The sequence below is a fragment of the Amblyomma americanum genome, chromosome 11 (assembly GCF_052857255.1).
Source record: "Amblyomma americanum isolate KBUSLIRL-KWMA chromosome 11, ASM5285725v1, whole genome shotgun sequence".
Taxonomy (NCBI): Eukaryota; Metazoa; Arthropoda; class Arachnida; order Ixodida; family Ixodidae; genus Amblyomma; species Amblyomma americanum.
The window spans coordinates 47,874,102-47,946,190 of record NC_135507.1 but is presented as its reverse complement, the minus strand read 5'-3'; the positions used below and the strand labels follow the sequence as shown (position 1 = coordinate 47,946,190).

At 46.2% G+C, this 72,089-nt stretch overlaps 1 protein-coding gene across 1 annotated transcript; it reads right to left on the bottom strand.

The window, feature by feature from the left end:
- Positions 1–18,266: 18,266 nt before the first annotated feature.
- On the bottom strand, positions 18,267–40,998 carry LOC144110198 (piwi-like protein 1). The gene is made up of 7 exons (XM_077643039.1): positions 40,911–40,998; positions 36,288–36,753; positions 32,032–32,877; positions 31,520–31,660; positions 29,161–29,733; positions 27,992–28,375; positions 18,267–19,167 (listed from the first exon to the last, which is right to left on the bottom strand). The coding sequence occupies exons 2-7, from the start codon at positions 36,606–36,608 to the stop codon at positions 18,715–18,717; spliced, it is 2,718 nt and encodes a 905-aa protein (XP_077499165.1). The 5' UTR covers positions 36,609–36,753; positions 40,911–40,998; the 3' UTR covers positions 18,267–18,714.
- Positions 40,999–72,089: the final 31,091 nt, after the last annotated feature.

The following is a 72,089-nucleotide window of genomic DNA, read 5'->3' as shown; positions in this document are numbered from 1 at the left end:
TACTTCGTAAAGAGCCGACACTCCCGTAGGGCCCTGCGGCCGAGCTACTACACTGCCGCCAGCGCCCTGAGCGGGTGGTCAGGCCGCTAATTTCGTCCTCCGAGATTTTAGAAGTGTGCTTCAACTGTTTCAGTTTCGGTTTCGATAGCAATGCTTTCTATTATGGTTTAGCTTTGGCAATTAAAATATTCAACTACATCGTCCAAGTGAACCACAAGGGCTTTAATATTTTATTTCTAAGCATGCCATACATATAGACGTAATGAACTCTCGGATCGCAGATGATCGCAGACCTTTACTCGAAACACCACCTAGCTTCTCGAAGTACGCAAGCTGAATTAGCTCATGCAGATTGGAATAATGCAATCAGAGCTGTTCTTACTTTAATTTTGTGCCGTCATTGAGCCGTCTCTTTCAGTGGCAGACATACCAGGGAGTGTTTTCACACAGAGTTTATTTTTTCTTGTTTAGAATTTGAACTGTACAGAAAAAATGCTGGATCGCACACATTTTACAAAACACATCAGAATACAAATGCGACAGGAAATAACTTATGGTAAAGCGGATGGCATCATGTCACGAACAAAAAATATTGCACATAACGCTCTGCGGGTCTGCCATCTAAAACATCATCCGTGCGAACAACAGAACAGGAGTGGACAACGGCGAGACACAAGTAATGTGTTAAAAAGGTACGTATAGCGCTCTCGATTCCTGCACATCAGCAGCTTTGAGCGATAGGCATAGGTTCATATGCTATTGAGAAATACAAGCACAACATATTCAATACATCTTAGTAACACAACAGTAAGCATGCACTCTTCGTAAAAGGCGATTATTGGGATTTTTTGGTCAAGGTGTAGACACCACGCAAAAAAATATCCACATTCGGGCTGCACGCTCTTGTTATAAAACAAGACAAATATGGACAAATGGTAAACAACAACGTAAATCGTCTTTCGAAAAAGGCTGCAGTTCCCTTCGAGAACAATAAAAAATACAGCTTTCTACAAGCATTGTCCTACATGCACAGAACTAAGTTCATATCTTTACTAATTATCGAACTTAGCAAAGGGAAGGAAAGATGCAATGACTGATCAGCACAGTAATGAACATTACGACGGATATATGTAGGCGAACCCTGTGTTCTATTTGCAGCGATGAGAAACAACCAGACATCAGGCTTTAAATTTGTCCAGCTGTCTGCCAGACACTGATTTCTTCAACCGAATGCTATCTAAGTTTCTACTGATCGAACGTACATGCCAGAAAAGGCGAATTCTGCAGAATATCCTCAGAAACTTTTCACAACACTGCAGGGAGCAAAAAGGAAAATTGCCATTTGCCATGAGCTCATACAGTGTGCCACAGACGTGGCGTACATGGGATGTTTCTTCAATTACAGAAAGGAATCGAGTCTCCAGTTGCTGTATAAATGCAAAAGCTGCTTCAGAAATAGCTGTGAAGTTACCAAAAGAACTACACGGAATATGATAGGCTTTGAGCATGGTGAAATACGGATGCGGTTTGCTTAGGCCGCAATTCTCATCTGGGAGCACTTCGGACCCGGGTTCGAACCCGACCGCGGCGGCTGCGTTTTTATGGAGGAAAAACGCTAAGGCGCCCGTGTGCTGTGCGATGTCAGTGCACGTTAAAGATCAACAGGTGGTCGAAATTATACCGGAGACCTCTTCTTCTTCTTCTTCACCCCAGGTATATGGCACATACCCACGCCGGCGGATTGGCCAAGGTGTAGTTGAATAAACAAAGAAGTTTCTATGGAAGATGACGACAAAATTGTAGCACCAAGCCCTCCACTACGGCACCTCTTCTTCCTTTCTTCTTTCACCCCCTCCTTTATCCCTTCCCATACGGTGCGGTTCAGGTGTCCAACAATATATGAGACAGATACTGCGCCATTTCCTTTCCCAAAAAACCAATTAATATTATTATTACTATTTATTATGAGCACTTCGGAGCATGTGCATTCTTCCTATGTATTTTTAAGAAATTGCCCTAATTAGAAATCCACGACACGACAAGCGCACTCTGAAAATGACCTTGAGTGAGCTCAAAACCCCAGTATTTTGTGGGCTGAACAGTAGGAATAGCCGTCTTCTTCAGCGAAGTCATCCCGGTGTCCATGAAGTCATCCTCGGTGAAATGGTCCCCGCAGATGCGGTACGTTGCGTGCAGCTGGGTCGGCGACTTTTCTAACAGGTCGCCCCTCTAGCCATACTCGATCCAAGCCTTCGTCCTGAAACAACTATGGCGCAGTATAACATGTATTATTCGCTTCACTGACTGACTAAAAAAAGCACGCGCATAAGCCGGTTCTAATAAGAGATTGGCAGCACTGTTTTATATTTTCTTTAAAGTACACAGAAAAGGCGTCAGTCACCTACTGTCGCGAGGAATGCGGAATAACTTCGTCCCCGGTTTCCTTTGTCTTCGCCCGTTGTTCCCACACCATGAAACGCAGCAGTAGCTCCCGTAATTCAACCCGCTCCGTGGCATAATAATGTGGGCTTGTGTACAGACTGTAAAGATTGTTGCAGTCATCAAATGGCAAAGATAAATATATCGCAGCAAAAAACATAGAAAATAAAACTAAACTAGCTGATGACAGTTATTTATAATATGCTTGCAGGTAAGCATGTTAACATATCGTTCATGAAAAATTTTATTTAGCATCAATCTCTCGCGGAAGCGAGCTGAAGTAAACTGATTTTGTGTCTATAAAGCAGTGACTGTTGTCAATGTTCTCTCTATGGTTTTCTTCCAGACTGTACCTATATAAGGTATGGGCCTGTAATAAGCTTTCATTTTACAGTGATCGCACACTGTCGTAATGATTGCGTACATAGTAGTATCCGCAACGATTTTCTTATACCCCTTCACGTGGGCACTTTCGATTGTGATCGAGCCCTCGACTGGGATCCGACTTTCAATCGCGATGGAAAATGATCGCTGATATAGCGGTCCAAGGATCGGGAGTAAGAGCAGCCCTAGCGCAACAGATGTCACCAAGTAGGTCCGAAACAACCAACAAAATTTGCGAAGCTGGCAGAAAAAAGTCCTTGTATATTACTTTTTCCAGAAAAAAAATTTCAATTTTGTATTATGGCTACAAAAAACGTACTTATCAATGCCGATCACCTGAAATTTTCTGAAATACATCATATCGGCTTTATTTACACAGATATGAGAAACGTATTTGCATTTATTGTATTGCAGCATAAAACAACCTATTTTGTTTATATTTAAGGCTTCTCTCTTTTGCTGTTCGTTTCCTAGCACTCTATGACACCTAAAAGCTTACAGTAGGTTTTGAACGCAATCGGGAAGCTCGATTACGATGCTCCGAGGCAGTCAACTATTCCTAAACGCGGCTCAAACGATATCTGGGCATATTGAGGCCCGATAAGGATCTGACCGATCACGATCAAAACTGCCCGCTTCCCGTGTGAGGAAGGTATCTTCACGCGGTCGACATCAAATGTGCATTACACTGCTCGACCCACGCCATTTAAAAGGTCTGCTTTACGGTACGGGTGGGCCATCGATAAATTGTTTGTTTTAAACTGAACGTGTTGCGAGTGACTTTTGAGAATTACACTTTCGAAGTAATGCGCGTGCTCTTCCAGAAAAGACAACAAACGGATGACTCACGTCTCATATTATATGCTACGCGTGCAAAATACGCTCACGCAGCATAACAAACGACTTCCTAATATCTTCTTAGCTCAAGAAACATCTAAATTAATCCTGCGGGCAAAAGGAAACAACTTGCTGGAAAAACGAGGTGACGCGTTGAAAAGCGCGGTGAGGTGAGCGTACCCGCGGCACATGACAGGTGCAGAACCAACTTCTATATGGAAATGGAGCGCTTAGACGCAACCCGATCGACGTGTGATAAGCTGTCGACCTTTGAAATAGAGTGGAAGCAAACATAGGCCGCCTGGCGGGTAATCGGACCCTTGAAATCTAAGGTTCGACGAAATCTCGTCTGGTCGGGTGAATACATTGGCGAAAATAATGAAACGCCGACCAAAAGGTGTTGTCAAGATGGAAGGACGTTTCGACTTCCACACGGAAGTCTTGTTCACTGATCTAGATCAGTGAACAAGACTTCCGTGTGGAAGTCGAAACGTCCTTCCATCTTGACAGATCAGTGAACAAGACTTCCGTGTGGAAGTCGGAACGTCCTTCCATCTTGACAACACCTTTTGGTCGGCGCTTCATTATTTTCGCCAATCGGACCCTTGTTTGCTCGGCCGCGAAACGGCCTGAGTGTCCGCTCTTTACGAAGTGTTTCTAAATGACTTACCTCATTAGACAACGGCAGCAGAGTTGGCTGCACCGCAAAATCCATTCCCGGCAAAGTTGTAGCGAACTTCACATGCATGGGATTGTAGCGCCATCTATTGGGGTTCCCGGGTACAAGTATTAACAACACGGCTTGCCACCAAGAGGGGGCGGTGTGGTAGCTCCTACAGCGCATGTTTTAGAATTAGGACCAAGTAGACATTGACGCAATCCGGTAACATTTTCCTGCTGAGTGGCATTCTAACCAGGGCACTCCAGTCACGGCTAACCAAAGATTTCTGGTCTTTTTTTTGCCTTTCCCAGATATAAAATCTGCAGAGAACCCCACCGCGGCGGCTGCGTTTTAATGGAGGCAAAACGGTAAGGCGCCCGCGTGCTGTGCGATGTCAGTGCACGTTTAATATCACCAGGTGGTCTAAATTATTCCGGAGCCCTCCACTACGGCATCTCTTTCTTCCTTTCTTCTTTCACTCCCTCCTTTATCCCTTCCCTTACGGCGCGGTTCAGGTGTCCAACTATATGAGACAGATACTGCACCATATCCTTTCCCCCAAAAAACCAATTATTATTATTAAAAGTAAATATAATAGGCAATGTACTACAGTCTCCAGCAGTGACATTTCGTTCCCTGGTCTACAGGGCGTTGCATATATATAATTTTTTTGGGGAGGGGAGGGAGGTGGCGCAGTATTTGTCTCATATATCGTTGGACACCTGAACCGCGCCGTAAGGGAACGAATAAATGAGGGAGTGAAAGAAGAAAGGAAGAAAGATGTGCCGTAGTGGAGGGCCCCGGAATAATTTCGACCACCTGGGGACATCTCTAATTTTTTATCCTATTATGGAATCTATTAATTATTTATTTATTCGTACTTTTAAGCCTGATTTCAGGGGCACGAGGGTGAGAGAATACAAATGATTCGAACAAAACACTGATACATATCAAAACTTCAAACTCAAGAAATAATGACGAACACGTCGAATTAAAGTAATCGAAATGCAACATTCAAATGTTGTTACGTTCGAACTAACGACCCTGAACTCAAAAAGAAATGCACACATATATTAAAATACGGCACGCCGGAAACAATAGGGTAGCGTTGATTAAAATATTTGTGAAAACTTGCTTGAAAGGCCCTTATAGGTTTCTATGTACAACACAAGTAGCCAGTTGATTTCACAGCTGTATCACATCAGGGAAAAAGCAACAGCGAAAGATGGTAGTGCGTGTGAAGCAAGGACGTATTGTTAGATCGTGGTTTAAACTGGCGCCGAGTTCAGCCGGAGGATGCGAGTACATGTTCTGATTTATCTTTATTCCTCATGCAGTATTTGGTACATTTAACTTTTTTTGATGAATCTTATCTGGCCGCATGTTTTACAAAACATTTTTGAAGCTATTTTCGGTGCTCCTCTCAAACCGTCTTTCTGTCTGTAAACCCCGTGCCAAGCGCCGAGTTACAAGGCAGCGGATTTATCACGCTGAATACAACCTTTTTTTAAAAAGAGCTTTCGTTTTCTCTCTTTCCCTGCGCCCATCTCGCCTTATGACGCGGGAGTCATTCTCGCATGTGGCCATAACACGGCCACATGCGCTGAGCCACAATCATTACTGGGCGTTCCAAACCTCATACTTCTGACCACGTCCCGGTATGAACGCTTCCAAATTAACCATTACCTGAGCCATGAGCCCATCCTTGGTACAGCGGATTTCGAACATTTGAAATTCCCATGGAATATACGTTACTGTACATCAAGACAACGTGAGGTTTCTGTCACACTGCTGCGTTGTAGGATACCTCGCCTTAATCTATACTTATGCCGTTCGGGGTTCACGCCGTCGAATTTATGTGCGTCATGCGGGGACGTTGAATCCATAGATCATTTCATCCTCTACTGCCGGCGGTTTGCACGGCAGAGAATTCAGTTTTTGGTAAATCCGCTCGCTTAATTAGGACTGCCGTTTACTCTTCCCGTCCTCCTCTCATTCGGTGCAACCGTCAAAGGGCATGCCATTTGGCAAGTGTGCCAACTACTCCACAAGTATATCAATGCAACCGGGAGATCTTTGTCTTAACTTCTCGATAATTTTTTTTATATCTCTCTCAAAATTATTTGCTTCCTTATCAATCCTTAAAATTAGTAATTCTACTCGGACAGATTTGTTTCCTTGATTTCCAACTCGATTTCCTTATGCTCAATCAAATTTAGGATTTCCTTCTCACTCACAATCATCTTAATTGATAAGCCGGTTGAGATTCACTTGCATTAGACATTCCGTGTTTGGACCTGCACCAAAACCTGGCCAATCCCCCATCGTGGGTATGTGCCATCATCTTTTCAGGCAACGACAACAACAACTCAGAGTCCTTCCTTTTATGGTCTGACCAGCTGAAAGCGCAGTGGAAGACCATCGGTCGCCATTGTTTCGGGGCTACCTGTGCTGAACAGTGGGAAGCGTAATCCCCACGGTGCTACCTCCCGGCATCCGGCACACACCAGGAAGGGATGAACCATGACTTGGACGTCCTGTCGGAGGGTGAACTGAGCCCGTGAGTTCCCGAACGGAAAACGTCATGGACATCGGATACGTCACAAGGGCTACTATGGAGGCTATAGTTGGTATTCCATCGTAAGGAAACGTCTTGTGTGTTTGTGTGTGTCCTTTCCATGCCAGTTAGCGCTTTCTAACCCTTACGCAGTATACGTGTTTGCCATGTGGTATCATGCAAAAAAAAAATATTTTAGTTTCCTCATGTCTAGGAGGAAGAGGAGGAAAAACTTGAATGGAGCCCTCGGTCCCGGCCAGCTGCGATCCCGTGGTCCGTGGTCTTGAGGGTTCGGGCTGGTCAGAGCAGTCCTGAAAAGAAGGGCTCTCAGTCCATAGCCCCGTTGGCATCCGCTATCTTCTCGGCATGCTCGATGAGCCGGCACTGGTGGGTCGGCTCCATGCTGGAAAGGGCATCTTCCCAAGAGGAACGATGGGGAGGGTGATGAGTAATTTCGCGCAGGCCCCAAAGGAATGGTAGAGTGTAGGTCGGCGCTGTTGCTGGCACCTCAGGCATTTGTCCGTGTAGATGGTGGGGAAAAACAAGTCTTTGTGATAGAGGATAAGATGAGTGTCCAACAGCTTTGGTCTAGGAGAGCGACACAGAATCATAGCAGAAAATATTGTGAAGAATCACTGAAAATAATTTGTTGCGGATAGTAACAAGGTTTTTAGCGTCAGGAATGTAAGATGGGTAGAAAATAAGAAAGCAGGGGAGGGCGGCGTACTCGAAAGACTCAATATGTGGTAAGGTTGTGCAGCCGACGTCTTACTTTGTCTCCAGTTGTAAACTGCGCTTTGACCTCCTTTCCAAAGGCAGTTTTGTGAAGGCGAACCTTAGTCGTTTTTCCCTGCGCCATAAAAGAGAGGAATAAGTTGCCTGATTGTTGATATTGTTTCTGCAGCACCTGCAGGGTTATTGCCTGTTATCCGGGATTCTTTTTGCCATAGTAGTGCTAAGTTTAGTCTGAATTCTAGATGGCCTAGTTGCTGACACAGCTGTTATCTACAAGTTTTGGTTTTCTTGCTGTATTTAACCGCTGTGTAAATCTTAAAATCATAAGAATTGATGGTGCTTTTGCACGTTTCCAATAGTGTACATTGTTTTTTTTTTGTTCACACACTTATCTGTTCACAACAATCTCAAAATTAGGGCGTTGTATAAGTACTGAAATGGGTGTATTTAAATAAGAGGTCATGAATAGCAGCCTGCTAGTATAAGCATAAAACAGTTGAATTTCTCCAGTCCACTCCTAAGACGCAGAGACTTCGAGGGTAAAATAAAAGCTTATATTTAAATTTAGGACAGAACACTGACCTATGCGAAGGTAAATGATTGGTATAACGTTAGGAGACAGAAAGAGCGAAGAATAGGTAGGGGAGCATACGCGAGTAGGTGATATCCAGCTAAGATAAAAGAACAGGAAATGGCCGCAGTAAATATATGTAATGCAGATTGCAGATAACCGATGGCCGCTGATGCATATAGAGTCCGTTCCAACGTAAGACAAGGGCAGCAAAGTCACAGTGGTAGAGAATAAGGTGCTTGGATGAGACTCAGAAGCTTACGGAGCCAGAGCAGCGATACCTGGCACAGCACATGGCAACTGGAGATATGTAGGAGACGCCTAATATAGGAAAGGCCTAGTTGATGAAATTGGGCTGGAGATGATGATGATGTGGGGACTGCAATAATAATAAATTGGTTTTGGGGAAAACAAATGATGAAGTATCTGTCTCACACCTCGGCGACAACCTGAACTGCGCCTAAGGGAAGGGATAAAGGAGGGGCTAAGAGAAGAAAGGAAGAACGTGGTTCCGTAGTGGAGGGCTCCGGAATAATTTCGACCACCTGGGAATCTTTAACGTGCTCTGACATCGCACAGCACACGGGCGCCTTAGCGTATGCCAGTAAATTTTGGCCAGTAAATGTAATAATAGTAATAATTGGTTTTGGGGGAAAGGAAATGGCGCAGTATCTGTCTCATATATCGTTGAACACCTGAACCGCGCCGTAAGGAAAAGGATAAAGGAGGGAGTGCAAGAAGAAAGGAAGAAGGAGGTGCCGTAGTGGAGGGCTCCGGAATAATTTCGACCATCTGGGGATCTTTAACGTGCACTGACATCGCAAAGCACACGGGTGCCTTAGCGTTTTTCCTCCATAAAAACGCTAACGGGCCCGTAAATGTGCCAAAATAGAAGTTCAGCGTAGCCAGAAAGTAGCCAGGGAGCCAAATTAAACTTTTTATTGGAAGGCAGTGTTGTAAATAGCCAATTATTTGGCGCAAAGTAGTCACAAATGGCAACCATCTCACCCCCCTCCCCATGCTCCTCCGAACGAAGCCCTTTTCCCTGAGAATAAAGTTCAAAAGATGCATGATACACATGAGACATATAATGTCTACACTGCACTCAGCGTGATTGGTGTGGGTCTGCTCTGAACAGCGCCTTCTATATTTCCGAGTGTTACACTGAAGTTCTCTTCACGGAGGCAATGTAACGCTTAGGGTGCCGCTCGTTGCTCCACGCACAATTCTCGAACAATTAAACGTTTCGCCGAGTTTTCCTTGTGTCTAGATGACGGAGCGCTTGTTGAGCAACATAGGAGGCTTGCCTTTTTATGACCTTTCAAAACTATTTAAACACCGAGTTCTACTCCACGGAACATTCAAGATTCAACAGGACTAGCACTATCCAATTTTAGTACGGGTTTAACGTAGTTAAATCGTGCAGAAGTGCGAAACCAGGTATTCATTCTTGAATAGGAGGGGACACTTAACCTCTGCCTTGAGGGTACGATACGATATCTGTTGGGTAAATACAGAATTAGCAATCATCTAGCTGACGTTCATAGATGGCAGCGAGTATTCCTGCCACTACCAGCGCTTTGCCACAGCGCCTCAGCCATGCGCCAATCCACTGGCAGGTGGCTGTTCCTGGCACAGCCACCCAGGTGATTGTGCGACCAATTTTGCTTTTCCCTAATAACTTCTCGCAATGCTGGCGTGACGCGCCTCCGACCTTACCCGAGCTTGGGTAGTAACTCGTCTTAATAGGCAACTGCAGAAGATAAAACGAACGTGCAGATGCCCACAATACTTTTCGGAACGCCGAAGTTAAGAATGACGTCAGTCTCCTCGCTGACTAGAAGCGCAGCCAGGCACTGAGGGATGCGTTGTGCAGATCGCACTGGGAACATGAACGCACACTCTTAAATTGATGGCTGCACATGCCTAGGCTGCCTAATAATTATGCTCTATTGCAATGCTCGTGTTCCGATAAATTTTGTGGGCACCTATACGTACTTACGGAAACAAGATTCTTGGCTTATGCTGGTGAGCGTTTGAGTCCTTTCTCAATAATACTATGCAGAACATTCTTCTTGTCCACACAGCACTTACTATTTTTACAAACTGTAAGGCAGCACTGCGCCCAATACGTGTTGTACCGAGCCTACTGGTTTCATGCCACACTCACGACAGTTGCAGACCGAACGAAATGGCAGTGCAACTCCTCACTCTGTGAAACTGTCTCGCTCGCAGGACATGGAGAGTCGCCACGACATTGCCTATTTCGTCGAGCTCGGAGACCACCGGCCTCCGCTGGGAGACGCTCATCGCCAAGAGAAGCCCCCACGAACTGGTCGACGTGCTGGTCGCCATGAGCGCACGATTCGCCGTTTTAGTGGTCATCGAGGTGGTCACGCTCGAGCTGAAGTACAGCTTCGTCGTGTCTCTTCTCGAAGACGACAAGCTGATACACCCGTCGAGGCTGATCACGCTGCTTGAGAAGGTGGTCGTCCTGGTGAACCGCTCTCTGGAAGGAGATCCACAAGGAACACCGAACCGGTCGCAGGAACTCCACCGGAAGGTCCTGGAAGCATACAGCAGCCGCGGCCGCAACGAGTCTAGGGCACTCGGCGACGCCAAGACTGCCTTGCCCCACCTCGGACTCGGCGACACTGCGAGCTGGCTGCAAGCCGTGGAAAGACACACTCGCTAGAACGTCACCAATGACTCGACGGTGGCCTTGGACGCTCCCAAGCTGCTGAAGGCAAGCCTGCAGCTGTTCGCCCTCGCTGACGACACGGCCCGCTCGGTGTACCGTTCGCGCATGTCGTGAACGCAGCCTCAGCCGTGTACGACCTCAACGTGAAGGTAGATGGCCGGCCGGACGGCGCCAGCCAGACGTGTCTTCTGCGGTTCAACGCCAAGTTACTGTCCGCTGCTCGGCGCTCCTTCGAAATTTCTACGCTGGCTCCAGAGCGCACCGTGATCGCCATCAGGGAGATGATGACCCTGGTCACGCTTCAGCTGGTCAAGCGGGTGTCTCTCAACCGGCGCGTCGAGACATCGGCGCGCATTCTGCTTAGCCAGAGCATGCGCTTGTACTCTTACAAGAGCGTCTTCTCGGGACCATCCCTCAACATGAGTCGTCTGGAGAGCGCCAACAAAGCGTTTCCAGTCATGCCTAACCTGTAAGATCAATAACTGCGACACTTTCTGTTACGAAATCTATGTCAGGGTGGACGTTGCGGGAACACTGGTCGAGTACTGCGAATGTTGCCATGGAGGTTTCTCTTCGAACCGTTACCTTGGACTTGCTTGTGCAAGTCGGAGTGATCAAGTGACCTCCGTCAGCAGAAATCTGGGGGCCTGTACAATACGTAGTTCCCATTTTGGAGCTGTGATATTAATAATTGGTTTTTTGGGGAAAAGAAACGGCGCAGTATCTGTCTCATATATCGGTGGGCACCTGAACCGCGCCGTAAGGGAAGGGGTAAAGGAGAATGTCCCACTTAGAACAGAGAACTCGGCACCTGTGTCTGTAGCCGTTGCAACGGTCATGCCTGAGTTGCTCGGGCAGAACAGTCCCACGTGCTACTCATACGGCTGCGACTTGGCGATTGCCAAGCCGGTTTATTATTCGAAATTATTCCGGAGCCCTCCACTACAACACCTCTTTCTTCCTTCATTCCCTGTGTTCCTCTAACTATTCCCTCACGGCGCGATTCGGGTGTCCGTCAAGATGTTACAGATACTGCGCCATTTCCTTTCCCCAAATAACATTTAAAACGAAAGCTTTACTGTCCGCAAACATGGAATTTCGGTGCTCCGAGGAGGAACGTGACGTCACAACGTGCGCCTCGCCGCGAATATTTCTCTCTCTCTCGCTCCCAAGACACAATTGCGCATGCGCCGCTAGTAGCATCGAGCAACAGGTGTTCCGCCACAGGTGTTCCGCACCTTTCCTCAAAATCTAGCTTTCAATTTTCAGTTGTCTCTTTTTTCTTTCCCTCCCTCCTTTATCCCTGCCATTACGGCGCGGTTCGGGTGTCCACCGAGATATGTGAGACGGTTACTGTGCCATTTCCTTTCCTCAGAAACCAAACAAAACCAGTGAGCCGACGGCTTTCATAGAGTTCATTGGCGTTGACAACTTTGCAAAGGCCGTTCTTATTCTCGAAATGAAAGGCGCACAACCGGCTCCGTGGGTCAGTGGAGACCTGAATCTCGCTTTCATGTACGTGGCGGTGGTGTCTAACTGCAAAAGCCTGCTTTGATTGCGTTCCGCAGACTGGATAGGCAGCGCCCCCTCCCTGCCTCCCTGAAAAGTGGCGTGCAGTTAATGGTTGATCGCGCGAGGTTGATCACCAAATGAACACTGCAGCCCAGCTATTGATGCAGTGCCGCATGTCAGCCACAACGCTGTCAGCGTTAATGCATTCAGGACACACCCCTCTCACCACCGCCACATGTATCAAAGCAGGAGTGAGGTGAACACATACACAGGAAGCCAGTTATGCGCCCTTCCTTTGCTCAAAGCAATCGCCATCTAGAACATTGTCAACGCTAATGAACAGAGGGAACGCCGACATCTTTCTCTTTGTATATCCTAATAATCTGCATTATTTTTTTCCTTGTTTCAGAGGAACAGCCACTCCCCAAATTTGGCGCATCTGGTTTTTCCGACGGGGTCTAGGCCACCGTCTCTGCTTCAGACCGTCGTATAAAAGAAAGGACGCGCGAAAGGTGACCGGGATTAGTTATATGCTAATGGATGCGGCCGCTGACCGCTTTGCGCTCCTGGTGCGTTGGGGCTAAATCCTAGCGGAGCGATTCCCGGTAAAGGCCGTTGTGGTACTCGTGACCAGCCCCTCAGCAATGGCAGCACAGAGGGCAATGATCGGCAGTGTGCCAGACGTCGCTTTTGCGTGGGCCGACACGATGAACGGCTGCGGCGTATGCCATTGAAAATTTAAAATTGGTTTTAAAGAAAGGAACGACGCAATAACGCTGTCATATTTTGGTGGACACCAAAACCACGCCTTAAGGGAAGGTATAAAGGAGGGACTAAGAGAAGAAATGAAGAGGTGTCATAGTGGAGGGCTCCGGAATAATTTCGAGCACCTGGGAATCATACACGTGCACTGACATCGCACAGCACACGGGCGCCCTTTGCGTTTCGCCTGCTTGGTTAGGGCCCTCAGTGGTTAGGGCGCTCGACTACTGATCCGGAGAACCCGGGCTCGAATCCGACCGCGGCGGCAGCGTTTCGATGGAACAGAAACGCAATGTCGCTCGTGTGCTGTTCGAAGTCAGTGCACGTTAGAGATCCCCAGGTGGTCGACATTATTCCGGAGCCCTCCGCTACGGCACCACCTTTCTTCTTTCTCTCCCTCCTTTATCCCTTCCCTTACGGCGCAGTTCAGGTGCCCAAGGATATGAGAGACAGATACTGCGCCATTTCCTTTCCCCCCCCAAAACCAATTATTATTACTCCATCGAAACGCGGTGGCCTTCGTGGTTCGAACCCGGGTACTCCGGCTCTATAGATGAGCGCCCTATCCACTCAGCCGCCGCTTCGGGTATAGCATGGCCTGTGGCGGTTTCGGTTGGAGAAGTTCGGGTCGCGTGAGCCCCTGCTGCACATCTTTACGAATAAAGTACGACAAGGATGAAAACTGCGGCGGCTGTGTCATTGAAAAGAGCCTCTCGCGTGCTACGCCCCTTAAGACAACGAAGATTTTGTTCTTGATGCCCCTCGTCAGATAACGGAGTTTTAGTGCGAAATGACCACCTCACGACGTTAAGCTGGCTGACCGGTTTTTTTGTGAAGCTTCACCTTGGGCAAACCATTAATGAATGAAATGAACATTTCCCCAGTGCGATTCGAACTCTCGAGGGCGTGAGAAGATCGGCGCAGGTGGTGCAGGGCACGAAAGCACTGTGCTCTCACCGCAGGCGATCACGCCTAATGAAAAAGTTGAGGCGCGATCACATACGCATGTGTTCAACACGCACGGACGGACACACGCACACACACGCACCCACACACGCACGCCCACACACACACACACACACACACACACACGCACACAGACAGACAGAGCGACTGAGAGCCTTGCAGCACACACTCGCGCTGAGCATAGCACATCAATTTACTCGTCAATACTATTGTCAAACTAATATTGCAGTAGTTACAGATGTGCGCGGCGTGCGTTGGCATGGACAGTGTTGCAGGAGAAACACGGCACATAGAGCATGCGCGTTGGCGTAGACATTGCTGCATAAACTTGTATTTTATAAATGGTGAATTGGCACGACGGTAAAAAAGCTCAAGACGCGCATAACTGGCTCCATAGGTCACTGGACACCTCAATCGTGCTTTCAGGTACGCGACTCTGGGGCCCACCTGCAAAGAACCGTGCTTTCCCGCAATGTTTCGCACTTAGCAATACAACACCACCAAACTACCTGTAATTTGTTGTCTAAATTTGCAGAGTTGTATAAATTCAGCTATCACGCACTTTTATTTCACAAAAATCCGGCTTCCACTGCTTGTTTTACTGCCAGGTGGCACACCGTCGGAACCAAGCTGGCCGTAGGGTGCCTCAAGGCACCCAAACTGACGACTGGGGTATTCAGAATGATCGCACCGACTGTGCGGCAATGCGCCAAACTTCTTGGTAGCCAGTCGCAGTAGGCCTGCGACTACAGTGACGCGAATTGGTGTCGCAAAACGGCTCATATACACTGCGCTGCGTTGACATTTGCTCTATATGAAGCGGGTTTTAGGCATCGAAAATGAAAATTTGTTTTTGAGGAAATGAAATGACGCAGTAACTGTCTCACCTATCACGGTGGGCACCCGAACCGCGCGCCGTAAGGGAAGGGATAAAAGATGGGATAGAAGAAAGGTAGAGGTGCCGTACTGAAGGTCTCCTGAATAATTTCGACCACGTGGGGATGCTTAACGCATGAGCGTCTTCTGCGTTTCGCCTCCGTCGAGAATGAGTTTTGACCTACAATGCCGACCCGGCATGAAAAACACGCAGGGCAGCTAATAACACAAGCGGTCAAGCATGTTTCTTGGTGTTCCAAATTTTGGTACCAACAAACGAAAACTTCAGCGTGGGAAAGTTTTACGCAGCTTTTGAACTCTTCACTTTGCTATCTCATTAAGCACCACAGCTACAAGTATCATGCAATACCGTAACACTACACAACACGAAGCGAAGAACACAGCCACGTAATGTTTGCATAGACAGCAGCCAGGAAGCCAGAGTACTTGTCCCGTGCCAATGCTTCGTCAATGAAGCGCAAGTGTTCAAGCGGGAAACTTAGTATGAATTTTATTGAACACACTGCAAATTACATCCAAAAGTAACTGTAAGTCGCAGAAAAGTAAATTCAAGCTAGGCAACTGGTAGATATGTATGATATCCCAAATAAGAAACATCATACAAGAAACACTTCACTGACATGAAGCCCAACTTCTTTTGATACCCATTAAACACAATGCTTTGACACATTAAAAAGTGGAAGCTACACACCTGACCCCCCAAGCTAAACACTGCGCCCGATATAACACAAACTCGGTAACTGCCAAGCTTGTTGAAACATCGGAAAGAATACGACAAATTACGCTACACATCCTTCAATGATTTAATGCACACCTTGTATAAAACACATAACTGCACTTTTGGCATATCTTAATTCCATTTAGCACCCTTCTTTCCAAAGAAATTAGCTTTTTTAAGTCCTTTAAAATTTGAGAATTTTAGTTCGCATAAAATGCATGCGACTGAGGTTCGTTGCTTAGATTCTAATTTTGATTTTTTATGCTCACAAAAGAAAAATTTTAAGATCTCTATGTTGCATAGCAGAGCTTCCATTGCCATCTGCCGGCTCCTCCTGACATACTTAGCCCTTTTGAGGCATGAGCGCTGAAACCCATCTCGTAAACTAAGACGTTAAGCTAAGAGATCGGGGAAATATCATTACATGCGACATGTAGAAACCTGGAAGCATTTGGGGCCTTTCCTGAGCATACCATGCTGAAATTACGCAACTATTCTAGCCAAAACAGCAGCACTGTTTTTCATAAAAATGCTTGCAGTCGCAATTCAAATCAAAATATGTAAAACAACAGAAATCTATGCCGGATAATTCCATGCCCAGATGGTACATGAAGAGAAACTCCAAGCCAAGCAATTTCAGTTCCCTACATTGCTTAGTGTGACACCATTCTTCCGTTCTGAAGGCCTAGCTTCCGCTGCCCTCTGTCTATTTACTCTCACACATGAAGTTAACCCCTCTTGATCACATGAGTATTCCAAATGGTCCCTTCAACTTTGAGACCAATCAAGGCAGCAAGCAGAGAAATGGGGTTTGTCACCAACTTCTCATGTAGGGACCTCGCAGGCTTCAAGGGGTTTTTTTTTACTAAATGGTAACGGCACAACGTCTCCAACCAAATCAGTTTCAGTGAATTTTTTGCGAAAAATTTTGCAAAAAAGTTAAAATACAAATTTAAAGCAAACCAACATGCAAAGAGAACAGAACAAGAAAAGTGCTTCAACAACTTTAGAAAGCAAACCACATGACAACATTAACGCACAAAAAGTTTCAGTACAAATTCGAAGCAAACCAACATGTAATGACAACACAAAAACAAAAAAGGTGCTTCCACAACTTTTGAAAGCAAACCCACTGACAACATATACACTCAAAAACTTTCAATACAAATTCAAAGCAAACCGATATGTAAAGACAACACAACAAACAAAAAGCTGCTTCGGTACCTTTTGAAAGCAAACCAACTACTGACAAGAAAATGGACACAATGAAGGAAAAAAGAAACGCAAGAAATAAGAAAGTAAGCCATTGGTAGAAACAAAAATGTTCCGCCAATTTTTGACATAAAAAATTTTGAACAAAATAAATGAAAAAAGTAAAGCAGATCTATTTTAAGCACGATGCCTTACTCACAATTTCCAGAGAAAGAAAAAACAGAGGGCTTTCAGTCACCATAATAACTCACAGAGGTTCCAAGATGAATCTTGAAAAAATTAAAATAGAGAAACAAATTTGATTTTTGTTGAATATTTTGAGAGAAAAGTACAAGAGTGACATGCTGTTGTGACTAACTGCCGCATCAAAAGCACACATTTTTTGAAATTCTTACGATTAAGTCAAGATGAAACATAATTGCACATCAATAAACACATGAGACGCTTAAATATAATTTTCATCCAGCAAAACAAAAGGAGAAAAATCAACGTGAATGCTTCTCTAGCGCCACGTATGAGAGAAAATCGCGTTAGCATCCACACAATACGCGCAACACCAATTGGAAGAACACCAATTGGTTCAATATATTATTCGCTGCAAAAGGTTAGAGAACATCGCTCTACCTGTATTACATCCAGACATTCCTAACCTGTTTATGTTGTTTGCTCCAACAATACGTATTTGTTATGCAAACTCATAATTACATTTCATTGAATACAATCATGCAAAGAAAATAAGCCACTGGCCACAAGTGGCCAAATCAAGACATGTGCTTCACTCCCTAAATAAAGAAAACCAAGTCAACATACTTCACTGAAATACGATACAGAAAACATACCTTGACTACATGTCTGATGATGACATGCCTACAAAGCTAATGAAAAAATTAAAAATCTGCTTACATTTTTCAATTATAATAAAAAATATGTACATCATAAACCAAATTATTCATTCACCCACTCTCCTGGTTAAAGTCTGAAAAAATGCGCTATCTCAATCGGTGAATCACTTGTGACATCTAAAAAAAATAGATGACTTGATATGGAATACCATAAACTCATTACAGAGATCCATAACTCCAAAAACAGATGAATGCTCTCGAACAACCAGAAATTTTCCAATAAATATACAAAATACCTGCTGTGAAAACTTGATGGCCGTGTGCATGGCAGTGCATGTAATTTAGTTCAACAAAATCATGGAAGAATGGCACCGCAATTCTTGAACGAGTATCCGTTCATTATAAAAAAACTGCGCATGGGCACAAACAAAAATATATCAACAAAGGAAACGCGAAAAAAGTGAAGCATTCATCAAGAAACAAATTTCACAAAACATATCGAATTGATTGCTCTCCTAAGGTGAAGCGGAAAAAAATAAGCCATCTAGCACAGATAAACTTTGAATCAATGACCTTTGCTGCCACGCAGCAGCTCCTACAGCGAAGGCCTCAGGCATCAACCCTTCCACAAACAATCATTAGACACGCCATACACATCGCCACTGAGTTCTCACCTGAAAAAGCAACCCTTACTACTGAGCCATGGTAAGCCTGAACCCCTCGCTGCTTCTATTAGACGCCGGCGCTTCGTTCATGAACTGCCATGGCAACATGCAGAGGATGATCACACACACCTGCTTAGCCCCTTTCCGTGCTCCTTAGATGCTGTGCGCAGGTGTGCAGAAGAGGGCAGAGGGCGCAAACCTCCCATCCCACCTTCCTCATACCAGCGAACCTCGGCAAACCCCGAATGCCAGAGTTTAGAGGTAATACAGGGTAGAGGAGAGGCGCGGGTTGTGCTCCGCGTGCATCGATTGGCCGGCGAGGAAGGCCAGCTTGTGGGCGTACTGGCACGGGGCCGGCACGCGGATTGTGCCCGGCCAGTTAAAGTAGAGGTGGGTCAGCTTGTACGCTAGGCGCTGCATGTGGTCTGGCTTCAGGCCTGTCGTGTCGTAGATGACGTTGTAAAGTGTCGGGGCCACGGTGCCCTGGCGCACGCTCTGGGACACCAGGAAGAAGTCGTACCGCTCGGGGCGCGTCACATCGCTGTCCTCCACGGTGCCCGGCGGCGGGTTGGCCACGCGCTCACGGCTCGGCAGGAAGAAACGCGTGGAGGTGCGCTTGGTCACCACCACGAAGGCCAGCTTGTGCTGCACGCCCGGGAAGAGCGCTTGCAGCGAGGCCACGATCTGATTGATCTCCCACTCCTTCACCTGCGCCGCGCACACCCGAGACAGGCTTCAATCGCGCCCGCTGCCGCCACCAGCATCACCTGCCAGTGCATTTCTGCTGACAGCACAGGGCATTGGAAGTTACCAAAAAGGCATTGGACGATGGTGGCGCAAAAGCGGGGAGGTGACATAAGGTTAAAGTGCAGGACTGAAAACGAAGAATAATAAAAGCAATTCATAACACAGTTAAATAAAAAACTTATGAGATCACTGTGACACCCGCACTGGAGGCATCCGTAAGCATTGACGCCTGCTTGCCCCTCTTTGCCTAAATTAAGTTCTATCATTGCCCATTTTGAGTTTAAAAAGTTGGCGCCACGCTTCGTTTTTAAATTTGTCGCCACGGTTCGCTACGTCTACACTTCCAGTTTTTCAGATTCGGCACTAAGCTGTAGCTCCACCCATTTCCAGTGTTTCAAACTTTTGCGCCACATCTGCTCCGGCCCCGCACACTTTTGGGACATTTCTGGCTCTAATTAATTCCTACCTCACTAGCACCTCAATATTTCCCCTGCGAGATTTTTTGATGCTGTATTTAATGCAAACATTTTTTTCTTATAACTCAATTCGTTAGAACGTTATCGTGATGACAAGCTCCTAATGACATGAAACCGCAAAAAAAAAATGCCATGCGTTGCTTACGCATTATTCAAATAAAGCCGATCCGGGGCCAACTGACCACGCGCTACCTAGGGCTCCAGGTAGGCTTCAAACATCGAATTTACATGTTGCAGATCATCGTACAGCCCCCGTCACCTCATGCGGAAGCCACCAAAAAAACATTAAGCTAAAGCTTTCGATTACCGCACTGTATTGCCGCGAGCCTGGTCCCGAGCAAAACGTGCATGCCTGTCACATACTTTCTAGCCATGATGACATCCTCATGGAAACTCATGACAATTTCTAGCTATGATGTCATCCTCATGGAAACTCATGACAATTTCTAGCTATGATGTCATCCTCATGGAAACTCTACCTCCCACGCAGGTCCCATCTCCAAAGTTTGCCATTTCCGCACATTTTCTCATGCTATTCGGAACTCCCGGGAATCAAATCAGTGCGTACGTACGTGGCAGATGCTCAGAGCTCCAGTCTCTTGATTCCTAATCCTATTCTATTAGTCCGAAGTTCAGCCTGCCTTGCAATGGAAAGGTACCGTTCTTGGAAGAAAATTTAAGTTTACTTTGGAATAAAAGCTTTCTGTAGCCACTACAAATCTTCGGGAAAACGTTATGCGTGGTCCACTACTGCAGTTTCCTGCGGAATCGCACTTCCAACACGGAGGCCGCATCAGCTCCAGCGGACACGAAATGTAAAAATACCTGCGTAGTCTGCATTGTAAACGACACTTAAAGAACAACTTGTAAAGATAGATTAGATAAGGGTGGTCCAAATCCCCGCGCCCTCCACTTCACGATATCTCGCAGCTTTCATGCAGGTTCCTATCATTGTAACCGTTTTTTGTAGAATGTCGCGAAAGTGTCATACGATTCAGCGTTTCGCGTAGCATAAGATTGACTAGCCAGTTCGAGTCTAGCTCGGGGCAGCGGTTCTAACCGGCGACCTAGAGTTGGGGCTGTTTAAAAAATTTTTGCTTAAAATTGGGGCTGCTTAAAGTTGGTCACTAAAAGTTCGGTTCGCGCACTGTTCAATTCAATAATTCCGCAAGCTACACAGACTTGCCGACCCAGGATCAGCAAGATGTTGGTTTCAGCGATGCCACGAGTACTGGGGTTGTTATCGCACTCTGAGGCAGCAAACATGCTGGCTCTCGACGGAATCAATATCTGGTCATCACAGACGCATAACTTAGCCCTGCGCGGCTCGGTATCGTCGTCGACAGAGCCTTGGGTGGAAAACGACAAGAATAGCTCCTGAAAGTTGATAACGGCACCGTACTCCTGAAGGAAAGCCAAACCGAGTATGAGGTCCATGGAGCACTCGCTTAACACAGGAAAGCAACCAGGGAAAGTAACACCGCGGATCTGGATTCGCGAAGTGCACACACCGATCGAAGTTACCACATGGCCACCAGCTGTCCGGATCTACGGCCCAGACCAAGGGGTAAGAACCTTCCTCACGGCCGTAGCTAACCGTCTACTCATTACAGAAAAATCAGCGCCGTTATCCACGTGTGCGGTAACGTCGTGGTTGTCGGCGGGTACCGGAATTTCGGCGGAAACCAGTCGGTCCCAGCTCGTCGTCGAGGTCGCCGGCGGTCGGAGGGTCGCGGTGAATCGTCGGGTGGAGGCTCTTGACTCGGTCCAGTCGCGGTGGCCTTACGCCCGGAAGACGCCGTCTCCAATTTTCCCGACGTGGGGAGGTACCTCTGAAGTTGCCAGAGCAGAGGAGGACGGCCGGCCGGGCGAAGAGAACCGCCTTGGGGTTGGCGATCGGGACTGACGTCGCTGCGAGGTCGAGGACTGCACGTTGTGAGCCAGGTACTGCTCGATATCCCTTGGTCGTTCACCGTAGCGCGGTCAAGGTGCGTCAGGTGAAAATCCGATTAAACCCATTCTGCTGTAGGGGCAGTGGCGGAGGATGCGGCCGGGCTACCCGCAGGGGTAACAGAGCGGCCGATTGTTTGGCGTATGACACACGTGCGCTTTGCTCATGGGGGGACTGGACTCCTACGGCACGGAGGGTACTGTTTCGACTGGGTACTGTGTAGAGGTGGCACAGGAGCGACGGGAGATAAGGTTCGCATCGCTGGCCCGGGACTTCGTAGCGCGTCGCTGTACGTCATATCGGAGGGCGCCGGGTGTGGAGCGGGGGGTGGCTGCACAACTCGTTGAATTTCTTCACGGACCACGTCCGTTACGGCAGCGACGCTGACCTGTGGAGCTTTAAAGGGAAGCTTCGCCAGTTCCTCGCGCACAAGGCTCTTTAAAAACTCCCGAAGCTCCTCGGCGTGCAGCGACGTATGCGTGTACTGGGAAGCGGCTGCTACAGTAGCCTGACGTCCGTAGTGGGCACCCCGTTCCTGAAGAGAGCGCTCGATAACCGTTGCCTCCTTGGTGAAGTCGGGCACTGTTCTTGGCGAGTCACGGACCAATCCGGCAAACAGCTGCTCATTTACGCCACGCAATAAGTGGCGTACCTCCTTGGCTTCGGACATAGCAGTGTCGGCCCGATTGAACAGGCTCGTCATTTCCTCTATGAACATCGCGACACCCTCGTTCGGTTGCTGTGATCTCGAGTGCAGGGCGATTTCAGCTTTCTCTGTTCTTTCGCTGCTGGTAAATTTCGCTAGCAGCTCTCGACGAAAAGCCTCCAAGGTGGCAAAAGAAGCTTCGTGGTTCTCAAACCACGTTCTGGCTGAGTCTTGCAGCGCAAAGTAGACGTTGCGCAGCTTGCGCTCGCCGTCCCACTCATCGAAACCCGCCACTCGGTCAAAGCTGGCCAACCAGTCTTCGACGTCCTAGAACCTGTCTCCATGGAACGGTGGCGGCGACCGAGGTGTGTGAAGACTAGCCGCTTAGGATGTCATGACCCTTACAGGTGCTGTCAGTTGGCCGAACTCCGGTTGTAGGCCTCGCAGACGGCGGCTCGCCTTGTGGACGGGTGTCGAGTTCACGCGTGGAGAACAGGCGTCAAGAGTGCCCTCGTAGTCAGAGTACATGGGACACCACCCAGCGGCTCCACCAAATATGTCACCGATTGACGGTCGAAGCACACAGACCAGGTTTAACTAGACGTGCTGGGAGAGAAAGACAGCAGGGCGCTCGAGCGAAGATATGACAATCATCTAGCCCCTCGAATGCGCAAGGCATGAAAAGTCCCAGCTAAAACAGTTCGGCCGCGGTATAGGTGCGACTGGATGGATTGGTACTGTGGCAATAGCCTCCCAAAGAACAATGTGTGAGAAATTGTGGGTTTCTTGATCTATTCCTTCTCACAGAGCTCAGCAATACCCACCTGGTACTCAAAGGCCCACCGGTGACTGTGTTTCAAACGGCCACCGTCCAGTGTGGAGACATATCGTATAACCGGTCCCCCACTTCGCCGGCAGTGGTAAGAGGAGTCGCCGCAACCTCGCACATTTTGCATAGTTGCATAGAAAGCAACTGAAGTTGACTGGGCAGTGGATGACAATGCACCAAGAATTGCAATAGAATCATAATTAAAAATAAAAAGGAAAACGAATAGACTGGTGAGGCAAAGAAGAAGGTTTTCATATTTCCTCTGCATCAATCGAACTGATCGCTGTAAATTTTTTTGTCTTCCCAGCTACGAAACACTCTACAGCAGACATTTATCAAGAGCTCGCAGTTTGGAGGGGCCAAATTGAGTAAGGTATTTCTGTCTCACCAGGACGTTTTAACAGCCGAAAAATACTTGCCGAGATGCATTGATTCTTCGCACCCAAGTATCTGTTGCGAGTGGGGACGAACGCTTCAAAACAGGTCAGAAAGATGAGACAAATTCTTGCTGCGACCTTCAGTGTCCCGTCTGTGGAGCCGGGAGAGACAAGATGATGCAACGCCTGCACCATCCAAGCCACTCAGTTTTCGAGGCCACGCGATGCCGTATACCAGGACATAAAAACGTCTACGAAATTCGATTTTTCCAATAGCCGCGATGAGAAGGTGGGTGTGCCTCTCGACTCCTAAATGAAAAAAAAAACTCTAAGAACTGACATCCCCTGCCAATAACTCCTGCTGACAGGACTAGAGTTTCGATGTATTTCTTCCGAAAGTCAACAGAAACTTTATTGGAATTTTTTTAGGGGATGGCATTAGCATCGGCCAGCTACGTGTCTCTCATTGAGACTATCTGAAAAACCACAATAGTCATGTAGCAAGCGATCACAATTTAGCTAAGCAGCATACTTGCAAATATGATTCGATAGTATTTGGATGCTTATGGTTGATTATGTGTGGGTTTAACGTCTCAAAGAGAATTAGGCTATGCGGGATGCCCTGCTGAAGTGTTCCCAATATTTCGGATGTTCGCCACCACTTCCGTTGCAGCGCAAAATGCCTGCACTACGCACCTGCACGGCATTATCCGCACCTACATTATCTGATTTTATTTACACAATACTGCAGAGCTCAAATGGTCATGGCAGGATGACGAAAATTGAACTAGAAAGAACTACACATAAATAACAGCGCACAGATGGGGCAAAAATGAAGGCAGACAAACACCTTCGCTAACTAACAAATGGAAGAAAATTTTACTGCACTCACGTAATTTATACTCAAGGGTCATGCCCACAGCATAAAAATATAAGAACTTTAATACCAAGCAGCAAGATTCTCCCGCGTTCTTTCAAAGGATGACTCACGCCATGCACATGTGGGATTGCCAGTTTTTTCACCTCCCTCTTGTTCCTTAGTGATCGTGGCTTCCGGGTGGAAATCTTTCAAAATTTTGTAGCCAACACTACAAAGAACAGCGTCCGGGAATCCGGCGATGCGCATTCTTTGCAGTTTGTTCTTAAAGCTTTGTTCGCTACGATGCAGACATGACCTATTGAGGGTCCTTATCAAGGCTCTTGTTACTATTTATTTATAAAACTCTTTTTTCTTGCCAACAGTGCACGACCCTTTCCTGGTAAAAAAAAAACCTGACTGAGGAACCTGAGGGAGTAGCTCGAACAACAGTGCCCGCAAAGCGCAAACATTCTTTCGGTCGACTTTAAAAACTTCTACTACTCTCTTCTGCACGAGTTGTTGTTCGAGGCAGTAAAGGAAAGCATCAAAACAATGGGAACCGTTAGGTTTCAAACTGCCTGTGACATTACTTGTGCGAGTTTCCTTAAGTCCCGGGGTTTTATCTGTGATCAGCCTTCATGATCTTTAAAAATGGATTTAATGGACTTCACATCCAGCAAAAAAGGAGTATGTATATAGGATCATGCGTGGCGCCGCTTCTCAGCAATCTTCTACTTGGCCGCTGCGACAGAAAACTGAAAACAACCCTCGAAAACAGCAGCTCGCTCAACGTGTTCTGCTATGTTGACGATTTTCTGATCGTCTACAAGGCCTCTGCCATGGGACCCCATAGTGGGGTAGCAGAACTTTTGAGGATATTCGAAGGCACTCTTAAATATTTAACTCTGACGAAGGAATTACCGCAAGACAACCTGTGCAACACCTGTTCCTGGATTTGCTCGCGTTCGTGCACCCAGAGCACATTTGTTGGTGCTACACCCCGCGCTCAAAGAAAGGATTCACGCCTTACAGTTCGGATAACCCGAAACTACTAAAGAGAGCAGCATCAACATGCGCCTTGAAAAGCACCCTCAATAAGTCATGTCTGCATCGTAGCGAAGAAAGCTTAAAGATCCAACTACAAAGGTTGCACATCGCCGGATTCACGGACGCTGTTCTTTGTAGTGTTGGCTAGAAAATTTTCAAAGATTTCCACCGAGAAGCCACGACGACACAGGTACAAGAGGAACATGAAAGAACTGTTGTGATCCCACAAGTGCACGGCGTGAGTCATCCTTTGAAGAGAGCTTTGGGGCAGTCCTACGTAAGGGTGCTTTTTTACTGCACCTTGACAAACTCGACAAACTTCGCAAAATCATCAATCGAAAAGAGAAGTGCCCAAAACAGTGCGAAAGGAAATACGAAAGGCCTTTCACCGAATGTAAAAAAAAGAAGTGGTCTACGATTTTGTGCCTTTGTCCTATGGATCATCCTACATAGGACAGACAGGACGTTGTTTAAATGATAGGCTGCGAGAACGTAGCAGAGATATCAAAGACATATGGTCTAAGAGCACTTGCTGCTGGGCTAGTTGGTTTTGGTTCATAATTAAATAGTTTTTAGGCGCAAAAAAGAGACAAGACACGTAGGGTGACAGGACGAAGCGCCAACTTCCAACTGATTTTATTGCATGCGTGGAACGTACTTAAATAGCTTGTCCTCACATGTGCAGATGGGTCACCTAAAGCTCAAGTACGACTTGATAAGGCGCGCTCCAGGAATTTCTTTTCACAGTCGTACAATACTATCGATGTGTCACTTATGCACAGGTCGCCTTTCTTTTTGATAAAAAAACGCTTCTACAAGACAAAGAATGATACTGGTAGAGCAAAGCCAGAGGTCCCCCGAGAAGAGGTAAGACCAGTGGTGGTGCCATACGTGCATCGTGTGGCCCATAATTTGAAAAAAGTTGCCAGCCGCCATGCTGTACGGCTCGCCTTTTCGGCACCGAGAAAGCTAGGTGGCCTTTGCTCCCGTACTGATAAAGAGAACAGCAAGGAATGAGGCTGCGGAACAAAGCACAGGAGACCGTTCGTAAAATGTGCTGAAGGGGTGGTCTACGAAATCCCCCTGTCTTGCGGGCACTCCTACATAGGCCAGACTGGCAGGTGCCTGAATGAGCGAACGAGGGAACATGAGAGAAACGTAGAGCAGAAAAAGGAAGGTACAAATCTAACTAAGCACATTAGTAAGTGCCCGTCCCGCAATTGTGAGCCTTGCTTCACTGATGTGCGCATTCTGGGCAAAAGCTGGAATACTAATGCTAGAGAGTTGATAGAAACGTTTTTTATCAAAAAGAAAGGCGACCTGTGCATAAGGGACACATCGATAGTATTGTACGACTGTGAAAAAAAATTCCTGGAGCGCGCCTTATCAAGCCGTACTTGAGCTTTAGGTGACCCATCTGCACATGTGATGACAAGCTGTTTAAGTACGTTTCATGCATGCAATAACATCAGTTGGAAGTTGGCGCTTCGTCCTGTCACCCTATGTGTCTTGTCTCTTTTTTGGCCTAAAAACTATTTATATATCAAAGACAGCACGAGGAAGAATCTGCCTGAACACGTGGCCACCTGCAAGTACACTGCAATTCTTGACAAAAGCAAAGTACTCAGGAGATACTACAGCTTGCGCGCGCTTTATTCGAAGGGCATGCCATTCATAAAAAAGGAGTGAATTGCGTGAGTACACCTTCTATCACTTTGAAAAGGAAACAGATTAGTTTCCTTGATTGCTACGAACGCGGGAGAATCGTGGTGCTTGGTTTTAAATTTTTTATGTCTTTATGCTGTGGGTGAGACACTGGAGTATAAATTTCATCAGTGCAATAAATTTTATTTTTTCAGTTGATAGTCAGCGCTCGTGTTTGTGTCTCATCCTTATTGTCCGGTCTGTCACGCTGTTATTTATGTGCCATGATCCAACGGGCCCGGCTAATTCCACTCTTGTAGAAAGAAGCAGTATTCGCAAATCCAATAAATGGTAATAGTTCAATGGCCACAGAACTAAAATTGGAGAGAACACTGAAGCTCCACCCTAAAGGTATGACGTGACAGCATAATAGGTTGATTCCCGGATATGCAGAAGGTCATTCGCTACAATCATAGAACCATGAGAGTCCTCATACTTTCCTAGCGTAGTGGTACTGTGGTGCAGCAGTTAAGGGATGCGCTACTGCCCTGCGATGGCAGGTTCTCCCGGCCGTGGGCCTTCTGTGGCAGAGGTTTCTCTTTTCAGGTAACCAATCAATAATTTAAACTGCCACGGAGGGCAGTTTGCTCCCTATCCTCAGGGCAGGTTATGACGACGTCGCAATGTCATGTGACGTATGCTGCCCACCTGCCTCCTACACTATAAACAGAAAGGAATAAAAAGGGGAGTAAGCTGTCTTCAAGCGCACACCCGCTTTCATGAAAGGCGCTGCGCTAGAGGAAAGCTTAGTCTCATTCTACTACCATGCAAGCGTTTTCGTGTTTGGAGAGTGGGTTGGTCTCTGTGCACAACCAGCTGTCCTATCCATGCACGAGACTTTTCGCTCACAACGCCAGCAACGCCGGGTTTTCTGGGTAAAAAGTTGCCTTGCCCACCTGGGGGATCTGTCCGTCGGACACCCCGTCGCGGAAGAATATGATGCGGTCGGGCGAGGCGCCGTCGTTGCACTGCGAGTACTTGCGCAGCGCGTCGCGCAGGAGTGAGGCGAGCGAGTGGCCCAGCTCCTGGTGGGTGTCATAGAAGGAGACGCGCGAGTACCACCGCGTCAGGCTCCTGCTTATGCTGGCCACGAAGGCGCCCGCCGAGCCATGGGGTGAGCTCGAGTCGCGGTAGGTGTCGTAGCCGATCACCATGGTGCTGGCCAGAGGGATCTCCAGGCACCAGGCCTCGCCGCCCAGCTTGCAGTTCAGCTGCACTGCTACCTTGGTGGCCACAGAGCGAATGGTCTTGCGGTTGCCGATGGTGCGGGCGAGCATCACCTGGAAAGTGTACCGAAAAAAAAACTAGTAGCCATCGTCACCATTATGCACTGTACTGCGTTAGAAATGACTTTGCTTTCCTCAGTCTACTTGCATCATCTTACCCTACAGCTCCTTGCTATATAAACTCTTACATACACGTCGACAAACTTTCACACCTAGACAGCCACCACATCGCTCTTGACGTAAGCGTTCACAGCGCAGGGAAAAGAGGCAACAGCTAATCTTGACAGTAATATACATTACAGCACGACCAACCAGTCATGGATGCGATGGCCAGAGACTTGCTCGGTGCTCAGCATCTCAAATGACGCGATTATTCTTTTTGCGCACAGTGTTCTGGCCAGTTATGGCCAACTGGAGCCTCCAATTATTCAAAAGAACCAACCGAATAACGACTGAAATGAGGTAACTCAAAATTATTTGAGTCCTGAAAAGCACACCACATCACACTTTACCACACCATTTCCCAATTTTTGCAGTAAAACGCAATAAGGGACACTCATTACAACTGATTCTAATTGTGTTTCAAGGAAGCCGAACTCAGCGCTTCATAATAACGATAATAATAATGCTTGTTTGCATCAAATACAATATACAGGATGCTAAAGGTATGCAGAAAAAGCTGCCATGAAGACCACTTGACGAAGCTGCAGGCCCCCTGTACAATGGTCATCTTACAGTATCGCAAAAACAGGCTCCGGAGAAGTCTTGAAAAGTAAATCGAGTTTTTACCGGATCTCGCTACACGCTTCGGGCGACAAAGAACAAAAGCCTCGGCCCACCTGTGTGTGGAGGCCGAGGTCGACGCAGGCCTCCTTCTTGATGAGGTCGTAGCGGTCCTTGCGGTTGTTGGGAAGCACGATCAAAGCCAGCTGAATATTGCCGCCTCTACCAAGCTGGCGCAGGGCTTCCACAAAGCCTGAGGGCCGTTCGTCGTCCAGCAGCACCAGACGCGGTTGCCCGATCTTGACGCCCATGGGCGGGCACACGGACATCAGGGTGCGCACGAATTCCGTCACGTTGGCCTCCTCGCGCCGGTGGCAAAGGACGATCCACGACTCGACGGCGACGGCCACGTGCAGCGGCCGGTCGCGCGTCTCGCGCGAGAAGTCGGCCGTGGCCGCGCTGTAGCGGTACGCGTTGCTGCCTTGCATCACCTTCTCGGGCGGCAGCACGCGGGCGTCGATTCTGACGAGCGAGTCGTCGAACCGGAGACCCCAGCTGTCCATGTCGTTGCGGATAGCCTCGTTGTTGTTGATGCGGTCCATGAACTCGAGCAGGTTCCGCACCCGTTTGGAAGGCTCCACGCGCATGTGCTGAGCCAGGTCCCGCATCACGGACACATTGGCCCGCATCTGCGAGGGAAATAAGGGCCCGTTAGACGGCAACTGTGGTTTGGGGTCTATGGCCGGCCCAGAGCAACTCAGGTTATGTAGGGACGCCGCAGTGGAGGGTCTTCGGATAATTTCAACCACGTGGACTTCTTTACCCTGCACTGACAATGCACGGTACGCGGGCCTCCGCAAATTCGCCTCCATCGAAATGCGACCGCTGCGGCAGGGATCGAGCCCGTGTCGTTCAGGTAGGAGGGCGAGCACCATAACCACTCAGCCACGGTGGTGGCGGACAGCCGCACTTATCTGGGTACCTCCAACGGTTCAGAGTCCGCCAAAGATTTTAGGGTCGGGTCCCAGAAGGCCCGTATACCCATTATACGCTAATCCAGTTTTAAAAACTGCCCAGACTAGACTTTGTAGGAGCACATGCGCCCTTAGCGACCACGACAAAGCTCGGGGTCCGCAATGTTCTAGTTCCCACCAAATGCATTCATTCATGTGGCCGTGGCTTAAACTTGGCGCGCTTTATGGTTCTACAAGGAACGGTAAAAGATGCTGACGCCTTCCCTTCCCCAAGTCAGTTGCTGGAAAACGTTTGTAGCGCCTTCAAATTAATTCGAAGAAAAACCTTATGTAGAAGAAGCACAACTCCCCTATTTCTGCTTTCCAATCTTTCACTATTATATTCAGGTTTTTAGTACATACTAAGTCCTAAGCATTGCAGTGCCAGTTTTGTAATGCAGTAAAACCACGTCAAGCCAGCTCCAGGAGTACTCGCATGAGCAATACATGCGCTTAGGAAGTTGCAGCATGAAATCCCCCGCCTCCGCGTCCATTCAGCCACATATCTTGATGCCCGCTTAAGGCGTAGCGGCTTATCGCGAATGTTCCTGTTACCGCGTACTAATCACGGAAAAGGCTGAAGGCATATCTCGTCGCAAACCCACGAGTACGCCGCGCATCGCAAGAAAGCAAGCTTCACGGGAAATACGCCGATACGGATACAGCGAAGCACGCTTAAAGCTGCTGACACGCTCGGAGAGCGAGCACTTATGTGACCTAACAAAACACCTCTCCTTCGCCCGCTGGGTGGGAGGAAAGGGAGCGAAGCTCCGAATACTTACCACCGCCAAAGATAACGCCTGCGAAGTGCTCGTAATAGTTTACACCGGAAAGGTACTCTATAAAATGTCGCCTTCTGCTTGCTTAGAGACAGACAGTCCATTTGAGGCGTCACTATAGCGTTGTCCGATAGGGACCCTGTTGCTTCTGTCGAAACGCAATCGAGGAAACTTAAGACGGGCTTCGCCTGTTCAACCAATACGGCCGAGGCCTAGCGGAGAAATCTGCCGGCGCCTAGTGGGGAAATTTAGAGTTGATTCAAACGCCCCTGAAGCTGCGCTGGCATAGCCTCTATGCATATAATAGAATAACGAATTTATGTGGTAGTGCGCGAATAAAAAGGAGAGAGAATTTTCGCCTAAATTCTATAAATGTGGGAAAGCAGAGGTGCATAAACCCTAGCTACTCAAATGCTACTGCATGAAAGGACACGGCACGGCATGAGCTGTTGCTCACGTGACTCCGAGCCTGATGGCTGCAGCACGCTGGCGACGCGTTATGGGCGAGAGTACTGGCCAAGCGGTGGAGCTAGGATGGCCTGATCTCTCCCCGCCTCCTTCTTAAACGCCCCTGGTTGTGCGGACGTCTACGGCCAAGTCGCGAACACAGGAGTTATACCCATTATAAACAGTGGCCGCCGTTGAAAAGGTCAAACAGGACTACATTCAAACCGACTGCCCACCTCGTCAGTGAGTCCCGTCAGGACACACAGCTCCGGCACCAGGTAGATGTTCTGCGTGCGGCCGGCGCGCAGGTCCTTTTCCTTGGGACGGACCACCAGCAGCGGCTGGCGCATGTCGCGGATGCGCCTCTCGTACTGCTCCTGCACATGGCATCGCCCAATGTCAGATGGGGTCGGTCGTACTTGCATCTATACTGCTAAGCATACGCACTCTCACTTACACTGGGCTTTGCAACACATTAATAAATTTTTGAGGAAACTAAATGGGCTGTATGCCAGATAGCTAGTGGTTTGCCACAGAAAGATGACAGCAATGGAAGGAAAACGCGATTCAGTGAAAGGCGGCTGAGCCAGATAGAGAGAGAAACTTGGAAAAATTCGGGTACCACTTCGGTATGGACCCTCTTGGCATAATATATTGGAAGAAATTTGTCATGTGATGGTGACGACGCCACCAGTTAATTCACCACTTTGAACAGAACCTATAACATGCCACTAGTAGCAACACGTACCCGGTAGTAGTCAGCGTAGGTCTTGGACCCGTCCTTGGTTATAAAGGTGCAGGCCGGGTTCTGCTCCCAGTCAATGTCGTCCACCCTGTATGTCTTGTTGTTGTAGGGCGTCAGGACAATGCAGCCGGCCACCCGTTTCACGCACTCGTCCTTGTAGTTCGGGACATGCTGGATCTGAGACATGAGGTCGAAGACGCTGTCGCGACGCAGCACCTTGTGCAGCGTGTCCGTCACCAACAGGACGCCCGCATCGTGCTGACCAATGGCCGTGACGAGCCCTTGCCACAGCTCGAGCGCGTGCTGCGGAATGCTCGCCACGGTGCGCTTGTCGAAGAAGTACCGGTTGATCTGCAAAAAGTCCAGGCGCTCCAGGTTGCGGCGCATCTTCGTGTTGAAGAGGCGCAGCAGCTCCGGGTTGAACGGGGCCAGTTCCTGGACCCACTTGAAGCGGACGCAGATGATCTTGCCGTCGGTGCGCCGCTGCGGGAACACCTCGGTGATGTCCTGGTTCAGCCGCTTGGGCGACTTCAAGTCAGACATGCCGTCGAACACGAGGCACTTGTCGAAGATGTGCATGTAGTCCGCGAGGAGGGCGCGCCGCATACGACTAGACTCAACCGTCGGCGTGAACTCCACATGGTACTGGTGTATGCAGCACTGGGGCATGGAGATGAGCCGGAAGTAGTTGGCCACAACCTTGATGGGGCTGCCCGAAGTGCCCCTCTTGTTGTCGATGTGCGCAGGCCGCGTCTCGATGACGGCGAACTCGTCGCGGCGACGCCGGGTCTCTAGGCGGCCGCCGTCGCCCCTGTCGCCAGGTGCGACGGCCGGTGCGAACTGTAACTGCTGCAAGCAGAGATGAAGAGAGGGAGAGAGAGAGCTTTCCACACAAAGCCGCAGCTCACACAACGCATATACTTAAAATTTCACGAATGCACTAAGTCTGCTTAAGAGCGCAATTACGGAAGCCTTTTTTGTCCTATGTTTCTTCCCTCCATTTTTCAGCCGCCGCGTTGGCTGTGTGGTTAATACGCTCGATTATTGAGCCGAAGTTCCAGGGTTCAATTCGACATGCAGGTCGCGTTTCGGTGAAAGTGTAACGCAAAAGGCGCCCGTGTGCTGCGAGATGTGGGTGCTCGTTGAAGATCCCCACGTGGTAGAAATTATTCCGTAGATCACCACATGTCCCCACTTACTTGGTTTCTTCTATCACTCCCTCTACCACTTCCCTTACAAAGCCTATTCCTGTGTCCGCAGAGGTATGTGAGACAGTTACTTCATTTCCTTTACTCAAAAACAGCTTTCCCTCTATTTTTCAGTATTTCATTATTTGTAGTGACTTTTGTTAACTTTTACTATTTCATTTTTGTAATTTGTAATTTTGTTTTTATTTCTGTTTTTATTTTAACGTTTTTTTTGTTCTAATTTTTATTCCATTGCATATATGTTATTTGCTTGTGAACTGTTGCTTAGCTTTTTTACATTTATTTACTACACACCTTATGATTGAGAGTTCGTCCTAAAAATCTCCGTCCACAACTTCCGTCCACGGCACTCATGAGCGAAGATAGGCTTATGCCTTAACTCATACTCCTCTTGAGTTGATCAAAGAGATGATCTTGAATACTGCAACAACCCGTACAACTGTTACATCAGATACGCGCTGATGTAAAATCTCCAGCTCTTTTTGACTGCCGGAAATAGGTCCGAGCAATATGGCTGCCAACCACATCGAACTAAGGCTCTAAAACACGATAACTGCCTACAGTGTGGGCATCGCGTAATGAAAACCTCAGAACAACTTTCTAGCGCTGCTGCCCTTGTGCAGCAACCCGTCATGAACAACAGCCGCATCCCTGCACCCCGTGGTGTTACCACTGCGGAGAGGACCACGCCCTTTCAATACAAGGTGCTTTGTGCGACAGCGAAGAGACCGAGTTTGTATACAGGCGGCCTATTGTCACCGAATTCAACTTCGCTGAACGCTAGACCGTATCCTTGCAAGTGACACCCATTCTGACACTCAAAAACCCACAAGCTCATCCTAACCCCCTCCATAGCACTCCGGTCGGACCACACCTCTAGTGATCGCCTGTCCCATCCGCCCCTGGACACAGATCGAAAGGAGAACCGACACTCGTCCTGTCTCATGCGGCAACTTGGGCCAGACTAGAACGATTTACAGTGCAAATTACCTCAACGCAACCCCCTTCCCGATCACACCGGACACCTGCGCGACGGAACAAGTGGACAGCAGCTGAGGTATCACCATCCAATCCAACATTCATTGATTGGAAAGCTAACCTTGTTCTAGTGTGGGCTGCCCAAGTAAAACCTGCTCAGCCAGGTATTATCCTCAGCCAGGCACCATCCTGGCCCTCTCCCTGGCCTTGTACCACACAAGATAACTTCATCCAACCACCCTTCATCAAGTACTTGCCTCGAACAGCAATGTGCCGCCTTTAAGGAGTATTTGGCATCATGCGAACAAAAAATCGCCTGCATAACGCAAGTCATAACCAGCATGAAATCAATGGTCGCGGACATTCTCAAGGTCGTCAATCGTTAATTGTCTCGTCTCCCGTATTTTCAGCAGACGATCTATAATGTTTGAGGACACAGGCAAGACTAAGATAGGGTGGCAATTGTTTATGTAGTCACGCCGGCCTCCTTTATGTATAACTATGACTTTAGCTATCTTCATGCTATCAGTGAATTAGATCTTCCTTACCCAATAACAACTCACATGGCTCGCTTCTGCCTAAACAATTTACACGAAGCTTCTCTCTACCTCCCCAGTCAACATCAGACTATATGACACCGGTCTCTTCCTACCTCTTACCTGCCTTCCTGGCATTCACCGGAAACGACAGATTGCATGATTATCCTGCGCCTTCCAAGGGACCCCTGGTTACTTCATCATTTCAGCCTTTCCCCATTCGATCTCCCTCTACACGTTGTCAATACCCCCGTCTCATCTAACCTAATCTTTGGTTCCTCCCCCATAGCATGACATCAAGGGTAGATGAAGACAGGCGGCTTGTACACGCGACACATCACACAACTCCGTGCCGCAACCGGACGGTGGCCTACAATGACGCGGTGGTCTCATATTCACACGGGCTGGGCGCTGCAACGTACGTGATGTGTACAGCCCCACACGCTCTCGTCTCACACATACACCTCCAGCCCATGCGGTCAATCTCCTAATGCTTCCACCCTGGAAACTATCCCAGCTGTGCACACCATCAGCTCCTTCACTCAGTTACCCCCGCATCAGTATACACAATATACACGGGAAACGTGGATATGCTACCCGTTGCCTTCAAAAGAGCACAATCCCGGCGGACCTTTACGGCTACCTCAGTGAGGCCCTGCGTACCCCCTGCAAGGTCACACGTAGGTAGATTTCCGGCCATGCTGGGACCACAGGTAATGAGGTGATGCTATGAACAGTATCGAAGTCTCCTCATTTTGCCCGCGAAAACTGACGGCAACGTCGACGCCTGCGCTCCACGGCACCATCTTAGCGTAGAAAAGCTCCGTTTCCCGTTGAAGCAGCTTCCCGTCATTAGATTAATGCGCTAAGACGTTTAATGTATACGGGCGAACTTCGGCAAGTTGTCTTCTGTGTCCCCACTGTGAAATGCCAGATTGAGGGCCACCTGAGGGGTTATCTTCATTTCATTCAATAGAATTTAAGAATTTGAGAGCGCATGCATATGCGTATAGTTACAGAGCAACGCTTTTAAGTTCTCGAGTAACACTACGACGCGAATCCCAGGTAACGGGCCTTTAACAGGTGTTGTTATAAAATTGAAATGCCTCCGATTGCATATTCTTCCGCTCTCTCCATTCTTTGCACATTCCGCGTTCACCCTCCCCTGTTAACGGTAGCAACTCTTCGGACGGTTTCCGTGGCAGCTATTATTCAGTTGCGAATTACTACTACTACGACGCAAAACCCAAGGGTGCCGCCGCGGTGGCTCAGTGGTTATGGAGCTCGGCTACTGTCCCGAAAGACGCGGGTTGGATCCCGTCCGGCGTTCTCGAATTTCCATGCAGGCGAAATTCTAGATGCTCGTGTACTGTCCGATGTTAGTGCACGTTAAAGAACCCGAGGTGGCCAAACTTTCCGGAGCCCTTCACTGCGCTCATAGCCTCAGTTGATCTGGGACGTTCACCCCATAGACCTAGACCTAAAACATAGCCAACAGCCCTTCAAGAGCTGCCGCTGTAAACGAGAGATAACTCACCTGCGGCACCACAGCTGAAGGGGCCATCGCCGCCATCTGGTGGAGGTGCGCCCCGTCGCCGATGGCCATGTTGTCGATGGAGAACGACAGGCCCGCCACGCTGTCGACGGCGGGCATCGACGGCAAGGACACCGTCGCAGGCCTCAAAACACCAGGCGTCCTTGGCAAAGCCGCTGGTGGCGCCATGGCAGCAGGAATTTGAGGCACCGTAGGTGCCGCCTGTGCTCCGGGCAATACGACCACGGCCCGTGCCCTGCCGCGCGAACGGCCGCGAGCGCGACCGAGGGGCGGAGGTGCTTGACCGCCGCTGTTTTTGTCCATCTGGCTCTACAACGAGCCGCTGATCTACAGCGATGCCCACTCGTTGCGGTGGTGTTGAAGACAAGACCCGTCAAGGGCGAGACGGCTTTGGTCTATGTGCTCGCCTCGTTGACTCGAATAGCGGAAATGGGGCGCAGCAGAAGCCCTGCGGCGACGAACAAAGACATGATCGTCACTCTTAAAATGCAAGCAGGACAAAAGGAACATATATGGGGAGGCAACTGCATGGCACCCGTACCCGAGCGCTGACGTTCAGAACACGCGTTTTTTTTTCCTTCAAGGGATAACACAACCTGCACCTCAGCCGCTGAGGTGTCTCTGTGGTTATGGCACTCGGCTAATGACGCGAATAACGCGGGTTCGATCCCAGCGAAGGTGGTCGAATTTTCATGGAGGCGAAACTCTAGAGGCCCGTGTACTGTGCGATGTCATTGCACGTTAATGAACCCCAGGTGGTCGAAATTTACGGAGCCCTCCACTACAGCGTTCCTAATAGCCGGAGTCGCTTTAGGTCATTAAACCCCATATATCAAACCAAACCAAAGCAACTTGTACCTCAAAAGGCATGATATTCCTTTCGATGCAGTGAGACAGGACACAGTGCAGAGACAACAGCAACGAAGCTTACTCACGTGGTATCGTGCTTCAAATGGTGAGATTCACGACTCAAGAGAGCTACCTGGGTGTCCAACTGGTTCGCTATAAGGCCCGACCGAAATATGGCTTTCCGTGTGCGCCTTAGCTGATTTTGAATTGAAAAGAATAATATTTAGGCAGTACCTGCGACGTTGCCTTCCGGATAGGTTGGGTAGAGGTACAACGCAACCAAGGCATTGGCTGGGGCGTTTAATTCCTTCCCTAACGTGTATACCTCAACAGCTAAGTCACACACTAAGATCCAAAACTGCTTGGTACTACTGGAACGCTACGCATCAGGGATCTGACAGTCGGCCGTCGCTCTATACTAAAGATTCTTGTTCCACCAGCCAAAACATATAGATATCCAGGCAATCACTAAAATGCACTGCGACGCTGATCGTTTCGGTGGATATCCTTCCTGCCAATTAATTACGACAGGATGGAGCAGACTGCGCATTTACACGTGTCTAGTTCGACGGTTCCTCCTCATTTCCACCAAGAGATGTGGCTCTGAACAGCGCACCGATAGCTCAAGTACGCGAGGGCGTTGCTGTGCAGATATTCCTTTTCGCCTCACATGAAACACACCCGGTATCCACGAGCGCTGCAGGTAGCTCGCAACTACGTACAGCGTCCAAGACGCGTTTGAAGCGCGTTGCAGCGTCTGCCTTCAAAGCTGCACGAACAGCAAGGCTCGGGGTGCATGCAGTCGGTGACCACGTGACCGTGTAACGGAGTAGCGGGTAACTCGGCCGACCTCGTCTGTTTTAACGAGGTAGACAAATTAAGTTAACATAGCATACAAGATAAAAGCATTGGCCAAACAAATTCAACAAGGCGGCGCAAATAAATTGGAGGACGCTTAAGCTTCGCCTTTAAGAGCGGAAACCGACAGTGTGCTTGCAGAGCTGCCAGGGTCTCCACGGAACGCCTTCGCCCGTTCGGCGCAACGCCGTGCCCATGAAACAAACGGCCTGGAGTCCCCAGCAGGCCTCTGAAGAAAGCCCATCCGCCGCCGAAAGAGGTCGCGAAAAAGTCGCGGAGACGCTGCTGCCTGAATTGGCCGTTGTGCGTCTCCGTTGCGATTTTAGAGGAAAGGAAAGACGCAGTAACTGCCTCACATATCAGTGGACACCTCACCCACGCCGTCAGGGAAAGGAGGAAGTTTGCAGTGAAAGACAAATGATGTAATGGAAGTGTGCGTCCTCTCTGGCGTCGCATTCATTGAACACAAGTGCACACGGGCGCGATCTACATCACATGCGCTCGGGCAGTGCGAGCACCACGACATCGCAATGGTTCGCACCCGCACAAAACAGGACGCACGCAGGGCCGGCCACTGCTGCCTGCCCGTCTGCAAAGCCCGAAGAGGTCGCGATGTGTTGTACCCACGCTGCCGCGCGCAGGGGCGGAACCGTCATGTTATCACCGGGCTGAGCGTTTGGACCAGTGAACGTCCAATGATTTCGTTTGCTGGTTCCCTAAATTGAAATACACAACCCCTATGCGGTGTCAGTCCACGTTATTAACTCCAAATCGGCGAAATTACCGAAGCCCTCTACTACGGAGCCTCTCATAGCCTGAATCGTTTTGGAACGCCGAACTATATCAACCCAAAGCGAACACGGTCATTATACCACCTATCATGCCTCAGTGGAAGCTATTCGCATTACTCTTCATCTCTATATCATAGATAGCGCTGCGTTCAAACAGATCACGACAGTAGATTAAAATGCATTATAAAGCAGAACGCGATTTTTATGGGGTCACATTTCAAAATTTGCACACTCAAAATTATTCATGAGCGCATCAGTACACAAAGACACTTCACGAAGTCAGAGACCATGACGCATTCACTAGGTCCACCTTCTATTCAGTTCGAACCAACGAGCCTTCTCGACGCGTTTGCGCGTACTCACATGGCAATCTGAGAGACCTTGGTTCCATTCCCAGTGTATAAGCGATTTTTTATGCCGAAAGCCTTTATAGGCCCATGACTCGACAGCGGGGATGTTCGGAGAAACGTGTTACAGTATAGCTGTCAATCGAACTAATGACGTCAGCATACAAGAACCGAATAAAAACTGAAAAACCTTACAAATGAATGAAAAATAAAAACAATAAGAAATAAAAGGAAATTTAAAAACACAGGTAATTGAAATATCTAAAAAGAAACAGAAATTGAAATGGCGAATAGAAAATAAAAACAACAGAAAAACTTTTCATAATAACGCCTACTGCCGTCTTGGAAAAACCCCGCGTTCTAGAAAGTTCCATGCGTTGGCATTATCTGCGCGCAAGCAGAATTAAGTGCCCTCAGAAATTTTTATTTGGTGGTTCTCGTGTTTCTTGTAACAACGCCAACGGCCCACGACGCCGACTTTCGTGCGAAACGAGCTCCTTAAAGCGATCGCGTTAAACTCCGAACGGAACGGCACAACCAGCCAAGGGCATGCAGCGTTCGAGGAGGATATAGCGCGCGCAGTACTCGAACGCAACAACGCCAAACGGCATCTGGATCCAGGGGTTTAGGCAACGCACAACGAAGCTTTCAGCCATGAAACAACCAAGATGACACATAGCAAAAATTGGCGAAAACCTTTTAAATTTCAGGAAACGGTAAACTGACTCGCAATTACCTTCCCTCGTGGTTGTCGGAGGAGCTCGTCGTCCGAAATGGGCACGAAATTAAGCCTTATTCCAAAATGAAAATCGCAATTTTCGCCAAACGCCAGCTACCAGCGCGTTTTTATTCACAGCTGTTCACGGCTTTTCTTTTCTCAACGCTGGAGAATGCCGGCGCGTCGCTCGAACGCTGGTCTGAAGACCGCGCAACTCTAAGCACAACGCTCACTTAATTCAGCTTTAACTTGCTCCGCTTAGGTTGCCGCGTTACTATTTTTTTATGAACTGCCCGCACTGACCATTTTTTTATGACAAGCGTCCGTCCTTGTAACTTCTCCCAGCTGATAGACCCAGATAGCCATTATACGTAAGCGGCAAGATGAACGTCTCGGTTACTGCATCGTGACGATAAGCAGGCAGCGAGGTTCAAAAATAACTCGATAACGCAGAGAAGAAATGCGACGTTGAAGCAAACAAGCCCAAAGCAGCCTCTGTCATCCGTGCTCACTTCGAACGCTCAGTCTTAGCAGGTCTGAAAGCATTCTCCATCAAGATCAACAAAAATTCTGACTCTTGGGAAAGATTATGAAACTGCAAAATGCATTTTCGCAATAATTAGACGCCATCCCCCACTTCTAAAACGTCCACTATTGACCCACTTCCTCGTGCAAATGCTTTTGCGAGGTCGGGCCTAAACGCATGCTACAACGCGCCCGGAAAATTGCAAGCCCGTATCACCCGTATCAATCATTCGAAAAAGCTTCCGACGCGCTGAATCAATCTGTATTTACTAATACCCAGGTAATACATCGCGACCGTGGAAAAATCGTGACCGAAATTGCAAAGCGCCATGATAAATACTCGGTACACCACTCGTGAAGCGCGACGTCAGGCCTAGCGACAGATTTCATCTCAAATCATTAGAGAAAAAACTGGTTGCCAAAATCCTCAACACACCACGAACTTAGAGATCTCGTTCAGAGAGGTATGACAAAATGCACGGGAAAATATTGCGAAGCAGCAAATAACAATACTCACGGAGCTTTGTCTCTCCGGGACCTGAGCTGACGAACAACCAGCATCCAACTACAGCTGCGTCTTCTCGCTCTCTGCTCCCTTCGCGGACTGGCTTAATACGTGGACGAGTGTCACGTGATCATGCTCGCGTGCTATTGGCGCGCATAAAACAAGAAAAAGAAACGCTTCTGAAATGCGTCCTGTTTTCACACGGACGCGCGCCGGGACGCTGGGTTTGGTTTGCTAGAAAAATGATATTTATACGGAAATTACTGAATGTTTCATGACCGGCGGGTCCCTCGATGCCGCCACTCGGTGGTGGCATCATTTTGTTAAACAAAAACTTCCCCATCCCTCTCCCGTAGCTCCTTCGCCATGTGCGAGAGTTTGAACTTGAACCGAGGAGAAACCACCTGAGAAACCACATGACGACAATCAGCCGCCGCCGAAATCGAGCGCTGCTTTCTGTCTCTATAGGCCGTCGGCGTTCATTGTGCTCATTGACCTTGGCGTGGACATCGTTCTAGGTTCCGATGAATTTGTGGGAAGGAAGGGTGCATAACTGGCTCCCTTGTTCAGTGGACACCACAATCGTGCTTTGAGGTAGGTGGCGGTGATGAGTGTGATGTGGGCTGCATGCATTAGCGCCGAACACGCTATTGCAGATACGCGCACTACAGCAATAGGCCGCAGCGTTCATTAGGGGACCAACCTCTGGCGATCGAACATTATCTGACACCTTCCAGGGTGGCAGGGTGGGCGCGCTACCTCTTTATTGTGCGGAACGCACTCAACGTTACAAACACCCGAAACGCGTCTACTTGCCCGATGCACTACAGAAAAATGGAAATTAAAAATTGGTTTTGAGGAAAGGAAATTGTGCCGTTATGGTCTCACATAAGTAGGTGGACACCCGAATCGCGCCACAAGGAAGAGATAAAGGAGGGAGAGAAAGAAGAAAGTGAGAAAGAGGTGCCGTAGGGAAGGTCTACCAGAAAATGAAAATCAAAGTTGGTTTTGGGGAAAGGAAATGGCGCAGTATCTGTTTCACATATCGGCAGGTACCTGAACCGCTCCGTACAAGAAGGAATAAAGGAGAGAGTGAAAGGACAAAGGAAGAAAGAGGTGCCGTATTGGAGGGCTTCGGAAATTTTTTTGACCACGTTGGGATCTTAAACATGCACTGACATCGCACAGCACACGGGCGCCTATGCGTTTCGCTTCCATCGAAATGCTGCCACAACGATCGGGTTCGATCCCGGGTACTCCGGGTCAGTAGCCGAGCGCGCTAACCACTGAGGATCAGGAGTAGTTAAACTGCAGCTAATGTTGGAGGGAAAAGCTTCACTACGCTAAGTAAAGCAGTTTTCGGATAGGCAGCACAACGACCTTGGACGAACTTCAGCCCAACCAAGGACAGCCGTCTTTGACTATATGGGGCACAGCATATACGGCACCTCTTCCTATCTTGTTTCACTCCCTCCCATTTCACCGAAGTTGGCTCACGAGTGCGCGCAATGCCCTGCGGCCACAATAGCGCCTTGATGGAGTCTGGTAGTATGCCCTGAGCCCTATAGGCCGCGAACTTATCGCGACGAGCATTGGCGGACACGGCACAGTGAAGGAGCAGGTGTTCTAGTGTTTCCCCTGCACCGCATCCGTCACACACATCACTCGTCGCGATTCCGTGACGCACCCGTCGTTCCCCGGGCCACACGCAGCCATTGCGAGCGCGGAGGATCATCGCACGTTGTGACCGTGTAAGTGCGCGACAGCCGGTGATACTGTCGATGCGGTCACCTCCTGCGATGCGTGGGTCGGGGTGCTGCTTTCAGAGATGGCTGTGGATGGCCGCACCCACGTCCTCCAGCGCAAGGGGCAGATCGCTGGCAGGTAGCTGGTGTGCAGCGGTCACGAGGTCGTCCGCTGCTTCTTTGCTGGGGATGCGGTAGTGACAGGGCACCCACTATGCACGCACGGCACATCCTGTCCGCGCGAGGCGCTCGATGCGCGTGCGAATTCCCCACACAAGTGGGGTACCGCGGCCGTTAGATTGCAGGCGGTAGAGGGCGGCGGGAGTCGCACAGCAGAGCTCTCCTGGGCGGCGGAGGGCCGATGGTGAGCAGCAGGTCCAGCCCGAGCCGATCCCTGTCAACTCCGCCGTGGTGGAGGAGCCCAGGAAGGTTGCATGTTGCTGGCTGTGCAGTCGCAGGGCGGGGATGGTAGCCGCACTGCAAGGGAGCAGCTGTCGCGGGCCACTGAGCCGTCGGTGTACACGAGGAGATGGTCCTGGAGCTCTCGTGTATGACGGCTCTGGCCAGCTGCTGCAGAGTACAGAGTGGTGGTGTGCACCTGGAGCACACCCTGTGCGCGTGTGTTTTTATTCCTCCAACATGAACTAATCACGCGCACTACGTGGACACATTTCTTATTGTGTAAATAGTTTGTGTATATTACATCTCCCCCAATCCTCTCTTCCTTTCCCCTCATCGCTTTCATTTCGTTTATACATTCTGTCTGCTATCCTTTATTTCCGCTGCCCCAGCTCAGGTGCTTCAGTATCGATGGCAGATGCCGGGGCTAGCAAAAATCTTTTCCTTCCTTTTCATTATTATTTTAATAAAAACCACTTACTGCTACAAGCCTCATAGAGCACTCATCCTCCTAAGCTCTCATTTCTTTCTGTAGTGAAACACGTTTCAAGAGGGCAGTGAAGAATGCCTCTCAGTGGAGGCCCTCCTGTCAAATGGCGTCGACTGGTTCCCATGATGTCAAAGTTCCAAATGCAGCAGAGACTAGGCAGGAAGGGGAAGAGACGGTCCTTTGTCTTCGTGACATGAGGAATGAGTTGTTCTTTACTTGGGCTAGGTCTGCGGAGTGGTGGTGAAGGAAAGGTGCAAAAAGAGTCAGGGGTCTCTAGCGCTGAGAAGGCCACTCCCCGCAGAATAGATGCAGACTACCTCCTACCCTTTCAATTCAATTTCAATTTTGCAATTCAATTCTTTATTTACCAGAAAGCTGGACGGTCTCCAGGGCTAAAAGTTGCTGCCTACAACTTGACTGGGGCCCTGGAGCCGTTTAAACAGCGGCAGCAGACATTGGTGGCAGAGTACGCTAACATTAATTACAAACACTGAGTAGTAGAAGACATCAGGAAATACAGACCTGCTGCATGATTTATCACACCAATAGATTCTTATCAATTACAGTTAGCTAGCTTCTGCGAAATAGCCATAAAAAGCTTTTCGAATGTATGGCTTGAAATTGCAGGAGTCCGTACAAGCAACTCCGTGAGATGGGATTAACCGCAACGTCGATCATTAACACCATTCCACGCCACTGACTGGATTGCCTCTTTTGAGCGGTATTAGGCGCTATCTTCTTTACTTGCATTCTACTATAGCTTCAGTGCACGCAGCATCGGAAGAGGAACGAAATGAGTCGGCATATTATCGTAGCTGACGGCGTTGGAAAAATTGAAAACTGGTTTTGAGGAAAAGAAATTATGCAGTAATTGTCTCACATATCTCAGTGGACTCTAGAACTGCAGCGAAAGGGAAGGAATAAAGGAGGGAGTGAAAGAAAGAGAAAAATAAAGGGAGAAAAAGGAAAGAAAGAAGAAAGGAAAGAAGGAAGGAGAGAAAGAAAGGCTAGATTGATTCTATTCCGGGTGACTCATACCTCTTGAATTCATTTTATTTTTCCAATTTTTTTATCTTGATTCAGTCTTGTGACGTTTCCTTCCCCGCGCAAATGCTTCATTGGCATTCTACTCTATACCTTGGCCAATCCCCCCCACGTGGATATGTGCCATATTACTTGAGGAGCAGAAGAAGAGGAAGAGCCGTTGTGGAGGGCTCCGGAATCATTTCGACTGAGGCCTTCCTTCCTTCCTTCCATTTCGACCACCTGATGATCTTTACCGTGCACTGACATCGCGCAGCATACCGGCGCATTTTGCGTTTGCCTCCATAGAAACGGGGCCGCCGCAGTCGGGTTCGATCCCAGGTGCTCCGGCTCAGAAGAGCGCCTTAACCACTGAGCCACCCGCCAGATAACAGCAGTGGCAGCCTCATTGCATTTTGGTGAGGCTTTAAAGTGTATCGACCTCAAGGTGGATTGTTCTAGCCAGTGTTCCTTAAACTCGGTAGTTAACATAACATCGTAAATAAAAGTGAATGACCGTTTCTAGAGTTGGGCGGAAATTCGCTAAACACTTGGAAATAGGCACACTTTAATGCTCGCTGGAGATGATTTCTTCGTAGTCTATCTGGCAGGCTACTCCGGATTACGCGGCAAGAGACGAAACCAAAAACATGTGCATTAATTTTCTGCTGCTCACACACGCAAACAGGAAGCTATCAGCTTCCAGAAGAATGGTAAGTTAAAAAGAGAGGAGAACATAAGGTCATGCCTTAATAAAAAGTGGTTGTCATTGGAAATGGCTGGCGAATAATGTGTACCACCTGCAGTTCCTTAACACGCGCGTTGACATCGCATAGCACACTGACGCTTTTCGATTTCTTCTGCACTTAGATGCGCCCCGCCGCGGTGGCTCAGTGGTTAGGGCGCTCGACTACTGAACCGGAGTTCCCGGGTTCGAACCCGACCGCGGCGGCTGCGTTTTTATGGAGGAAAAACGCTAAGGCGCCCGTGTGCTGTGCGATGTCAGTGCACGTTAAAGATCCCCAGGTGGTCGAAATTATTCCGGAGCCCTCCACTACGGACCTATTTGTTCCTCACTTCTTTCACTCCCTCCTTTATCCCTTCCCTTACGGCGCGGTTCAGGTGTCCAACGATATATGAGACAGATACTGCGCCATTTCCTTTCCACCAAAAACCAATTATTTTCTGCACTTAGATGCGGCCGCCGCCGCTTGAGATACATATTGAAACCTTGGGCTGAGAAGCAGTGTCGCTTAGTACTATTGTTGCCTCTTGAAATTAAGTATGCCTGTAGAAGTTTTCCTGTGCGATGTCAGCGCGAGTTAAAGATCCCCCGGTGGTCGAAATTATTCCGCAGACCACCACTACGGCGTCTCTTTCTTTCTTCCTTCGTTCACTTTCTCCTTTATCCTTTCCCTTACGGTGCGGTTCAGATATCCGCCGATATGTGAGACAGTTACTGAGTCATTTCCTTTCCTCAAAAACCAAACCAAACCAGATGCTTAGGATTCCAAGATCTCAAGCCCCAAGCTCCCAAGCCCGTATCCTTCGGATTCAAAGATCTCCCGCCGCGGTGGCTTAGTGGTTAAGGCGCTCGGCTATTGATCCGGAGTTCCCGGGTTCGAACCTGACCGTGGCGGCTGCGTTTGCGTTTCAATGGAGGCGAGTCGATAATTCGCCCGTGTGCTGGGCGATGACAGTGCACGTTAAAGATCCCCAGGTGATCGAAACTATTCCGAAGTCCTCCCCTACGGCATCTTTTTCTTCTTTAACTTCCTCCTTTAATTATTCCTTCCCTTACTGCGCGGTTCAGGTGTGCGCCGATAGGTGAGACAGCTACTGCGCCATAATTCCTGTCCCCAAAAACTAATTTTCAATTTTTTTCTACGATCTCTTTGGGTGATTTATGTGTAGTACTCCTAAAGTAGAGTTATTATGACTCACTTTACATTCAATTGCACGCGGAAAATATACGAATGCTGCACACCCAAAATCACGATTATGTTCCTTTCTGGGGAAGCAGGTGTAAACCGGAATCTGGGTAAACCGGAATCTGCGATATAGCTTTGTCATCCGGAGACCAAAAAAATGTAAACGAACATACAATGTAACTAACAAATGGTTCGCCCGACTAATTAGGGTGACATGACCAGCAATTTACAGGAACTTGACAGAGCTTTGTCCTGATGATTGGTGAGAAGAGCTGGTCCTCATGACTGAGACAGCTGCTGTCGTCCCGTATACGACAGAATTAAAATAATGAAGAGAGCACACAAAACTTACGTTACAATTTAGCTGGATGGCACGTTAGTGACAGGACCGAGAGGCCCAAATAGAAATGCATAAACTTGTTCGCTCTAGATATGGAAAGAGTGCATTGCCCACCACCTCCATTACGCTGCTGAGAATCGGGGAGAGCGACAATCTCGCTAACAAGGCATCTGTGCTCGTTGGAAATTGTCTGCTTTTAAATGCAGAACGAGTCCAACTGAGGCATAGTGGAACGCTGAGAAGTGCAGACGGAAACAAATCAGTTCCTTCTGCTCGCACGCTAATGCCGGAAGCACGTTATCACAGGATGGAGTTTCAATTTGTTTTCCTCATTTTGCCTCCGTGGTCGGGGAAATACGAACCTTTTCTCTGCTATGTTGTGTTTTTTTGCTTGATTTTTTGGTGTGTTGTCTGCAGCAGTCAACGAACTTGTTGGATCGCTGAGTGTTTTGTTTTTGAAGACTCTCCCGTCCTCATCTGAATTGCCTTTATGCCAAAGGTCTCGCTCGTGCTGGAGACACAACTTAAAACTCAGAAGAAAATTTCCATTCTTTAGCGTTTTTCAAAAGCCTAGTGTGTGGAAAAACAATATAGCAAATATGCACACTATCTAAACATAAATTATAAAATTGAAACACATTTAGACGATGCTAACATAAAAAAATATCGACCTGCATGCCACAGAGCAGACAGCAAAGCAACATGGAATAAGAATTTTTTATCAGTTTTGCTTCCACGATTTTCCTGCTATGCTTGAATGCTTTTTTTAAAGACACACTTTGCAGCTTAATTTCTGTGCCTGCGGCAGCAGCAGCTTTTACCGCGGCTCCGTTGTAGTAAGAAACACGATAGGTGCGACACAAATTTTTCCGGCCGGTAATTTTCATTTTCTCTGCGAACAGCTTCCTCAATTTCACAGCCTGCCACATGGCTTGCTTTGTTGTTGGACTGGTATGAATGACCCTGCTTGTTTATTCGTGGTGCGCCTGCTAGTGACAATCAGTTGCTTTCTTGAGAGCGGGAACGGCTTGCATGGTCGGCGAATGCTTCTATATAAACCACCGTCTCGCGAAGAAAAAGAAAAGGCCAACTTCAAAGCTGTGTTCCTTTCCTGTATTCAGCAATTAACCACCTGTGTCTTGGCCACTCCCCCGTAATGGGTATGTGTTCCTTCCTTCCTTCCTTTCTTCCTTCCTTCCTTCCTTCCTTCCTTCCTTCCTTCCTTCCTTCCTTCCTTCCTTCCTTCCTTCCTTCCTTCCTTCCTTCCTTCCTTCCTTCCTTCCTTCCTTCCTTCCTTCCTTCCTTCCTTCCTTCCTTCCTTCCTTCCTTCCTTCCTTCCTTCCTTCCTTCCTTCCTCAATGTGTTGCTAGTTCTGGAATTCTGTGCCCTTTACGTTGCACTTCCTGAGCGGGTACGATGGTTTACAAGTGGGATATTACAAGATGTACCACTACGAGACGGGTTATTTACTAGAACTGACTTACATGGCATTGGCAAGCAAAGGGGTTAGTTCTGCCTATTTCGTGCATGAAGCAAATGCCATTGCAAGGCTGTTGATCGTTGAAGTAGAACAGTAAATATCGTTAGTAAGGCGCATACAAAGCATTGCACCGAGATCCGTCGACTATCGCACCTCACACGAGAAACGCATGTACTTATGTGCATTTCCGGCGTATGCAGAAGTCACGTGGAGTATCGAAAGCATAGCGCAGAACAGTATCTGGTTTAAGGTTGAAGGGGTGCAGATTCACGTTAGAATGACCACTTAATTAGAGTCACCACTTATATGGACGTTTCGCCGCTTTGCGTTATACATTGCGTGCTCTCAATACCTATAGACATCCGTTTGTTCGCCATTGTGCTTTAAATATGCAGCCTTCAGATTCTAGCATACAATCATTGCACATAGTTGCCAACTGAGATACATTGCAAGAGATGGATTGACCCACAACCTCATGAAGATTGGCAAGAGGCACGGGGTCCGGGTTGTTTGCTCTGCACCGAACAAGGCAATGAGCATGTGTGCTCGAGTCAACAGGCAAAAGAAGCAGCAATGCCAGATCGCACACCGAACAAGATTCAGCGAGTGTGTTAAAGGTGTGGTTTATATTATCCCTCTGGCCTGTGGAAAACAATATATAGGACAGACGGGAAGGTGCCTTAATGATAGGATAAGAGAACATGCATCATCGCTATCAGGTGCCCCAAGCAGCAATCTAGCCCTGCATTGCAGAGATTGTAAAGAAAACAAAAAAGGCAAACAAGTGCGCAAGTGTGAGCCCAAGTTGCATGAAGTTCAAGTCATGAAAAGGTATGCAGACAAATTGACACGTGAGATCCTTGAGGCATTGGCGATACGGGAAACAGGACAGCAGTGCGTCAGCACACCATCCATCTCTCTATCAAGAAAAGAAATTTCCTTCTTGAACGAACCCCACGGGAGATAAAAGCAAGGTCTTTTTGACAAGGAAACAAAAAGCGCGGATTTTCCAATAAAAATTTTAGTTGACAGTCAGCCTCGTCTACGTTCTGTGTGTTCCTTTCTGTGTCTGCGTTTAGGTTTTTTCGGCTGTTCCCACCAAGAAGAATGAACCAACTAGCTAAGTTTTCTACTCTTTTAACTCATAAGAGACATAGAGAAGAAGAGGCATGTTTAGAAAAAAATATATATAGGACTGTGCTTGCTGTGGTTGTGTTCTGGCAGGTGAGTTTCTAAGCAATATTAAATTTTATCACGTTATGGGCCAGGTGCCGAAGTGATAAACGTTCAATTTATTTTTTCCTGGTTGAGACGAGATCTGTTTAACAATGTGCACTTATTACTCTGATAAGACAATACTCTATAACACATTAGCATTTTCTTCGTGAAGGAGACATGAAGTCAGAGTATCATTCTTTACATCACTTTTAAATATCCCCAACTCTGTTAGATATTTCTACGCTATGTTTTTTCAAGAAAATTGTTGTTGTTAGGCGTTTTTAGCACACCGGAGACGTACTACCGGAAACGTATACCGGTTTACCGGACCCCTCTTGCGCACGCGCAGTGTCTCACCCTCACCCCAACAATGCCTCTGCGTATGCGCGAGAGGGGTCCGGTAAACCGGTATACGTATCCGGTAGTACGTCTGCGGTATGCTAAAAACACATATTAACGCATGGTCAAGTCCTTGTCTAAACAGTACTCTAAAGCGCATGGTAACACCATAAAAACTAATATTTGTAGAATCGCGTTTCCGCCTGTTAAACCTGCACCTGTACAGGTTAATCCTGTACCTGTTGTATCACCAGTGAGTATCTAGCACCACTAGCGACTGAACCCCGCTCCTCCCGCATGCGAGGAAATTGAAAAAAACATGTTGGCCTGTATGACTGGTTTCTTAAAAAGAAGCTTAGTCATAACTGCGCAATAGTTGTGGCAGTTTTATGAGTGCCTAGTGATTTGCCGTCTCTCGGGGAACTTACGGCTCTGATGGTTTGTCAGTCAAATACCGATGATGACCTAACCCTACGCTAGTGAATGCAAAAGCAGGAAAAGAGCACGCATGGGTTTTAAGAGAGCCAGAGTAACCGTTCTGACAATCGGTCAGTCAGTCACTCAGTCAATCACTCAATGAATAAATCAATAGATCAAACACTCATTCATTCATTTAATCAATCAATCAATCAATTAGTCAATCAATCAATTAATCAGTGAATCAACCAATCAACGAATCAACCTATGAATCAATGAAACAATCAATTAGTCTATTGATCGAAGCAGACATTTTTTGTTCTGCAGTCTTTCATACAGCGAAAAGGAAGTGATGGAACAAGGACTAAAACACCTGTTTCGCTCCGCAGTATCTTCAGACATTCCTTTACTCATAAATTCGTGAGTGTTCTCAGTATGCACACTGTGATAAATGGAATCTTTGCGGACGTTGTCTCTACGGAAAGAAGAAACTTGCTTTACGAAGTTTTCACTGTTATAGATAGTTATATTTTTGCCTTAGTAGGTCAAATTTTATTTTGGATAACCTGCACCTACCCCAGTTTGGTCAGTGGATGGTAGATAACGCCAACGGGAGCATTACCAGTGAAAAGCGTTTAGTAAAGGCCCAGTATTCCTTTCAAAAATCATTTATTAACGTTTTGCGCGCGCAGATAGTTTGAACCCTTCTCGTCGAATAGTCACAAGCAATGTCCTTTGGGAATAATCAATCTAGAAGAGACTGAATATCTGATGTTCTCCTGGCTAAATATATAAGCGCAGTTTCCCAGCCCCATCTTGTTTGCAGTGCTTGGATTAAAGGAAAGCTTTTTGTTTTTGAAAGAAATCCGGCTAGCTTCAAATGTCAAGGTCTAATATAAACATTGGAATCTAATGAATTCGCATAGAGGTACATGACTGTGCCTGTAACATCGTTATTTTTCTCAATACCACGAAATAATAATAGTTTTTGTTTCCTATAGCTAACAACTGTCTGCGTTGAAGGGATCGATAACGGATTAAAGAATAGAAATTTTCCCTGTAATTTCCGGGTGCGCAGTTCACCGCCCTTTAATCCACTTGGCATTTTCGAGACCTAAGTCTATGTTGATTCTCTTTTTCATTTTATTTACTTGCTATTGATGTTTTTGCACTTACTTTTTTCACTGAAAACCAAAGAGAAATTTTTTTTGCAATGTGCACTAGTCTTACCAGAATATTTTTCTTTCTTTCGCTTGGCTCTTTGGATCCAATTTTTGTATCCCAACCACACCTTTTTTTGACTAATCACTGGCCACATCATCAGCTTCCGCAAGTTAGGTTCACGCAGAATCTGTTAGCTCCGCTTCAGGTTGATCTGATCTCCTTGCAACAAGTTGCTGACACGCAGGCTGATCCCGTCTTCTATTACGACTTTATTCTCCCGTCCCATGCGAAGCATATGCCCGCACATACCCTAAATGGTCTTCTTTCTGAACACCTACAGAATTTTCCACATCATACTGTTCTCTCCACTGATGCCTCCGGCAGCTGTGAGAAGGGGGCGATTGGCATATATTCACAGGATCTAGCTTGGAGCTACTCCGTTCGTATCCCTGATTATACTCCTATACTCTTCGCAGAGTTTTTGGCCATTGGTTTGGCTCTTCTCAAAATTCCCAGACATGTCGCACTGGTTCTTATTCTTACAGACTGCCTTTCAGGTATTGTCTCTCTCTAAAATTCGGAAAAATCTTTCTTGACTCGTTCACTTAGGTTTTTTGTTCCGAGCACAGTGCGCGAGATCCGTTTGGTCTGGGTACCTGGGCATTCAGGCGTCTATTTTAACGAGGTGGCTGATTTATTGGCAAGGTCAGCTCTCAGCGCACCTGTAATATATCCCGTCCCTCACCTCATTCTGTTTGCAGCTTCACGTTTCCAGCGGTTCCAACATATTTCAGCCACTGTGAGTGATCCGTTGCTCAATACCGTGGACTTTCAACACCTAAAGTACCCATGGAATATCCGGTGGTGTAAGTCAAGGCTTTGTGAAATGTCCATGACGCTCCTGCGATGTAGAATCCCTCACTTAAACTTGTACTTATGCAGGTGCGGGTTCGCTGCGACAAACCTTTGTGTATCATGTGGGCAAGTTGAATCAATCGCTCATTTTCTCCTCTCTTGCTGGCGGTTCGCGGTTCAGAGAAAGCAATATCTGGAGGTTCCTCTTTCGAGACTAGGACTGCCTCTGTCTCTTCCAGTTCTTCTATCGTTGGGTGCGAGTGCCAACGGATTCCCGTTAAGCAGTGTATGCGGCTACCTTCACGATTACATAAGTGCAACTAATCGATTATCTTGTTAGCTATATACAAAATTCTTTCGCATGTCCAAAAAAGGCTAGATTGATTCTATTCCGGATGACTCATACCTCTTGAATTCATTTTATTTTTCCATTTTTTTTTTATCTTGATTCAGTCTTCTGACGTTTCCTTCCCCGCGCAAATGCTTCATTGGCATTCTACTCTATACCTTGGCCAATCCCCCCCACGTGGGTATGTGCCATATTACTTGAGGAGAAGAAGAAGAAGAAGAATCACCTTTTGTCTGAACAGGGATAAAAGGTTCGACAACCTAGGATACCAACTATGCTTTCAGAGGTGGACGAATCCAGGTTCGCGGCTTCCGCAAGTAGCTCGGACGTGTACAGTACTGTTTTTGTAGGCACCGACACCGATATTGAATACAAAACCTGAACTTTGAACCACCCGCCACGGTGGCTCAGTGCTTAGGCCGCTCGGCTACTGATCAGGAGTTCCCGGGTTCGAACCCGACGGCGGCGGCTGCGTTTTTATGGAGGCAAAATGGTAAGGCGCCCGAGTGCTGTGCAATGTCAGTGAGCGTTAAAGATCCCCGGGTAGTCGAAATTATTCCGGAGCCCTCCACTACGGCACCTCTTCCTTCATTTGTTCTTTCACTCCCTGCTTTATGACTTCCCTTACGGCCTTTCCCTTATCCCTTCTCCTGATAAAACTGACGATTTGGTTCGGGTGATTTGATAAAACGACCTAGCAGGTTAGCTTAGCGCCTAGCCGGCTCTTGAAATGAACATTTTTTGTCTTTCGAGCTTACATAGAACACATTTTGAGAGATCTCAGCTATACCGTTCTCTTTATTGTCTTGCACCGGAACATACTTGTTCAGGTATCTCCTAAGCAATATCATACAAACTAAGCAATGCCTTTCCCAGTAATGCAAACAAAGTTAAATATCCAGTGTAACCGCTTGCCCTATGCACAGAAGGCACATTCGTCGTCAAGCCCTCTCTTCGCTTTTTGAGTGTGCCTCTCAATTGCACGTTTTTTAACTACGTCAAAACTGATTGACCGATTTATTGAAAGATTGAGTGACGGGTCTTATACTAATTGCTGATCTTCCCTTTTCAAACCAATGTAGGTATGACTGTCAAATGCCTTAGCCTTAGAATGTCAAAAAGCTTAGCCTCTTTATAAGGACCCTCGGGTCTGCTCCTCGGTTGCTAAAAGTACAGCATGCATGCCACTCGTAAGGCCGCAATTGGAATGTGCATCAGTAGTCTGGGATCTCCACCATCAGTTTAATGATTGATTGGTGAGAAGCCATACAAAACCACGGAACTAGATTTATATTAAACCAGTAGACCGGATATGTCAGCTTAACTCAGATAGAGAAACACATTTAACTAGAACCGCTACAGATCAAGCACTAGAAGCAAATGCTCGAACTTCTGCACTCGATATGGATGGAGTAGACAGCCGTTGATAAGCAAACTTACTTCAAAACACAAGAATACACTTCTAGAAGGAGAGACCAATGTTTTCAAAAGTGTGGAATTATTTGGACATCAATCTCCATGTAGTACTTAATTTTTCACCGCAGTATTTATATCTTGGATAAGATACCCTCTGAATATCTGAAAGTTCATCGGAATATATTTTTAATAATAATAATAATAATAATAATAATAATAATAATAATAATAATAATAATAATAATAATAATAATAATAATAATTGGTGTTTGGGGAACAGAAATGGCGCAGTATCTGTCTCATATATCGTTGGACACCTGAACCACGCCTTAAGGGAAGGGATAAAGGAGGGAGTGAAAGAAGAAAGGAAGAAAGAGGTGCCGTAGCGGAGGGCTCCGGAATAATTTCGGCCACCTGGGGATATTTAACGTGCGCTGACATCACACAGCACACGGGCGCCTTAGCGTTTTGCCTCCATAAAAGCATAGACGCCATATTTTTAAGGGCAATTTCTGGTTCCACTTTTGTTTCGAACCAATAATTTTGGAAGGAATGTACTGCTGTTCTACACTTGTTTAGTGCTCTGTTTCATTAATCTTGATATGTTGCGCCTTTGTCCTTACTTCCCTTTTCTCTGATATTTTTCCCTAGAACTCGTCAGTTTAATTTTGTACACACTCACCAGCAATGTTCTTTCAGCGCTCCAGATAGGATTTGAAATAGTAAAGAAGTTCTTGACTTGCCTTTTTCTTGTCTTTCTTCAGGTGCGTCCTACGTTGCTGCCTAGTATCGTACCAAATAAAGCTCACATTGTCACCTACTTGAGGAATGTTATCCGAAACGAACAAGCTTATAGTTTTGTTCGTACTCTAATTTCTTGCTTCAATAAAACACTCTACTAATATTTTTTTATCGAAGCCGCCCATATTGCTTGCGGTCGATTCTTTGCTTTTCCTTCGAGGCTATACCTGTCAAGCCCAAAGAAAAGCTCGATTTTTCCGCATTGAAGAAATTATTACTAAAATCTAGGTGGTCACATGAACGTGCACTACATATAATTTGCAGCAGCAGGCCGAACAGTTTTCTTGCTGTGATCTCTAATCATGTTCTGAAATACGAGTCGCTGTGCATTTAGAAACGTAGCACACCGTTTTATGAAGCAACTTTTGCTGAAAATTACACAGCTGAACACATAATAAATGAAAAATTCCAGTGCAGAGCGAGAGACGTTGGAAATATTAAGTAGGGAGCATACAGCTGATTCATACAAGACAATAAATTTGAGAGGATGCTCAGACCGCCCTTACGTCAAGACAATACTTAAAGATGTCAAGGCAGTGACCACTCTTTGATATCCGCTCGCGCCTTGGCTGCTGGATCTGACGTATGCGTCAAAAACATAGCAAACGGCAGGTTTGTTTCATAATGGAAGCGTTATCTTACAAGGATATGGCAATACTACTTGGGCAAAACCTTACCATTGAAGCTCGAAGAGAAATGTCTTCTCATGCCATCTGAGCAAGTGAACCCAATGTGGAGCGATGATTTTATTCTTAGGACTGCTTCAACTTTCACGGCATATTTGAATTTACTCTGGAGAACACCACGGACTCCTTCTTCAAGTCGAATTGTTAAAGGGTTGTACGAGAGTATGAATAGAAAGGAAAACAACGTGTGGGATGTAAAGGATTTGGCAACAGCCCTTAACTCATTCGTTACTCGTCGCATCGTTCTCGCCTAGGCGTCTCCTCCGCAAGACTGGGTATCCTATATTTCTTTCTCACGAGGTTCCAGGACGTCTCGCCTCTGACGGCAAGAAAGCCCGTCATGCCTCATGGGCCGATGCCTTTAGCGAATAGCCGTCTTACCAAGCCGACCCGCATAGCTTGAGATCCCCATCCTGCGCGTGGAGCACCATAAAAAGCACAAACCAAAAGCAAAGCAAGAGAATACAATAATGGAAGACTAGAAGACTCGCGCCAGAAGTCGTTGTATCCTCCTTGGCACTGCCCTCAGGCTACGACTGAAGTAAGACGTATGAAAGCCTTAAGCCCTCTACCACGAGGCACGGATCGAAAATGCGGGTCACTTCGAGAGGAAATCCTGATGGCGGCCGAAACAGCAAAGCAGTGCCATGTACGACGTCTGGCGGCAATGCTGTTCATCTGTTAAATGTCATTAACCTTTCATTTATTGGTACTTTATTGCGAAGATGGCGTATTTGCAGCCATAAACTCCGGACAGTAGTGTATGGGTATGAAGCTAAGAAACTAAAGGAAACTAGAACCTCTGTCACAGTTTATGTAGATTGCCTATCTGGTGATTGCATGTTTCCCAATGCTAGGAAGCTTTGCAAATCTCTCTTGGACTTTTTTATCAGTGTGTTTGCAGCCAGCGCTGAGCAAGCCCTCTGCTCCATGCCACCTAGGTCCCATGCTTACGTGACCAAGGTGGCCCAGCTGCCTCCTAGGTTGCTTCAATCATGATTTTTCGTGGATTTTTCGGTTACCGTCAAATACGCCGGAGCCGACGACAACGCCGGGTTTTCTGCGACACTATAGCTCCTTAACGCTATCGCGTTAATATGTGCGGCACTCCGCCTCTCTAGACAGCAGCACACCGCGTTTGTGCTCAACCTCTAAATCAAGATACTGACAACTAGAATGCATAATTTGGTTCGTTGTGCATTTTTCTCTGATCTATCAGTAGCCTCGATGACGATGCACGAACGCGCGAACTGGTCTCATGGGAGTAATGTGGCTTCGGGTTTACCTAGATAGTTCGTTCTTAAGCCTTATATGGCGCTCTTATTTTACGGTTCACAGAGTTTCACCCGATAAAGCAGCGTCTCGCAATAAGAGCACTATCAACGCTCATGACTTCCGCGCTGTACTCTGTATCTGCTTGACAAAGACTGGTGTTTATTTATTGTATTTTGTTCACCGTCGAGCAACTATCCCAAGACGTGTGAGATTCTTAGTTACCGGTGCCCCCAAAAGAACAGACGTTTAGTTTTCATGAAAGTCAATGTACGCGCCTTGAAAGCAAAGACAGACGAGTTTCTCTCCTAGCTGTTTGCATTCGGGCTTGCTCTTCTGTTTCGGAAAGGAAGGTATGCTTTGAATACATGAGCACCAGGATGCAGGAGCTTAATAGCTCGTAAATTCTTGATCGGGTTCGTAAGGAAAGTTGAAAATTTATTTCGCGTGAAATTTCTGAGCGACTTCGGTTCGTGCTGGAGACACGAAATTTCTGTTTTGTTCACGTAGCTATGGACCGAGTGTTGAAACATTTATTTTCTTGATTTATTGGTTCGCGATTATGCCATAGGTCTCAATCAGTTTTTGCTTCAACAATGAGATATGGCAATCAAAAATTCTGGGGGGGGGGGCACTTTGTTGACCTAAAGTGCGGGGAGGCTAAAGCCTTTAGCGCGATGTTGCTGCTTGTGCCACTGATGTGAGTTAAGATGTTGATTAAGTACACGTTTGTTTGTGAATCTTAAATACTGGAGGCACTGGAGGGCGTTTGGGAGGCACTCTCGAGCGTCCTAGACATATAGTATGCTGAGGAAACAAAATGAAAATGAATAACGTCCTCTCCCGCACCACTATTGTATCGCGGGTATAATCCAAGGCCTCAAAGTCGCATTCCCCCCCTACAGCGTACCAGACAAGGAGAACTACATATGTGTTGGCAGGAAGTAGCGTGCAATAGCGAAGAAAGAAGCGCAGGTCGCGCCGTAGTCGTTAGCACGCTCGGCTGCGGAACGAAAGGATGGTGGTTCGAATCTCATAGCGCACAGGTATTTTTTTCCTTATCGAGTTGCAGAAGAGCATGACATCGGACGACAGGCTCGTGGCCACGAGAATGATCCATTGAAGGCTTTCGTCTCAAAATCACTGGTAGGCTGTGTCACAAACTTGGGCATGCTTTTTTGCAAGCCGCAAGTAAACAAAAGATACACATCGCTTACACGGTTAATGCTCAACGAGATTTATTTTATTGTTGAACAGGAAAAATGACATCAAGGTATATTTTACAGTAAGTTCGTGCTATACAGAAAATAAATGAATAAGTACTTTTCAAACTCTTTGAAAGATGGCTGGAGTTTATTTCTCGTCCTAAGCGCAAGCAGAAACACAGAAAAGTCAGCCCTCACTATTACTCTAACCTGACCTTTCAGGTTATCTCAAAATGTTTGGAAATCATTTAAGCATAGTCTGTTATTTCTGAAGACTGGAAGGCACTGATAAATTTTTAAATAATCTGCTTCTGATGAAAATCAGTAGTAGTTGCGGCTAATGTCTACACTCCGGCAACTCTCGGCATCGTTGCACTTGCTGTGTGGTTGCTCGAAGTTCATCTGCGTGCGGATAAATTCTCAACGCGGAGGGAAAAGCCCGTGTTGTGAGCTAGCAATGTAATGAGAGAAACAAAACTTGAAGCTCGATTTCGAGCGTCGAGCAGGGAACAGCCAGTTAGAATTTCTCAGTATCAGTTCTCTGAACGTTGTGTTATTTGCGAAATAGTGATATTGGCTTTGTTTTTACTTCTGTTCCGTCTTAAATAAGGCCCCCTATTTGATTGAAAGCAGAAGAAAAGAACCCTCTTTGCGCAATACTTTAAGCAAGAACCACAATCCAAGTTACAGCGCAGGGTTTAACTATCTTCAATAAAAGAATGTTCTTCTCTCATCGCTCCTGTGGATGTTTTTTTCGGTATTCGTTTCTTAGAATAAGGAACTGTGAAAGCCCCGTGCCAGATTTAGTGTTCCTAATTTGTTCTGAGTTGCATAGACTCTGGGAAATTTGCCCGATTCTGCGAAGGAAGAACCAACTTTAAATCAACCCGCCCGAGCTCACAGTTGCTGATTTGCATACCGTCTCGCTTGCACAAAAAAAAAAGACCCAGCCAGTTTTGCTCCAGCAAGCTTCTGGCGAAGGTTCCTTGACAGCTGAAAAGGTGGTTTTTGAAGCCGGATTTGCGAGCTGTGGTGATGACGAAAGAGTGGAGAGAAGTGAGCGCTGCTAGCTACCTCACAGTCTATTTGAGCACTTTGAAGAAGAGCGTTTGACGAACTTGTTTCCCAGAAGAAAGCCAATAGCTAGAATCAGACAAGCTTACTGCCCTTCCCTGTCAAGACATTTCATTCCTTGAGGTAGACCTGCTATCATTTTCGTAGGCTTAAAGCAACACCCCATGAGCACTATGTTGAATACATTGTCGAGCTCGAAGGAGAGATAACATCTTCCTCCTAAGCGCACAAAAATAATGTCTGATTAAAGTGTGACTATGAAGACACTTAAGAGAGCCAGTAAAAATGCCCGGCAAGCCGGTTTTACGAGCACCGACATGCTAAAATTAGAACCTCATGCGCCTTTTAGTTATTTCAGTCAAGGAGTCCATCGATTCTTAGCTATCTATACCGTCGAACATCATTCATAAAACCGCCTCCGGCACTGCTCATGAAGCAATTCTGGATTCAAACCAGCACTTCGAACTCGCTAGCCACTCACGTTTTGCAACAAGACGAAGCCGGGTGGCAAACTCTGCTAACCTTTGCCAGCACTGCTCCTCAGCGCGCTGTGTTGTGTAGACGCGTGTAATTCAGCATGCATAAACGACTGAACAAAAGCCGCTGCTCTCAGTAGTGCCCAAATTGAGAATAGCAGTGTTTCGCTGAAGGCGAAACTCAAAAGTCGCCCGTGTGCTGTACGATGTCAGTGCATGGTAAAGATTCCCAACTGGTGGAAATTATTCCGGAGCCCTCCACTACAGCACCCCTTTCTTCCTTTCTTCTCTTAGTCCCTCATCTATTTTTTTCTCATTGTAACAAAAACACTGCAGAAACCAAAACACACTAGTGCTGGAACCGTGTTTACTCACTGCGAAAAAAGAATTACAAGTTGTATTAAAAAGAATCCACCCTTTTATTCGTTTTACCGTAATTTATAAAGCAAAATTCTCTTCTACCGTGGAAGACGCAAATCTGTTCGTGGAGATGTTCTCGTATGCTCGTCAGCATCTGTGTCGTTGAAAACCAAGATGGTTTACAAGAGATTACCGCACTTAGAGTAGAAGGATTAAAAATCCAAAAGGTTCCTTCAACACAGCAGAAACAAAACTAAATTTTCGACGGTTGTTATTTTATCTTTTTCTGATGTCACCGTTTATCTTCCTTCCTGATGTAACTGACACCAAGACAAAAATTTAAGGGATTGTAAGGTTGGTAATGATCCTCGAAGCTGAACTTTCCTTTTTAACAAACGCGTGTTAAGGTGTCCTTAAGGCGAAAGCCTTTAATGGCTCGTATTTTCGGTGGACATCGTGTCCGTCTGTTACATCGCCAACCAGAAGTCACGACTCCTGAAGTGACGTTATGCCGACCGTCCGTCCGTTACGCTCTTCAACTCGATAAGAAAATAATCTTTGTGCACGATGGCCATCGAACCACACCTGCCATTCCGCAGCTGAGCGTGCTAACGACTACGCTACTTCCTGCCAAAGCTTTTGTAGTTCTTTTTGTCTAGGACGCTGGAGAATGTTTGCGCAAAGGCGTCGAATCAGACAGATGCCTCCCAGTGTCTCCTGCATTTAAGATTCACGAACAATTGTGCACTTAACATCTTAACCAGACATCAGTGACACAAGCAGCAACACTGCGCTAAAAGCGTTCTCTTCACCGCAATTTAGGTCACCAAAGTGCCCCAAAATATAGATATATGGCTTAACTGATCCGCTAACCGGTATCTTATTTTTCCTTATGCTCCTCTAAGCCTGCCGACCTTAATTACTAGGATGAAATATGAATACATAAAGAAACCAAATTGAATTAACTTCTTGGCATTCATTGGCAGCCTACTGTGCGTCGCACAATAGCACCCTTTTTCTAAGCAGCTTGTGCTCTGCTTTCGATTTCTTGTAAGGTTGGCAGCAAAAAAAATGAAACCTAATTAAGTTCAATGTAGATAAAGATATAAACTTTTCATTTAATCTTTCGGAGCATGAAATGTGCTCTAACCATGTGTTATTTTTCCTCGGGCTCCTCTACACCCGCCGACCTTAATTACTGGGCTGAAATACGAATACATTAGTAAACTAAATTGAATTACCTTCTTGGCATTCATTGGCAGCCTACTGTGCGTCGCACAATAGCACCCTTTTTCTAAACAGCGTGTGCTGTGCTTTCGATTTCTAGTAAGGTTGGCAGCAAAAAAATGGAACCTAATAAGTTCAATGTAGATAAAGATATAAACTATTCATTTAATCTTTCGGATCATGAAATGTGCTCTAACCATGTGTTATTTTTCCTCGGGCTCCTCTACACCCGCCGACCGTAATTACTGGGCTGAAATACGAATACATTAGTAAACTAAATTGAATTACCTTCTTGGCATTCATTGGCAGCCTACTGTGCGTCGCACAATAGCACCCTTTTTCTAAACAGCGTGTGCTGTGCTTTCGATTTCCTGTAAGGTTGGCAGCAAAAAAATGGAACCTAATTAAGTTCATTGTAGAAAAAGATATAAACTATTCTTTTCACCTCTCGGAGCATGAAATGTGCTCTAACCATGTGTTATTTTTCCTCGGGCACTTCTGCACCCGCCGACCTTAATTACTGGGCTGAAATACGAATACATTAGTAAAGTAAATTGAATTACCTTCTTGGGATTCATTGGAAGCCTACTGTGCGTCGCACAATAGCACCCATTTTCTAAACAGCGTGTGCTGTGCTTTCGATTTCCTGTAAGGTTGGCAGCAAAAAAATGGAACCTAATTAAGTTCAATGTAGACAAAGATATGAACTATTCTTTTTCATCTGTCGGAGCATGAAATGTGCTCAAACCATGTTTTATTTTTCCTCGGGCTCTTCTGCACCCGCCGACCTTAATTACTGGGCTGAAATACGAATACATTAGTAAACTAAATTGAATTACCTTCTTGGCATTCATTGGCAGCCTACTGTGCGTCGCACAATAGCACCCTTTTTCTAAACAGCGTGTGCTGTGCTTTCGATTTCTAGTAAGGTTGGCAGCAAAAAAATGGAACCTAATAAGTTCAATGTAGATAAAGATATAAACTATTCTTTTAATCTTTCGGAGCATGAAATGTGCTCTAACCATGTGTTATTTTTCCTCGGGCTCCTCTAAACCCGCCGACCGTAATTACTGGGCTGAAATACGAATACATTAGTAAACTAAATTGAATTACCTTCTTGGCATTCATTGGCAGCCTACTGTGCGTCGCACAATAGCACCCTTTTTCTAAACAGCATGTGCTGTGCTTTCGATTTCCTGTAAGGTTGGCAGCAAAAAAATGGAACCTAATTAAGTTCAATGTAGATAAAGATATAAACTATTCTTTTCACCTCTCGGAGCATGAAATGTGCTCTAACCATGTGTTATTTTTCCTCGGGCACTTCTGCACCCGCCGACCTTAATTACTGGGCTGAAATACGAATACATTAGTAAAGTAAATTGAATTACCTTCTTGGGATTCATTGGCAGCATACTCTGCGTCGCACAATAGCACCCTTTTTCTAAACAGCGTGTGCTGTGCTTTCGATTTCCTGTAATGTTGGCAGCAAAAAAATGGAACCTAATTAAGTTCAATGTAGATAAAGATATGAACTATTCTTTTCCACCTCTCGGAGCATGAAATCTGCTCAAACCATGTTTTATTTTTCCTCGGGCTCTTCTGCACCCGCCGACCTTAATAACTGGGCTGAAATACGAATACATTAGTAAACTAAATTGAATTACCTTCTTGGCATTCATTGGCAGCCTACTGTGCGTCGCACAATAGCACCCTTTTTCTAAACAGCGTGTGCTGTGCTTTCGATTTCAAGTAAGGTTGGCAGCAAAAAAAATGGAACCTAATTAAGTTCAATGTATATAAAGATATAAACTATTCTTTTAATCTTTCGGAGCATGAAATGTGCTCTAACCATGTGTTATTTTTCCTCGGGCTCCTCTAAACCCGCCGACCGTAATTACTGGGCTGAAATACGAATACATTAGTAAACTAAATTGAATTACCTTCTTGGCATTCATTGGCAGCCTGCTGTGCGCCGCACAATAGCACCCTTTTTCTAAACAGAGCGTGCTGTGCTTTCGATTTCCTGTAAGGTTGGCAGCAAAAAAAATGGAACCTAATTAAGTTCAATGTAGATGAAGATATAAACTATTCTTTTTACCTCTCGGAGCATGAAATGTGCTCTAACCATGTGTTATTTTTCCTCGGGCTCTTCTGCACCCGCCGACATTAATTACTGGGCTGAAATACGAATACATTAGTAAAGTAAATTGAATTACCTTCTTGGGATTCATTGGAAGCCTACTGTGCGTCGCACAATAGCACCCATTTTCTAAACAGCGTGTGCTGTGCTTTCGATTTCCTGTAAGGTTGGCAGCAAAAAAATGGAACCTAATTAAGTTCTATGTAGATAAAGATATGAACTATTCTTTTTCACCTGTCGGAGCATGAAATCTGCTCAAACCATGTTTTATTTTTCCTCGGGCTCTTCTGCACCCGCCGACCTTAATTACTGGGCTGAAATACGAATACATTAGTAAACTAAATTGAATTACCTTCTTGGCCTTCATTGGCAGCCTACTGTGCGTCGCACAATAGCACCCTTTTTCTAAACAGCGTGTGCTGTGCTTTCGAATTCCTGTAAGATGGGCAGCAAGAAAATGGAACCTAATTAAGCTTAATGTAGATAAAGAAATAAACTCTTCTTTTTCATCTCTCGGAGCATGAAATGGGCTCTAACCATGTTTTATTTTTCCTCGGGCTCTTCTACACCCGCCGACCTTAATTAGTGGGCTGAAATATGAATAAATTAGTGAACTAAGTTGAATTACCTTCTTGGCATTAATTGGCAGCCTACTGTGCGTCGCACAATAGCACCCTTTTTCTAAACATCGTATGCTTTGCTTTCGATTTCTTGTAAGGTTGGCAGCAAAAAAATGGAACCTAATTAAGTTCAATGTAGATAAAGTAATAAACTCTTCTTTTTCATCTTTCGAAGCATGAAATGTGCTCTAACCATGTTTTATTTTTCCTCGGACTCCTGTACACCCACTGACCTTAATTAGTGGGCTCAAGTATGAATAAATTAGTGAACTAAATTGGATTAGCTTCTTGGCATTCATTGGCAGCCTCCCATATGTCGTACTGTAGCACATCACTTTCTAAACCGCGTTTGCTCTCCTTTCGTATTCTTGTAAGATTGGCAGTAAAAACTATGCAACCTAATTAGTTTCAACGTAGAGAAAGCAATTAGCTGTTACATTTTGTCTTTCAGAACCACTAGTGTCTTTGGAGCGGCTCATCAGCACATGTATTTACCAACTCCGACATCTTTGTTTAGGGAACTTATTCCAGAGGGCGCCATACAGGAGATAAGCTTATGTCTTGGCGTGTATCCATCGCCGTCCGTTAATGATTCACGGCTCCAGCTCTTTCCATCGCTGGCATGGTGCTTCCATGATGCAGCCCATATACGCCTAGCTTCATATCTTCCCAAGTAGCGGAGAAGAGAGGCCGAAAGGAGGTAATGTTCTCTTTCTTTAAAATTATTTTTCCCATTCATTCACGGTCGATAATCAAGCGCCCTTACCCTCCTTTTCAGTTTTTTTTTTCTGGTTTGCTGGAGGCCAATCTAGCGCTCTGTTGCTTCTGGCTCACGCAGTCAATACAAACCCGGACCCGGATTCGGATATTGATGTGCAGTATGTTGACAGAACGGCGCGCCTCAAACGGTTACGAGTCATTGTATGAAAAAAAGTTAGAAATAAAGATTCTCATTTTTGATTTGAGGGTTTCTAAATCAACCCAGCCGAGGACTTCTTTTTTCGTCAAAAAGAAAAAAACTAAACTTTCGTTGGCCAACACTGCCCGGGGGTTTTTTTTCAGGGAAGCGTATAGGCTCTTTTCATAAAGCAAGCTGAGCGAAATAATCAGTCAAATTGCAAAAAATTTCCACAGAAATGTTAAACCAGGTTATTAATTTGAATGTGTGAGATATTCTCTCTCTCAAGACAGGAGCTAGCTGTGCTAGACCTATATCTACTGCAAGGAAATGAAGACACCAAGAATGCACATTTTGACCGGTTGAGCGCTCCACCGCTACGATGTATTGGTTGGCGTCGATAGCGATTCCTGAACGCGCAAACTGCTCATCTGGGGGTAATTTGGCTTCGAGGTTCGTCAGATAGTTTGTTTCATGGCCGTATTCGGGGCATTTTTTACGATACGCATAGGCTCTTCCTCGAAAAGCTGCGCTCCGCAAAATGAGCAACGATCAAAGTTGATGGCTTCGGCGTAGTACTCTGTATCTCCTTGACGAAGGGTAGCGTTTCTATATTCTTGTTCCAACGCCATTGAGTAAACATCGCAAGACGGGTGGCGATGTTGCTTTACTTCGCCACAAAGGGAAAAGAAGTTTTCTTTTAAACGAAGTCTATTTACGCGCCTTGAAAGCAAAGGCATGTTTCGCGCCGCGCAGTTTGCTCTCGGGCTTCCACTTCCGTTTCAGAAAAGAAAGTAAGGTTTGAATACGTGAGGACTGCAATGCAGAAGATTTTTCCGGGAAGCTTCCAGGAATTAATTGTAGAGGAATAAAAACCTTTTTTTTTTCTCGTGAATGTACAGCGAGTGTGATTCCAGCATGAAACGTGAATTTCAGTTTTGTCTCTTAGTTTAGGGACCAGGTATTGAAACTCCTATCCCTTTAATTTAATGGTTCTAACCAAGAGCTATTTTACAGACACATTCCGGAAAGAAGTTCTAGAGAAATAAAAAGTTTCTTTCTCGTGAAGGCTGCAGCGAGTTCTCTTCCTACTTGAAACGTGAATTTTTTTTTATCACGAACTTTAAGTACCGGGTGTTGAAAGCTTTTTTTACGTTTCATTCTGTTGCTTCGCCATTTTACCATTGACCGCAATCAGCTCCTGCGTTAATGATAGCTAGCAGGATATGTCACTAGAACGAAGCGTTAACAAATAGGATATACCAATATTCATGCTACAGGGAGTGGATGTACACCACTTACCTGTGTAAAGCTTAGGAAATCTGCTTTAATTTATTTTCCTTTGCCGCTAGAAAAGTCCCTTTAGCGGTTGTTTTTCTGTATTTATGTGTTTCATGAAATATAACTTAATTAGTTCTTTGAGAACTTTTATGTCTCTAGTAATGGTTATTTCCTCTTATCGGTGCCTTCTCCGGTATACAAAAATTAGCTTTTTGGTTTTTTAGGAGTGTTATTAACACTGTTAGCGTGCTTTTTTATGCCTGAGAAGTGATATGCATTCATGAGATGTTAACTTTTAAGTCTCTAGTACTGGTTATTTTCTCTTCTGGGTGCCTTTTCAAGTATACTAAAATGAGCTCTTCGGATTTATGTAGAAGAGGAGCATCTTTTCTCTGGTTCCTGTAAGTCGTGGCGTTCAGTGTTAACTGCGACTATTTGTGACTACTGCTCAGCCTGCATAGCACTCATAGTAATATACGCCGCGGTCTGCTCACGACGCCACATTGTTATCATGCTTTAGGACGGCTGCGGTCAGCCAAAGATAAGGCCTCCCTTTTGCGGTACATGCCTGGACAGATGTACAGAGTGGACACCGTGGGAACACTGCGCAGTGCCACTAGCGTGCACATCTGGAAGCTAGCACAGCGCCAGAGCATTTTCGCGCTGCCCTTTTGATTCCACATGGCGACCCTGTCTACGCCACACGCCTACAGATGGCGCTGAGCGAGCAATAGATCCCGGCGCTCAAGTATTCCTGCATCTGTGGTAGCTCCTGAACAAAGCCGATACGTCATTTTCGCCATCGTTGGGCTTCAGACTAGTGCCTAATTAACTAGCGGCCACAATAATAGGAGATATGGTGTCATGAACAATCCATTTTTTTTTGTTTTAAGATGACTAAGCTGGGGAAACTCTGAAAACACCACAAACGCTGCACATTAACGTCGATGTGACCTCTTTCTAATAATCGCTTTGCCCCTATCCTGTCTTTTTCGACATATTTAAAGATTTCTAAAATTTTTCAAGTGGGAAATTGCCCCTCCAAATGCTCAACTGAAAAAGCAAATGATGGAGCTGGCCTTTTTTATTCTCTTGCTGTGGGAAAAAAACGAACGGTTACTGAGCCGAACTGCTCAACGGTGTCAATGTGCAAGGTGAATTGTACAGGGTGCCACTGAAGAAAATAAAGTTGGTTTTGTACTGTACGAACTGTAACGGCTGAATTTTCCTGATTCTGGCGGTTCTTTTCAAGAGGAATGACGCGTTCAATGCTAGGAAATGTAAACTTGAAATTGATATACTCTCTCTTGGCACCCTGGATTAAAATCATGGCGCTGGGGATAATACTGAGTACTATGGTGTTACTTCCGTCTTTTTTTACGGTTACCCAGAATGCGCGTTTATTGTGCGATAATTCTGCAGTAGTGGTAGCGATGCAATACTTACCTTATATTCCAATATGCACACTGCGCAAGTAATCTCTTGTGACGTTACCGAACTGTGCTGCTCGAAGCGGCCGCTAGTGTCACCACTTGTGTCTTATATTTAACCCTTCCCTCGCCTTTATCATGCCTGTTTTTGTGTAAACGTAGCGTTTTTAATAATGAGAGGGTCATAATTGGTCATATTCAGCAAAATTCAAGAAATCCGCAGTTACCCTTTAATAATAATAATAATAATAATAATAATAATAATAATAATAATAATAATAATAATAATAATAATAATAATAATAATAATAATAATAATAATAATAATAATAATAATAATAATAATAATAATAATAATAATAATAATAATAATCAATCAATCAATCAATCAATCAATCAATCTTTATTTTTTGGTGCCCAGGAACAACCCAAAGGTCTTGGTGCTGGTACACCATTCACACGCACAAAATGTAAATTTATTTCACTACAAAGGAAGACACTCAGGGGAGGTAATGCAGCAGTCACGGCGATAGAAAAAAAAAAGACATATAAACTAGGCGTGACAGCAAGCATGAAGCAAAAAAGCGAAAACAAGAAAACAGCGAGAACAGCGGTAAATGAAAACAGCTAGAACAGGCAACAGACATATAAATAACTAATGAAACAATAAACAAAGAGAATGAACGACCGATAACAGCCAAGTACAGCATATAGCAAAATACAAACAAGAATAAAGCCAATACTAATATGAACGAATATGAAACCTCTGAAATACAAGCTAGAAATACAATCATACACAATAAGAAACGTAATTAGTGAACGCGTTACAGACAATCAGGCGTGAGTATACAGTATTAAAGAAATAATATTAATGAAAACAAGTACACGTGATGAACAATTAAGGAGAGAAAAAACAATATAATACCGGTGCAAACGCACTAGTGTTGTAAAGACAAAATGCATAAAAGGGGAAGTTATGTATGAGAAAAAGAGTGCTCAAAGTGGAACGTCACGGACATCCAATATAAAGGAAGGGAGAGAATTTTCTAATATATCTAGGTGAGGACAAAGAATAATAATAATAATAATAATAATAATAATAATAATAATAATAATAATAATAATAATAATAATAATAATAATAATAATAATAATAATAATAATAATAATATTAATTGGTTTTTGGGGAAGGAAATGGCGCAGTATCTGTCTCATATATCGTTGGACACCTGAACCGCGCCGTAAGGGAAGGAATAAAGGAGAGAGTGAAAGAAGAACGGAAGATGAAGTGCCGTAGTGGAGGGCTCCGGAATAATTTCGACCACCTGGGGATCTTTAGCGTGCACTGACATCGCACAGCACAATGCGCCTTAGCGTTTTTCCTCCATAAACCCCCCCCCCCCCCCTTTAATAGCTTACCTCCTTTTTGTGCGTAGTCGTATACGTGCCTCTCATTTTTGCATCTTCTTTGTTACGTCACATAGCTTACCCTCCCTATAGTTGGATAATACTTAAGTCGGCAGTCAACCCCTCAAGAAATTTCTACTTTTCAAAAAGAAGGTTTTTGTTACCCAGACAAGAAGCCCATCGCCAAATGAAATGAGATGGTCAAGAATTTTCATGCTTGTTGCTTTTTTTTTGTTTTGTTTAGTTTATGGGGTATAACATCCCAAAGCGACTCAGGCTATGAGGGACGCCGAAGTGGAGGGCTCTAGAAATTTCAACCACCTGGGGCTCTTTAACGTGCACTGGCATCGCACAGTGCACGGGCCTCTAGAATTTCGCTTCCAACGAAATACGACCACCGCGGCCGGGGTCGACCCCGCGTCTTTACGGTCAGCAGCCGAGCACCATAACCACTGAGCCACCACGGCGGGTTGTAGCTTATTTGATATAGCTAAACATCAAAATGCTGATTTTGTTTAGTGGTGCATTTGGTCAGCGTAGTAATGGGGCATAGTTCATTGTTACCAACTGCTAATTTTTAAAGGTCTTATCATGATGTACTTGAGAAGATATGAATCCCAATTATATGTTTTAGTAGATGGTGTTCATAAAGCAAACAGGGTTAGAGTATGATTCATGTGAGTTCAGCTTGCTTCGTATAGGTGTTATAGGGTCAGTAACCATGGCCCAAAGCAATCAGTGCCGCAGTTCTCGATGGGCTTTGTTTGAGAAATGTATCTAATCTGATATTTATAAAGATCGTCTCTTATGAAGGAACTTCCAGTAACTTTTACTTTGTTGCTGGCGGTGAACACAATCCTGGTCGCCTTGTCCTAAACAGTACTAATTAAATTAAATTCCTCATTACTGCGGTCTTTCTTACAACAGTGCTAATTTTCGCATCAATAAAAGGCTGCTGGGTTATCTGGGTGTGGACATGAGGCTGCTCATCTTTCCGTACTCAATGAAATTGCCTCCTGTATTAATGTCTTTTAGAAGTCAAGCAAGCAGTCAGTTCCTTGCCTGCGAAAGAATTTTTGCCTAGCCCTGTCGAGCATAAGTTTTGTTCGAATAAAACTGCTTTCTCAGCTTTTTCTGGCCAGCTCATTTAAGACGCAAGCCTTCTTTGCGGATCATGCAAAAGTTTTCCAGAGCAGCCAGGTAGGTAACAAAGAAAACACTTTCTCTATTTTTTCTCAACGCCAGTCTTATTCGATTTTCATTTTTCCTTTCGTATAAATATATTCTGAAATCCTCTAAGCTCGCCTTGAATAGGAACAGCATGGCAAATCGAAATAAGATAGAAACAGGTGCAGACGTATACATTTCCAATTTCAAGCCGCAAAGGTGCACCTAATACGGGAACTCAAAAGTGCGACACTCTCCTATGCAATCAGCAGCATTTCTATTTCCTCCGGTTGTTCGGTTCCGTTTGCGAATATGCTTACCAGAGCAATGCATAGATTTCAGATCGCAATTCTGCTGCCTGCTTGGCGCTTTGATGTTTTCCTTTCAACCCAGAAATAGGGTCTTTTGCGTTCGCGCAGAATTTTTTTTTCGTCGCCAATGAAGTCTCAGCCAACGCGAGCTCTTGCGAAGGCTCGCAATGAGTTGCTTTCGCAAACGCGTCCTCTTTTTCACGCACACTTTTTTGTTTCACCTGCTGCTCGTTTCCCGGACCACCCCATGTTTGTAATCATTCATCGGAATCACGAATACGCACAAACCAAATGTGAAAGCGCTGCAAAGTTTCTTGGCGAAACTGTCTCGCCGGCGCTTTTTGGGCATCCTGGACTTCGATCTGTTTTCGATTGGAGCTACCGAGAGAAAAGTGCCATTTCGTGTCTTGTTCACTAGACGGAGTCTTGAACGCATCGTATTGAGCGGCGGTCGCTAAAAGCTCTCGAACTTGAGTCTGCCTTAACAGCACTTTTCAGTGATAGCAAAAGCTATGTACACAGATGGCAGTAGATTACGTTGCGAAAACTCTTTATTCAGCTAAAATCCTAAGCTGTATACACTTTCTCTGTTATGATGGCTGTGAAAATGTACTTTTGTGACTGGCAACTCTGGATTTGTGCTTGTTATTGCGATCGCGTGTTTGCCTTCTTAAGTTCATGAAAAGTTTCAACGCCTTAGGGCGTTCATGGATTGGAAGCTACATTTCATAAAAGTTCTGTAAACAGTCTGCAGACTATCTGTTTCAGACGCGCATTATTTTCTATCCAGGAAAACCTGAATATTTTTTTCAGAACTGTTCTAACCCTTATTCGACAAAAATAACCTGAATGGCACGAAGAGTTCAGGATTTCAGGTACGCGGCACGCTTCCACGCTCACGGAATTTCAGCCCTGTTTCTAAAAACATACATTTGTGAGGAATAAACTATTCTCTTTGTCATTCCATTTTATTTCCACGACGAATAAGTAGCTTTAGTGTCAATTAGTAAACCATTCCTTCATGTCAGGAAAGGAACAAATTACCGCATCAGGCAGCAAGCACTTCTCAGATGTACTGTGGATCATTTCAATGTCGATCTTTATTTCTTCTTTTTCAAAACCGGACTTTTTTTTATGCACGAAACCGCCCTCCCTTTTCGTTCATCAGAGATTTAAAACGCAGACTGCCTCATTGATTTTGTGAAAACAGCCCTGCACGTTTCAAAAAAAGCTTGTAAAGTCGCACTCACATTCATAAACGCTCTTCCTCGAAGATCTATAAAAGTGTAATTTTATATATAACTTTCGTGCTGTTTGGACTCTACAGCGGCCTTGTTTTCAAGATCGCCAATTACAACGTGCATGTATAGCTCTATTGTCAATATACAGACGAGGTTTACGGTCATACTTGCGCTATGTCTTTGTTTCTTACCATCGCACTTGTTACTGCTTGCATACCTGGATACTTAAACTACCAGCTATCTCAATTTAAAATAAAATACCACGCGTCTTGTCACTAGTACCCACATTTAGTAAAAGAGCATGGCTGTCGTACGGATAGCATCACAAGATACAGCTACAGTTCGCTGCTGCTTTGAGTTTCACATCTCTTTATGGAAGATTGTGATGCCAATGCTGGTTGACATACGGCTGCAATCGATAAAGAAAAG

Coding starts and splice junctions, on each gene's coding strand:
- LOC144110198 (XM_077643039.1), bottom strand. CDS start 36,608: ATGGACAAAAACAGCGGCGGTCAAGCACCTCCGCCCCTCGGTCGCGCT. Junction 31,661..32,031: donor CCTACGCTGACTACTACCGG/GTACGTGTTGCT, acceptor TGCCATGTGCAG/GAGCAGTACGAGAGGCGCAT. Junction 19,168..27,991: donor CCGACGGACAGATCCCCCAG/GTGGGCAAGGCA, acceptor TGCGCGGCGCAG/GTGAAGGAGTGGGAGATCAA.